At 40.1% G+C, this 68,397-nt stretch overlaps 1 protein-coding gene and 2 pseudogenes across 1 annotated transcript; 2 read left to right on the top strand and 1 right to left on the bottom strand.

The window, feature by feature from the left end:
- Window positions 1–20,955: 20,955 nt before the first annotated feature.
- LOC101443501 (zinc finger protein 677-like) lies at window positions 20,956–62,587 on the top strand. The gene is made up of 4 exons (XM_004460293.5): window positions 20,956–21,065; window positions 32,973–33,059; window positions 35,385–35,511; window positions 59,905–62,587. Exons 2-4 carry the CDS (start codon window positions 33,045–33,047, stop codon window positions 61,869–61,871), a joined length of 2,109 nt encoding a protein of 702 aa, XP_004460350.2. The 5' UTR covers window positions 20,956–21,065; window positions 32,973–33,044; the 3' UTR covers window positions 61,872–62,587.
- On the top strand, window positions 43,817–48,728 carry LOC139436924 (large ribosomal subunit protein eL15-like; annotated as a pseudogene).
- Window positions 54,348–56,150, bottom strand: LOC139436923 (islet cell autoantigen 1-like protein pseudogene; annotated as a pseudogene).
- Window positions 62,588–68,397: the final 5,810 nt, after the last annotated feature.

Genomic DNA, 68,397 nt, shown 5'->3' with positions numbered 1-68,397 from the left:
GGGGCAGAGCGCCACTCTAATTTATGGGGACCCCAAAAATGGCAAAAGGAAACCAGTGACCATTATAGGTTTGGGGGGGAAGAAATTAAATCAGCCCAAATGAGCTTAGACATGAAGTTTGGTCAATTACCCAGGAAAACCTACACAGTATTAATAGTCCCAGTCCCCAAAAATATAATTGGAATAGATATATTAAAAGGAATGACTCTAAATTTAGAAGACGGGCAATATCAATTTGGAGTTCATGTAGCTAAATTCATAACCCCAATAGTGGTAGGCAAACTATTGATGCCTCCTGTACAAATTCCAGCTGCTACTAAAGTAATAAGACAGGAACAGTATAGAATTCCCAGTGGGCATGAGGAGATTACAGCCACTATTCAATATTATGTGGACTTTGAATGAAACAACCCAATCTGGCCAGTGAAAAAATCTGATGGAACTTGGTGAATGACTGTAGATTATCAGGAATTAAATGAAGTGTATTAGTAGGCCAAAAGAGTGCTGATGCAAAATACCAGAATTTGGTTGGTTTTTATGAAGGGTATTTATTTGGGGTAGGAGCTTACAGATACCAGGCCATAAAGCATAAGTTATTCCCCTCATCAAAGTCTATTTGGAGCAAGATGACTGCCAGCGTCTGCAAGGGTTCAGGCTTCCTGGGTTCCTACGTTCCTGGGGCTTGCTTTTCTCTGGGTTCAAGGTTCCTTCCTTCCTGGGCTGGCTTCTCTTTCATCTGTGTGCTGACTTCCCAGGGCTCCAGCTTAAGTCTTCAGCATCAAACTCCAACATCAAAACTCCAACATCAGAAACCCCCAACTCTATTCTTTGCAATGCCTTTTATCAATGCCCTAATCGTAACTCAATCATGCCCAGGTACAGATCAGATTACAAACATAATCCAATATTTCTTTTTGGAATTCATCAATAATATCAAACTGCTACATGAAGGTACACCCCCATTAACTGCTGCTGTGCCAGACACCATTACATTAACAGAAAAGGTTCAGTGGCATCCTGGAGAATGGTATGCTGTTATTGACTTGGCTAATGCATTCTTTACTATCCCTCTATCCCCTGAGTTGTGGAAGCAGTTTGCTTTCATGTGGCAAGGCCGACAATTTACTTTTATTCGGTTGCCACAAGGATATAGTCATAGTCCCTTTCTGGATATATTCATAGTCGTTTTCTGTCACCAGATAGTTGCTGAACATATTGAACAATGCTCTCTCTCCAGAGTACAAATCATGCATTATATTGATATTCTATTGCAAAGGGTCTAGGAAGATGATGTCCAACAAGCCTTAACCAAATTAATTGAACATTTAAAAAGTAGAAGTTGCGGGGGAGGGGGAAGTAGAGGTTGGGAAATTAATCCATCCAAGATTCAGGGACTGGCTAAAGTCATAAAATGTTTAGGAATAATGTGGAATAGAGGACAACAAGAGCTCCTCCCTAAAGCTAAACAAAAGATAATAGAATTTGCTACCCCACAAGATAAGAAACAAGCACAATGGTTTATAGGTTTATTTGGCTGTTGGAGGAACCATATTCCCCATTTGGGGCAAATATTAAGCCCATTATATAAAGTAACTAGGAAAAAATATGAATTTGATTGGGGATCAGAACAGGAAAAAGCATTTGAACAAGCTAAACATGCCATACAAACTGCTATGAATTTATGGCCCCTCAGAGATGGGCCAGTTGAATTACAAGTGACTGTGAATCTGCGTTATGCTAATTGGAGTCTCACAAAATCAGGGTGGCAGAAGAGTTGTGTTGGGATTCTGGGGAAGACAATTACCAGAAGCTGGAAAATCATATATGCCTTTTGAAAAACAGCTTTTAGCTTGTTCTTGGGTTCTAGTAGATATTGAGCCCCTGACCATGGGACATTCAGTTTTAATGCATCCTGAATTATCTATTATGAAATGGGTAAATAGTTCTCCAAAAACTCACCATATAGGACATGCTCAGGAAACTAGTATTATTAAATAAAACTGATATATTCAAGTTAGGGCTAAAGCTGGGGAAGAAAGGGGTCAGTTTGTTACATGAACAAGTAATGGAAATGCATTAATCAGACATCTCCTTTAGAGGATATTCTTTGAAAAAAAACCAGAATACCCAGAACTCCCCAGTACAATGGGGAGTCCCATATGATCAGCTAACTGATGAACAAAAATTACATGCTTGGTTTACAGATGGAGCTGCTAAATGCATTGGTCCCTTTAGACAGTGGAAGGCAGTAGCCTACAGTCCTAAACGGGATCTCACCTTAACTACTGTAGAGGGAAAAAGTAGCCAGTATGCTCAGTTATATGCAGTATTGCAGGCTATACAACAAGAATTTCCTAAGCACTGTCATGTATACTGATACTTGGTCTATAGTAAATGGATTAGCAACTTGGATGCCTAAATGGGCTAATGACCAATGGATGGTATCAGGTTAAGAAATTTGGGGGAAAACATGGCAAGATATTTGGGATATTATTGATAAACTCATGTAACTGTTTCCATGTGGATACTCATTGCTCTCTTATTTCTACAGAAAAGCTTTTTAATCGGTGGCAGATAAACTGTCAAGGATAACTGCTGCTACAGTGGGAGAAAATGACATGACACTCCAGATTTATTCAGACTAGCATCATGGGTTCATCAGAAGGCTGGCCATTTAGGCAGATGGGCACCTACAGGTGGGCACAGGATCGTGGAATTGGTATCATGTTAAAGTAATTAGAGATGTAATTTAAAAATGTCCTACATGCCATCATACACAACAATGATCTGTTCACCAGCAAGTAACTGGACAGCTGACTCGTGGCAAATTACCTGGTCAAATCTGGCAAATTGATTATGCTGGACCTTTACCAAAATCCTAAAAGTGTTTATACCTGTGTACTGTTGTAGATACTTATTCAGGATATTTAATTGCCTACCCATACACACATACAACCCAACAAAACACCATCAAGACTTTAGAAATTTTAAGTTTATATTATGGAGTTCCCCTGCAGATCCAAAGTGGTAATGGTACTTATTTTAAAGATAAGTTGATAAAAGAATATGCTTGTGCAAATAATATTGAATGGATCTATAATATACCATATTACCCACAGATAGCAGGGTTAATTGAAAGGATGAATAGATTACCAAAACAACAACTATGGAAATTAGGAGATCACTCATATAATAATTGGAAAGCAACTTGTTTTCAGCATTTTAAATAATCGCCCTCTTAATAATTCCAGTACTCCTTGGGTGAGGATGATAACTCCCAATTTGCAAATTCTTAATGCTAAATTAGGTCCATATGACCCTCTGTTATCATATTGAAAAATGCACCCAGATGCACAAGCCCCTTTTGTTGCTACACCTAAATCTGCAGGTTTGGACTTATTTTCAGTCAAAGAATACAGACTGAATACAGGTCAGAAGGCTGTGATCCCCATAGGAAATGGTTTACAATTGCCTCCTTGACATTTTGGATTGATTGCCAGTTGTTCAGGACTGGCGTTGAAAGGAATACAAGTAATAGGAGGTGTTATTGATCATGATTACCAAGGAGAAATTAAAGTAATTCTAAATAATGGAGGGGCACAGGATTTATTAATCTTAAAGGGGGATTGTGTCATCCAGCTTTTAATACTGCCTCATTTAGATACTAGAATCAAGGAAGAAGAGCCACTTCAGTTAATTACTCTCAGGGGAAAATCTGGTTTTGGTTTCACTTATGCCCTAATGTCAGGGGCTAAAGTTTGGGTAAAGCATCCTTCTAATTCTGTTCTGTTACCTGCTGAAATCATAACCCAAGGAAAAAATAATACTGTATCAATTATGTTCACCGGAGATGAAAAATTTATAACATACCCAGTAACCATTGTTATTTACATGAATCTTAAAGGTCATTTTCAGCTTCCTGTGGCTCCTGAGCATTTATCTGGCAGGAATTCCCATGATTACTTTTCTCCAGTGGGCATCTACTGTCTCTCACGCCCACAATTGAACACAGTGTTAGGTATGTGCTGATCTTCTTTTATCTGGAGCCCTGGGACTTCAATGGACTTTGGCTCCTGCTAACTGGACAACTTGGAATGCAATGCTGACCTGGCAACCCAACAACTGGAATGTTTTGAAATGGAAAGACCTCTTTCCTCAGGACTCTATCCAAATTTTCCTACCCTTTTATGATGACACCAAAAAACATATTCTTTCTCTGGTTCGGGAACAACTTAATAAGACTAAACCTACACTGGGAGTATCAGTGTTTGATGGAGTAGGATGGCTCACAGCTGAGTCTTACAACTTTTTCTCATCAAGTCCCTTTATGTATGGAAAGAACATTTGGGATACATAGTATGGGAAGGACACCCTTAGAGTTATGTAATTATACTTACCTTTTATCCAGTACCAGCCTATTGGGATGGCAAAATTCTACTTTAAAAGTCGGTGCATACCTTTCCCCCAAAGAATGGTTTTGGGTATGTAGGGCCAATGCTTCAGCCTGCCTACCTTACAATAGAGTGGGAAGGTGTACTTGGGGTCAACCTTACATTCCTGTCACTTTATTTGACTACTTGCCTCATACTCCTGCTAATTGGAGTGTAATGAGAGCACATTACCGGGTAAAATGCACCCTATGGTGGTATTACCCTTTAGCAGTGTTTGTTCCTGGAGGAGCAGCCATTGTCACTGAAAGACATGTTGTCGCCTTAGCTAATCATACAGCCCAGGCTCTTAATGATTCAAACCATGCAATTGCATTGCTTAATGATGAAACCTCCCAATTATGTAAGGTAGTCCTTCGAAATAGAATGGCTTTAGATATCTTAACTGCTGCCCAAGGAGGGATTTGTGTTTTAATCAATATTCAGGGTTGCGTTTATATCCCTGATCATTCAAAGAATGTTACTCAGGCCTTACAACATATGACTCACACAATTATTATAACCATTTGATGTAACCTGAAACAGATTTAATTGAATAAAGCTATTTTTATATAGCATTTAGAGTTTCTGCCTTTTCCTTAGCAAAACAAGAAGACAAAAAAGAGAAATAGATACAGAAGATCACACAACAAATGGACACGGCAAAAACAGCAGGGCAAGGGGAGGGGAAAGGGAGAGAGAAGGGAAGGGAGGAAAATAAATAAATCTTTAAAATAAATAAATAAAATGATTGGCAGTAGAAACCTGAGAGATTTACAGCATTTATAACAATCACTGAGCAGCACTAAGGAACAGATGGTGTTGGAAGACAAAGTTTCTTCCTTTGCACTTATCCACTTCAGGACTGTACCCCTGGCAGTGTGAAGAAAGGATAAATTAGTAAAGCAAGTTTTTAGTTTTGCTTGTAAAGTCCCTTGTGAAAAAATATGATGTAGAGAGGCATGTTCTGTGATATCTGAAAACATGAAGGCATGGGAAGTGGATGTGGCTCAAGTGATTGAGCTCCCACCTACCACACAGGAGGTCCTGGATTCAGTTCCCAGTGCCTCCTGGAAAAGATGAGCAAGACAGCAAGCTGGCGTAACAAGATGACACAAGGAGACATGAAGAGGAAACACAATGAGAGACAACAAAGCAGGGAGCTGAGGTAGCTCAAGCAATTGAGCACCTCTCTCCCCCATGTGAAGTTCCAGATTTGGTTCCCTGTGCCTCCTAAAGATGAGCAGATACAGAGAGTGCACAATGAATGGACACAGCAGTGAACACAAACAACGGGGGAGAGGAGCAATAAAAAAATGAATCTTTAAAAAAATAAGCAATTTTAAAAATCATTATAAACTTTATTTTTAGTGATGACTTAGATTACAGAAAAGTTACTTCAGTAGTACAGAGGATTCCCATATTACCCCAACCCACCCACATATACATATTCCCTTATTATTTACATCATACATTAGTGAGGTACATTTGTTACAACTGAACCAAATTGAAGCTCTGCTTCTAATCAAGGTCTACAGTTTATGGTTTCCATTTTGTGCTGTACTAGTTTTATATGCTTTGACAAGCCAATAATAGCATGTGTCCATTACTGCAGGAACATACAGAACCGTTCCAATGCCATGAAGATTCCCCTTTGAACTTTTAAAAAAAGATTTATTTCTCTCCCCTTCCTCCCCCCGTTGTCTGCTCTCTGTGTCCATGCACTGTGTGTTCTTCTGCATCCGCTTGCATTATCCAGCGCTGGGAAACTATGTCTCTTTTTTGGTTGCATCATCTTGCTGCATCAGCTCTCTATGTGTGCGGCACCATTCCTGGGCAGACTGCACTTTTTTCGCACGGGGCGGCTCTCCTTGCATGTGGGGAACCCCTACGTGGGGGCGCCCCAGCATGGCACAGCACTCCTTGCATGCAGCAGCACTGCGTGTGGGCCAGCTTACCACATGGGTCAGGAGGCCCTGGGGATTGAACCCTGGACCCTCCATATGGTAGACGGATGCTCTATCAGTTGAGCCACGTCCACTTCCCCTTTGAACTTCTGGTAACCACTATCTTTATATCACTGTTACAAATTCTTCCGTTTTCAGATGATTATATGTACAATTAGTCCTTTTTTAACCCCTTCCCCCATTTTGCTTATTCATTACTCAATCTTGAGGAATTTGGGATGATATCCATCTTGACTGCTTCATTTTGCAAGGGGTCTTTGATATTATGGGGTAGATGGGAGGAACTGTTTTGCTTGTAGTTGTAGATTCTCCCTGTTTTTTGAGATGTGACTTGTCCATCCTTACCACTTTGTTAGTTGTCCTAGGCAAAGCTGAAGACCTGGACAGTAGGTTGAGACCTAAATTCTGCTTAGATTGAGGGCTCAAGTGGCTTATGAACAGTCCAAAGATTTAAGTTTCTGAGACATATTTAACAGGTATAGCGATAATTATAAATTCAAATAAAGCAATAGAAGAATCACAAGTAGGGAATTTATAAATGAGTTTATCTCTTATATTGGAGAAATTGATTATCATATATTCCCAAATAGGGCTCACTCAAGGGGTGCTGGTTTCATGTGGCTCTGTGCCTTGCATATCATGTCCAGATGTTCCTAGAGCCCTCAGCAGCACTTTCCTTTGAGGTTTTGTTTTCTGTGGTAGTGAAATCTTCCTGACACCTGCATAAGCATAACCTTCGGAATGACCTCCCATCTCACTCTGAAATCTCTTAGCCACAAAAACTCTTTTATTTAATGCTTCTCCCTTTTGGTCAAGTGTCCACATGCATTGGTGTTTGTTAATAATCCCTTAGTGTCAGAGAGGCTCATCCCTGGGAGTCATGTCCCATGCTGAGGGGAAGGTAGTGAGTTTATTTGCTGAGTTTGGCTTAGAAAGGCCACATTAATAAGGAGGTGTAAGCATTTATTATAATTAGGCTAAGTAGGGGAATAAGGTTCCTACATACAAACATTAAGACTAAGGGCTTGGCATATTGCCTGTTTTCTTTTATTAGCCACTGCCTATGTGTTCCAGAGATTTTTGTGATTTTATTTGAGAAAGTAACAGGACTCCCTAGGATGGAAGTTTAATATTTTGCTATGTATTGTGTGGGTCTCTATCAAGAAAGCATATCTTTAACAACACAAATACATTCCTATCCCATAGAGGAATGCTTTAAGTGCATTTCCTCCCCTATATTACCCCATTGTTGACACCCAATACTTGTTACTAGTGATGTATCTGTTATGGGTACTGAAAGAACATTCTTGTAATTTCATACTTTTTTTTTTTTTAAAGCTTTGTTCATATGTTCACTGTATACTCTTTTCTTAATTTTTAAAAATTTATATCTCTTCCATCCCCGCCGCCCCCCCCCCCCAGTTGTCTGTTCTCTGTGTCTACTCACTGTGTGTTCTGTGTCCACTTGTATTCTTGTCAGCAGCACCAGGAATCTGTGTCTCTCTTTTGTTGTGTCATCTTGCTGCATCAGCTCTCTGTGTGTGCAGTGCCACTCCTGGGCAGGTTGCACTTTTTTTTTGCAGGTTGGCTCTCCTTATGGGGTGCACTCCTTGCACATGGGGCTCCCCTACACAGGGGGCACCCCTGCATGGCACAGCACTCCTTCCACACATCAGCACTGAGTGTGGGCCAGCTCACCACATGGGTCAGGAGGCCCTGGGTTTGAACCCTGGACCTCTCATGTGATAGGCAGATGCTCTATTCACTGAGCCAAATCCACTTCCCTCTTGTAATTGTATTCTTAACCACAATCCCCAGTGTTCATTGAGTCACACTGTCATCCGTTTTATCTTCTAGCTTTCCTTCTAGCATCACGTATGGCCCAAACCGTCCCCTTTTAACCCCATTCACATATACATTTCAGTGCCATTTATTACACTCATATCATTAAGGATATGGCAATTTTATTAATATCATTTTGCTTTAGTCTTTATTTCTTTCCCTTTATTTCCTTGGGGATTCATTTGTTGTTCTTTTGCTAGTTCCTTCAGGTGTGCTGTTACATTTTTCACTTTAGTTCTTATTTTTAATGAGGGCATTTAGAGCTGTAAATTTTCCTCAGCACTGCTTTTGCTGCATCTCCTAGGTTTTGATATGTAGTGTTCTCATTTTCATTCACTTTAATATATTTACTGAAACTTCCTCCTTGACCCACTGATTAAGAATGTGTTGTTAAACTTTCATATATTTTTTTACTATTCCAGCTCTTCATCCTTTATTGATTTCTATTTCCATTCCTTTGTGGTCAGAGAAAGTGCTTTGTATAATTTCATTTCTTGTGAATTTGTTGAGACTTAAGTCTCTGACCTATCTTGGGAAATGGTCTGTGAGCACTGAAGAAGAATTTTATCCTGCTGGTATTGGGTGCAATGTTCTGTACATGTGCATTAGCTCTAGTTTCTCTACTGTATTGTTTAAGATCTCTGTTTCTTTACTGATCCTTTTTTGAGATATTCTGTCTATTGCTGACAGTGGTGTATTGAAGGTCCTTACTATAACTGTGGAAGAGTCCACTTTTCCCTTAGCTTTTCCAATGTTTGCCTCATATATGTGGGGGCTTTCTGTTTAGATGATTGCTCTTTCTTATTTGTAGATTACTCCTTTTATTAATAAAGTCCTTTGTCTTTTACAACAGTTTTTCATTTAAAATCTATTTTGTCTGATATTAGTATAGTTATACCTGCCCTTTTTTGGTTATTGCTTGCATGGAAAATCATTCTCTAACCTTTCACTTGCAATCTATTTGTGTCCTGGGTCTAAGGTGAGTCTCTTGTAGATAGCATATAGATGGGTCATATTTTCTTATTCATTCTGCCAATCTTTACCTTTTAATTTGGGAGTTTAATCCATTAACACTCAATGTTTTTACTGTAAAGGCAGCACTTACTTCAATTTTTTCTTTAGGGTTATATATGCCATAATCTACTTTTGTTTATCTTTTTACCCTTTTAGTTAACCTTACTAATATTATTTCTACACTCTGCTATGAACCTCTCTCTTCTGTCTTTTCCTTTCAACCTGCAGGACTCCCTTTAATATTTCTTGAAGAGCAGAATTCTTGTGAAAAATAATTCTAAATTACTGCGTAGGTGTAACCATTTTGATCTCTCCCTCATTTTTGTATGGCAGTTTTGCTGGATACAGAATTCTTGACTGGCAGGTCTTTTCTTTCAGGACATTAATTATGTCATCCCACTGCTTTCTCATCTCCATGGTTTCCAATAAGAAATAGGAGCCCTTTTCTGTTGCTGCTTCCAGGATTCTCTATCTTTTATCTTTGAAAGTCTGACTAATATGTGTCTCTGAGTTAGTCTGCTAGGATTTATTCTGTTTGAAATATGCTGTGCTTCCTGGACACACACTGCACTGTCTATCATAAGAGTTGGGGAATTTTCAGCCATTATTTCCTCTAACACTCCCCTGCCCCCTATTTCCATTCCTTCTACCTCTGGGACACCCATAATGCATATGTTTGTGAATTTGATTTGATGCTGTAATTCAATTGCTCAAGTCCCTGCTTCGCTTTTTTTCCCTCTCTGTTCTGTCTGTGCAGTTTTGGATATCCTATTTTCAATGTTGCTAAATTCTTTCCTCTGCATTTATAAATCTGCTGTTGTATGATTCTAGTGTATTTTTAATTTCTTCCATTCTGCCTTTCATTATCATGACATCTGTTATCATTTTATGTATGTTTACAATTTCTTCTGTATGTTCACCCAGTGTCTTCTTAATATCCTTTATTTTTTTCCTCATCTTATTGATTTAGGATAATTTTTTGGACATGCTTGGTTAATTGTTCCATGTTCTGTGTCCCTTCCTTCTTTTTAGTTTGTTCATTAGTCTGGGCCATGACTTCTGGTTTCCTAGTATGGCCTGTAATTTTTTGCTGACATACAGGCATTTGTTTTTATGTATTTTATTGGTTAGTTTCTCTCTCTTGTCTTGGATTTTATTTTTGTTTGGCTTTGTGTTAAGAGTCCTCTTTACACTTGGTTCCACTTATTCTGAATTTTTATAGTTTCCCATATTGAACTGAAAAAAAATAATCCAAACAAAAAGGAAAAAAATAAAAATAAAAAAGGGGAAAAACAGGAAGGAAGGAAGGTTGTTTTTCTTTCTTTTTCTTTTCTTCTCTTTATCATTTTCTTTCCTTCTCCACATTTGAGTTCATTGGTAGCTGTGGGTTTTTCATACATGCACTTTATCATATTGAGAAAGTTTCCTTATATTCCTTTCTTTCAGAATGTTTTTTATCAAGAAGGGGAGCTGGATTTTGTCAGATACCTTTTCTGCATCAATTGAGATGATCATGTGGTTTTACTTCTTCGGTTTATTAATGTGGTGTATTACACTGATTGGTTTTCTTATGTCAAACCGCCTTTGCGTACCTGGTATAAAACCCACTTGATGTGGTGTCTAATTTTTTAATGTGCTTTTCCATATGGTTAGCAAGTATTTGTTGATTTTGCATCTATACTCACAGAGAAATTGATCTGTAATTTTCTTTTTTTGTACTATTTGACTATGGTATCAGGGTGAGGTTGGCGCCATAGAATGAGTTTGGTAGTGTTCCTTCCTGTTTAATATTTTAGAAGAGTCTGAGTAAAATTGGTATTAAAGAAATTTTTTTTTTGAGGTACTGAGGCCAGAGATTAAACTGGCTCAGTGGTGCTCAACCACTGAGCCAGATTGGCTCCTCTCATTTGTTTTTTTCATTTGTTTGCCTATTGTTTCTTCTGTTTTTTTGTTTTTTTGTTTGTTTGTTTGTTTTTTTAGGAGGCACCTGGGATTAAATCTGGGACCACTGATGTAGGAAGTAGACACTCTACTGCTTAAGTCACATCTGCTCCCCTTAAATCTTCTTTAAATGATTTGTAGAATTAACCTGTGAAGCCTTCTGGTCCCGGTGTTTTCCTTTTTGGGAGAATTTTGATGACCGATTCAATTTCTTTACTTGTGATTGGTTTGTTAAGGTCTTCTCTTTCTTCTTGGGTCAGTGTGGGCTGCTTTGAGTGACTTGACCAAGATAAAAGGCAGAAGCAGAGCCAGGGTCATACCGGGGCTCCTGGGTTGTAATCACTCCTGTCCTATGTTCAAGTAGTTCCTAGTTGCAGCACAGGCTACTCAGAGTTGTAAATGAGAGATGCAGAGGGGGCACCCATTCCTTCTTGGATGGGACAGAAAGTTATGAAGGAAGTCTTCCTGAAGGAAGCATGAGTTAATGTGGATTTTGACAAGCTATGAGGAATGGAAAATAGCTGTTCATTTATTGCATATATATTGAGCAAGGACTTGGGGAATTACACAGGGGTCTATGTGGCTACAGCACTAGTCCTGTTCATTTATCAATAGGTCTTCACTTAGGGGATCCTGTCTCCCTTTGAGAATATAATGAAAATTCTGAACTGTTGTCTCATAAAGTATACATAATTTTATCAGGTTCACAGCTTCTCCCCAGATTTCCCCCCTTGCCCCAGAGCCCATCTTTGGGTTCTCTGGGGATCCATGGTCTCCAAACTTAAGAACCTCTGCTCTCCAGTCCTTTACCAGAGATGCCTCACACAGCATCTCTGTCTCTTCTTTGAAATGCACCTTCCTGGGCCCTATCTCCAGATTGTGGTTCTTTGGCTCTAGGCTGGAGTACTTATGGGTAGTCCTGCTGTGGGCATCACTTCGAGAACCATTCTTCAGTAAGCAACTGGGGAAGAGACCCTTGTGTAACAATACTGCTCAGCCTTGGTCCCAAGATTACTAGAAGTTTGGTCTAAGCTCACTCAGTAACTCTTTTCTTTGTGTCTAGTGCTTTCGCCTGGAGGTTAAATTCTGGGAGAAGCGTGACCCCACAGAGGGCTTTCCCAATCCTGTATTTCCAAGCCAAAACAGAGCTAGGGACCAACAAAGGGGGCATAGACCATTTCCAAAGTGCCCTTGGGAGGTAACCAGGAAGGACAGACAATGTCCCTTTGATAGCTCTCCAATGCTGTGCTTTCTTGGTTTGCCCAGCAGATGGCATTCTTCAGCAAACAGTTCCTGCAACCCTAAGAAGTCATTTTGCTTTCAGTCACCATTGAGTCCACCCTTGTTTGGGATGGGTTGAAACAGTAACATAGAGCCTGGACCCAGTAGACCAAATTCACTAATTAAAAGCTGTGATGTGAGCTCAGGTGTGCCCACCCTTGTTCTTTGGATAGAAGATCTTTATGTCCCCTTCCGGCAGCAGCAGCCACCCTTCCAGAACTGGATCCCAAGTGGCCCATAACAAGAGTGAGGGAAGGGTACATTAATCACCACTGGGAAAGTGCTACTCAAAATTCTTCACTGCGGTTTCTCATCCTCTCCTTCCAGTTCTTCCCTGGATGCTGTACTGTGCTCTTCTCACCTCTGGGCCCCAGAGCTGTTATTTCAAACAGCTCCTGCCTGAATACTAGCTGTTTGGGAGGAAACACTGAGTCTTGGAGTTCCCTACTCCATCATCTTTCCTGAAAGTTCTCCTATTTCTGATTTTTTGTGGGAATTTATGAAGTGTTCCCCAGGTGTATGATCAGGGCTTTTACCTCTCACATTTTTGAATAGGCATCAACTCCTAACTCACTGAGTGTTTTTATATAGGATTTTCCTATGTTTATGCAAATACAAACATTAAATCTAATACTTTATTTGCAGTAATTTTTAAAAAAGATTTATTTTATTTATTCCCCCCTCATTGTTTGGGCTCGCTGTCTGTTTTCTGTGTCCATTCACTGTGTACTCTCTGTGTCTGCTTGTCTTCTCTTTAGGAGGCATTAGAAACTGAACTTGGGACCTCCCATGTGGGAGAGAGGCACTCAATCACTTGAGCCACCCCAGCCCCCTGCTTTATTGTGTCTCTCATTGTCTTTTCTCTTTGTGTCTCATTGTGTCATCTTGTCACACCTGCCCATCAAGTCAGCTTGCTGTCTTGCTCATCTTCTCTGGGAGGCACTGGGAACTGAACCCAGGACCTACCATGTGGTAGGCAGGAGCTCAGTTGCTTGAGCCACATCCACTTCCCTGCAGTAATTTTTAAGAGTTCTAGGTATCAGTAGTCTCTTCATGAAATATTACCATGTGTTCAAGTATTTTCTGGCAAAAACCAACAGAATGATGACAATGAGGGAAAGTAAACATAGAAAGATGTGTCAAGATGTTTTTACAGTTCAGGAGACAGCGGGGAAATATGACAACTAAGATAAATACCAACTAGGTATTGAGAGTTTATATACTAAAATATTCTGTATTAAAAGATGATCTCAGTTGGCATGTAGAAAGACAGAAGAATCAGGGACTTGGGCAAGCAGGGACTTGGGCAATTGAATGACAGCATCAAATCAAATTCTCTACTTGAGGACCTCCATGTCTGATGGAATCTTATTGGGACAGCAGAGGAGGAGGGTAGGGGTGAACGACCTGATTCTGTTTGTTTCTGGATTTGGTTTAGAAGAAATTCACAGTACAAAAATAACAGGATTGAAAGAAAATAATGGACAATTCCATAATCACATAGAAAGATTATAATATACTCCTATCTGGGATTCCTAGATTGAGGATTGCAAAAAATTAACTTACTCAAACAAATGTCAAAAGTATATATAGAAAAAAAACTTTTTCAGCACCAATTTACAAGATTGCAAAGTTATATTATTTTGTTATAAGAAAGGTAATTTTTGTGATGTATCAAACAATATTATTTGGAAAACTACTTTGGAAAATGTTAAAATATTTAAAGCGTAAAGAGACTGGGTCACTATTTTGAAAATTAGAATTTATGTATTCTAAAAAATAAGAAAATGCTTGTGTCAAACTTGTAATATTTTATTACTGAAATAGTATTTAGAGGAAATAAGATAGATGTAAATTCATACATCGGAAGTTCACAGGACAATTCATTTCTGGCAAGTCCAATTCAAAAACTTAGAAAAAGATACGTAATGTGAATCTATCCAAAAGCAGAAATGAAACTTTTATCAAATATAATGAAAATGGAATACAAATAAAATAATGGCTTATCAAAATTGCTGATATAGATCTTTTGGAATAGTGACTTAGAAATGTGAAAAGAAACACATGGACAATATTAATAGTAGATAGTAGTATTGATAGAATTACAAGTTATCAGAACTGAATTAATATGAATGAGGAATTAGAAAAACAACCTTAAAAAACATTTAACAAAACATTGTGATTGCTTTAAAAGAAACTTTCCCGTATTTTCAAGGTATTGCTATTTCTCCTTTTCAACTTTTTCAAAACAATAAAAAAGATGAAAATATATTATGTGGCTAGTATATTTCTCATATTAAAACATCAACAAGACAGCAATTTGACTTCTGAATTTGGAAAGACAAATGAATCATTAAAATCTACAAGACTCAAAAGGTATTTGTACTGGTCGCCAAACAGGTACTCATGCAAAATACCAGAAATTGGTTGGTTTTTATAAAGGGTATTTATTTGGGATAGGAGCTTACAGATACCAGGCCATAAAGCATAAGTTACTTCCCTCACCAAAGTCTTTTTGGAGCAAGATGGCTGCTGACATCTACAAGGGTTCAGGCTTCCTGGGTTCCTACATTCTGGGGCTTGCTTTTCTCTGGGTTCAAGGTTCCTTTCTTCCTGGAGCTGGCTTCTCTTTCCTCTGAGTGCTGACTTCCCAAGGCTGCAGTTTAAGTCTTCAGCATCAAACTTCAACATCAGAACCCCCCAACTCTGTTCTTTGCCATGCGTTTTATCAATGCCCTAATCATAACTCAATCATGCCCAGGTACAGATCAGATTACAAACATAATCCAATATTTCTTTTTGGAATTCATCAATAATATCAAACTGCTACAGTATTATTCCAAGAATGACTGGCATTTTAATATGCCATGGTATGATATACCCTAATAAAAATGATCTCTAGTGTGCTAATCACTTCAGAACAGAACTTGAAACATTTCAAAAGTTATATTTTAGACAAAAATCTAAGCTCAGCACATTACACCAGTATGGAAATAAATACACTATAGACCTTTATATTGATGGTCAGAAGTTAGAAACATTTCCATTAGAGTCAGGAAGAAGTCAAGAATTAAACCCTCCCTCACAGCACCACCTCTACACAGGGATATACTGAAATATCCAGATAATCAGATAAGGAAGAGAAATAAGAAAATTAATGAGGGAAGGATTGGTAACATCCTCTTTACTTGCAATTTGTCTGACTCTATAAGATTGGTTATTCTTAAGCGGGCATTTTAATGTATATGGTCCTGGGCAGGCCCCTGACAATTCATATCAGTTACTCCTGGAATGAGGCCCAGGTGTGGTGTATTAGTCAGCCAAAGGGGCGCTGATGCAAAACACCAAAAATTGGTTGGTTTTTATAAAGGATATTTATTTGGGGTAGGAGCTTACAGATACCAGGTCATAAGGCATAAGTTACTTCCCTCACCAAACTCTATTTTCACGTTTTGGTGCAAGATGGCTGCCGACATCTGTGAGGGTTCAGGCTTCCTGGGTTCCTCCCTTCCAGGGGCTTTCTTCTCTCTGGGTTCAAGGTTCCTTCCTTCCCAGGGGTTGCTTCTTCCTGGGTTCAGGGTTTCTCTCTTCCTGGGGCTGGCTTCTGTTTCCTCTGTGAGCTTACTTCCCAGGCCTCCAGCCTAAGGCTTCAGCATCAAACTCCAATATCAAAAAACCTCATATCAAAAGCTCCAGCTCTGTCCTTTGCCATGCCTTTTATCTGCCACCAAGGGGTGGTGACTCAATGCCCTAATGACATGGCCCAGTCAAAGCCCTAATAATAACTCAACCATGCCCAGTAACAGACCAGATTACAAACATAATCCAATATCTATTTTTGGAATTCGTAACTATATCAAACTTCTGCACATGAGAATATTGAACTTCTCTGTATGCTTTCATGTGCTACCAATTATGAGTACTTACAGAGAATTTCCAGGGAATCTACGGATCCACTGTTTCTGTTCTCTTGCCTAAGAGAAATTAATCTTCTAAAATTTAAATCCACTGAAATTCAAGCATCTCATTACTTTAAAAAATAAATTTTCACAAAAATATTATGGGGAAATTCCCTCTACCTTAAAAAACTGGAAACATTGATATTATTTCTGGGAAAACCTAGAATGTGGCCCTCTATTGGAAATCTTTTTTTTTTTTTAAATAATTTCTGTAGTATGTATTGATCTGATAGGGCCAAAAATCCAGCCAGCACTACCATCAGAATTTCAACAGAAAAAGAAAAGAAGATATTAACTCATATTTTTCAATTTAAAAATTATTAAGGGTGTAAAATGATGCTTTTAAAGATTTGGAGGGAGGTGGATGTGGCTCAAGCAATTGGACTCCTGTCTACCATATGGGAGATCCAGGGTTCAATTCCCAAGGCCTCCTGGTAAAGGCAAGCTGGCCTGCATGGCAGGCTGGCCTGAGCAGAGAGCTGGTCCATGTGAAGTGCTGGCAAACCAGTGGAGAGCTGGTGCAGCAAGATGACACAACAAAAAGAAACATAGAGGAAGGACAATAAGAGACACAGTATACCAGGGAGCTGAGGTGGCACAAGAGATTGAGCACCACTCTCCCACTCTGTAAGGCCCCAGAATCAGTTCCCAGTGCTGCCTAAAGGGAAGACAAGCAGACACAGAAGAATGCACAGTGAATGGACACAGACAGCAGACAACAAAGGGCGAGGGACAAAATTAATAAATAAATCTTTAAAAAAAAAGATTTGGAAAGCAGTTTTACTCTTTCACTTTTCACAAAAAGAACGGAAAATCCCCTTTATGTCTCTGGAAATACTGCAAAGTTAATTTTTCATTAATTCAAAGCAAATTCAAATAGCTCTGTAAGAGTCTACCTTCTACAAGCCTCATTATCCACCCTTCACACAAAACATTCAGAAATAGAAAAGGAAGACATAGATTAAAATATCGCATCTCTAGAAGCCCTGCACTGCCTTTCTCTGCTGTCACTGGTGCTGCTTACTGCTCCTCCTCCCAGCCCTGGGCTTCACCTTCACAGCCTTCTGCTATATGCTGGTGCTGCTGCTCGCTGCAGTGCTTCTCTTTTTTGCCATCTGCCATATTATAGCATTTGATGAATTGAAGACTAATTACAAGAATCCTATAGACCAGTGTAATACCCTGAACCCTCTGGTTCCTTCAGGACCTCATTCACGCATTCCTCTGTATCATGTCTCTTTATGCAGCAGAATGGCTCAATCTGGGGCTCAATATGCCCCTCTTGGCATATCATATTTGGAGGTATATGAGTGGACCATTCATTACTCTATGGCCCTACAACCATCATGAATATCAGAAAAAAACGATGATGCAAAGTAATTTTTTATCTCCTAGCATTTGTTGACTATCTACACAGCATGGTCGATGTTTTAGTGAGCTCTTAGAACAACACACAAAAGAAATGATCCAGTTAAGTGCTTGGAAAAGCCACCAAATGAAGGGACTCCATCTAGCAAGATCTTGTTTCCAAGAGTAGCCTATGGAATCTTATCATTTACTTTAAAAATATGACTCCATACTTTTTAAATGTTTCCACATTTTTTTCCTTGTGGAAACAGTTTTCATGTTGTAGTTTGATAAAGAATTTAATGGAATTACATATAAATTGATATAAAGTATTACCTCTGGTGGTGGTGTTTGAACTTGGACTTTTTAAGATTTATTTATTTCCCCCCTCATTTTTTGTGCTCACCGTGTGCTTCTGTGTCCATTCACTGTGTACTCTCTGTGTCTGCTCATCTTCTCTTTAGGAGGCACTGGAAGCCAAATCCGGGGCCTCAAATATGGGAGGGAGGTGCCTAATCACTTGAGCCACCTCTGTTCCCTGCTTTGTGTGTCTCTCATTGTGTTTTCTTCTTGTGTCTCTTGTTGCATCATCTTTTTGCATCATCTTCTTACATCAACTTGCCGCACCTGTCCATCACATCAGCTCACTGTCTTGCTCGTCCTCTTTAGGAGGCACCGGGAAACTCTGCTCCCTATTTTGTTGGGCCTGTCATCATGTTTTTCTTCTTGTGTCTCTTGTTGTGTCAGCTTGTCAGGCCTGCCCATTGTACCAATTCACTTCTTCTTTAGGAGGCACTGGGATTCAAAACAGTGACCTCCCATGGGGTAGACAGGAGTCCAGTCGCCTGAGCCACATTCACTTCCCAGTTTTCAAAATTGAATAATACAGGAAACGGACTTTGGCCCAGTGGTTAGGGCGTCCGTCTACCATATGGGAGGTCCGCGGTTCAAACCCCGGGCCTCCTTGACCCGTGTGGAGCTGGCCATGCGCAGTGCTGAGGCGCGCAAAGGAGTGCCGTGCCACACAAGGGTGTCCCCCGCGTGGGGGAGCCCCACGCGCAAGGAGTGCGCCTGTGAGGAAAGCCGCCCAGCGTGAAAAGAAAGAGCAGCCTGCCCAGGAATGGCACCGCCCACACTTCCCGTGCCGTTGATGACAACAGAAGCGGACAAAGAAACAAGACGCAGCAAATAGACACCAAGAAGAGACAACCAGGGGAGGGGGGGGAATTAAATAAATAAATACATAAATCTTAAAAAAAAAAAAAAAATTGAATAATACAGGTCTGAATAACCACCCTGCTATTCCTTCTGTTCAATACTCAAAAAATGTCTTAAATTTAAAACAAAACAAAACAAAAAAAAAACAAACCAAAAACATGTATTGGGAAGTGGATGCTGTTCAAGCAATTGGGCTTCTGCCTACCACATGGGCGGTCCTGAGGTCAGTTCCTGGTGCCTCCTGGAGAAGGCAAGCTGGCATGGCAGGCCAGTGCAGCAAGCTGATGCAACAAGATGACACAACATAAGAGACACAAAGAGGAAAGACAATGAGAGACACAACAAACCAGGGAGCTGAGGTGGCTCAGGTGATTGAGTGCCTCTCTTCCATGTGGGAGGTCCTGGGTTCAGTTCTCCTCAAAATAAAAGGAGAACACACAGCAAATGGACACAGAGCATAGACAGCAACCATAAACAATGGAGGGAGGGTGTAAATAAATTTTTAAAAACCCAACAAAATCATATAGCTAATGTGTTTAATTTTCACTTTAAAAATACTCTTCTAAATGACTGAGAATTAGCACATTTAAAATTACAAAATATATTTACCAATTAATGGCAAGGAAAATACCAGTATATTTCCAAGGTATCTGAATTCACTTCAAGAAGTGTGTACTAGAAAAACATGTTAAATGTAAAGAAATAAAAATGAGTTTATATTTACACGAATAGAAGGTTTTCTTCTTTTAAAGCAACTTCTCAGCCCTTACCCCATGTAAGGAAAGGGTTAAGTTTAATTTTCACATAGAGATGAAGCCAGAGCCGGCCTCTGCAGTTGAAGGAGAGAGGAAAAGGGGTTCTAGCAGCTTTGGCGCCAAGAATTTGAAAAGTGGCGCCAAAGTGAGGGCAGCCAATGGTGAGAAGCGAAGGCGGGACCAAAGCGAGAGGGGCCAGTGGTGAGAAGTGGTGCCAAATTTGAAAAGCAGCCCCAGGAGTGAAAGCGGCGCTGGGCCTGCCCAGCCCCTGGGAATGTACAGAATTGGGAGGACCAACTCAGAGCAGGAACCAGGTACCTTAGACCTCTCAGACAGGCTGTAACCCCTGAAGTACCCAATCAATGGTGAACAGGGGAGGGACCTGCGTGTTAGGTTTAGGGTATAAAGATAATTGTTTTCGTGCTGTGTGGCGCCCCAGCCACTTTGTCCAGGTCTAATGCCTGTTCTTGCAAGATCGTTACTAAAATTCTTCTCTTCTCTACAATCGGGTGAGCTTTTGTTCTCTCACAGGTGCAGCTCTCTTTCTAACACCCCACAGCGCACATCTTGGCCCCAAGGTTGCTCTGCCCCAGAGGGGAATGCAGGATAGAAAATGAGGGGAGGCCAGACTAAATTGTACATTGTGCACCGACTGAATTTCTCATTTCACACCCTTGACACCCTTGTTTCGATCACCCGCGCAGACAACGCCACAGCTTCCTCAGACAAGAAGTTCTGCTGGCCTGGAAGGAACCTCGGCCTTCCCGCATCCAGCCACAGCCGAGGTCCCAGCGCCCCACGCTCGTCGCTCCCAACTTCCTCGCAAGACGCAGGCTCCACCCTCGCGTCAAATGAGGCAAGTTAGACCTCTTAAACCATTTTGGCTTCCAAGGCCTCTAATCTCCTAGTGTCCATTATTTCAAAGAATCACTTGCAATAGGAAGGACGAAGCCTTGCTTCACCCACAGGTCAGGGAAGACATCCCCGAAAACTCAGGGGAGCGGGCCAGCGGCCAGCGCCTCCCCACAGCCGCCCCTTGCACTGACGCGTTTCCTCAGCCTGGGTGAGTCCCCGCCCGCGCAGCCCTTCCGGGCCCTAGTCCCGCCTTCCGCTCCCACGTCCCCGTCAACGCCCCGCCCTCCTCGCATTGCCCAGATCCCGCGCACGCGCAGATGCCCGCAGGCGAGACTGCAGACCCAGTGGGTGTAGGGGTGCGTTCGGGTGAGGGAGAGTCGGACTTTCTGGCCCCTCAGATCTTCGCCCTGCACACCCGGGGTCCGGGGGTCGTCCCGGACGTTAAAGTCCCCGCACCCGGTGAGTCCCGGCGCCGCCGTGAGACGTTCCGAGGCCGGTCGCTCCCCTGGGGGTCCCGAGCTCCGCGTCCGTTTCCGCTTAGACTCGCTCTGAGGCGACCGGGGCCCCAACCCCGGCCTTTACGCCTTCGGCCGTGTGGACGCCGCCTGCCGCGGGGTTTTCCTGCTTAAACTTCACTGACCGCCAGCACCCTCCGGCCATCTGTGCGGGTGAAGCTCCCATCTGGGAGATGCGCTCACGCCCTTCGCCATCGACCAGACCCCCGGCCTCGCCCCCCTCGTCCATCGAGGGCAGTGACAGCCGCCCCGCGCCCCTGGGAGCCATGTCCTCTGGCCTGGGGTCCTGCAGACAACATTTCTCCCCTGAGTCGCCCCTTCCTCGGGTCCTCTGCAGTCGCCTCCGACTTCCTCACCCCCCTGGTCCAGCCCATGCCTCTGGGAGGCCCCTCACCCCGGCTCTGGGGAGGTGACCAGCACCTGTTCTGTGACATTCCGTATTTTTCACTTGCAAGTCGGCGTCCCACTGGCCGAGATTGACGTGGTGGTTTACATTCCCAGTGCCCCAATGGGAAGGCTCTTCCTGGGCAGGGGATCTGTGTTTCTAACTAAGTTTGAGACCATGCTCTCGATTTTTTGGGAGACTATATCTGCATTCCCGCTGGCATTGAACTGTTTCTACACATTCTCTCTAAAACTTGTAATTTTCCATTTTTTAAATAGTAACCTTTCTAGTGTGTGTGAAATGGTATGTCATTTTGGTTTTGATTTACATTTCCCTAATAACTAGTGATGTTGAGCACATTTTCATGTGTTTTTTAGCCACTTCTATATCTTGTTTGGAGAAATGTTTATTCAAGCCTTTTGCCCATTTATTAATTGAGATGTTTTTCTTTTTATTGTTGAGTTTTAAGATTTCTTTATATATATATATACTGGTTATTAATCCCTTTCCAAACATTTTTCTCCCACTTTTGTGAGAAAGTCCTTTGATTCACAAATGTTTTTAATTTTTATGCATTCCCATTTATTTTTTGTTTTATTGCTTATGCTTTGTGTGTAAAGTCTAAGACACCATTGCCTATCACAAGATCCTAAAGATACTTCCCTACATTTTCTGCAGGAAGTTTTATAGACCAGTCCTTATATTTAGGTCTTTGAACCATTTTGATGTGTAGTGTTAGCTGTCCTTCATTTTTTTCCCATATGGATATCCATTTATCCCACCACCATTTGTAGAACAGACTGTTCTTTCCCAATTGAGTGAACTCAGCAGCTTTGTCCATAATCAACTGGCTATAAATGTGAAGTCCATTTCCGAACTCTGATTTTGATTCCTTTGGTCTATGTATGTATTGTTGTGCCAGTAGCATGCTATTTTTTCCATTACAATTTTTTAACTGAAGTTTATCATTCAATAGGAATTTTTTAATAAAAAAATAAGTGTATAGTAAAAGTTGTGAAATTATAAAACAGACATGCATAACATCATAGAGAGCTCCCATACCTCACCCCACCACCAATACTTTGCATTGTTGTGAAACATTTGTAACAAATTATAAAACAGCATCATCAAAGTATTGTGACTATCTATAGTCCATATCTTATATTTGGTGTATTTTTCTCCCAACCCATCATAAACCATACAATTTTTCTAAAGTATATAGTCAATGACATTTGGTATAATCACGGAGTTTTGCATTCATCACTTCAGTAAATGTTGGAGCATTTTCACTACTCAAAAGAAAAAAAACAAGAAACAACAAAAAACAAAGCACTATAATACCCATATGTTAGCGCTTCTAATTACAAATCCTATAATGTGCTTTCACCATTTCTGTTCATTTCCAAACATTTCCAAACAACTTTTTACCAATTCTGTACAGATTAAACCTTAGCTTTCCATTCTCGAACCACATCATATTCTCTGCTGATTTATATTCTAGCTATTAACTGCATGAATTTGCTTGTTATATTAAATTCATAATAGCAAATTCATACAATATCTGTCCTTTGTGCCTGGCTTGCTTCACACAACACAATTTCTTCCAGTTTCATCCATGTTGTCATATGCTTCACGACTTCATTTCTTCTTACCGCTGAATAATATTCCATTGTGTGTATATAACAGTTTATCCAATTATCAGTTGATCGACATCTGGGTTGTTTCCATCTTTTGGCAATTGTGAATATGTTGCTTTGAATATCGGTGTGCAGTGATCAGTTTGTGTGCCTACCCTTAGGTCTTCTAGGTATATACCTAGTACTGATATTGCTGGGTCACATGGCAGATCTATATCTAACTTTCTTAGGTACCACCTATGGCAGTTTGGTATTGTTTGTGAATTCCAAAAATAGATATTGGATTGTTTTTGTAAACTGTTCTGTTCCTCTGGACTTATTAGATTATATTAAATCCAGAGGTTTCATTTTATTTGATTTAATTATGATTAAGGCTTTGATTTGGCCATACCATAAGACATGGATTTACAGAGAAAATGACAGGGCAGAGGCAGCAGTTGGGGTTTTGATGCTGGGGCCCAGGGAAGTAAACAGAGAAAGAGAACACAAAAACAGTTACCTGAGGAAAGAAAGAAGGCTTCATTAGAAATGGCACAGTCGCCAGGAAGAGAGATGAGCCTCATAGTTTATAGCTGACCTTGTGGAGCGAACAGAGCAGCTGAGCCCCAGAAAGAAAAGAGCCCCGGGAAGAGTGATAAGCCACATGCCAGCCTACAGCTGAGATCGGAAGAAGCTGATACCACCCAGCCTTAAGAGGAAGGAGGAAGGCTGAACTCTTGCAGACATTGCCTGCCATCTTACGTCAACCCGTGGCAACATACTTTGGTGAGAGAAGTAACTTACATGTTATGGCCTTGTGACTGTATGCTTCTACCCCAAATAAATACCCTTTTAAAAAGCCAACAGAGTTCTGGTACTTTGCATCAGCACTCTTTTGACTGACTAATACACTGCCAAACAGACTGCCACAGTGGCTGTACTATTCTACATTCCTACCAAGAGTGAATAAATAGGGAAGCGGATGTGGTTCAACTGATAAGAGTGTCTCTCTACCATATGGAGGGTCCAGGGTTTGATCCCCAGAGCCTCCTGACCCATGTGGCAAGCTGGCCCACGCACAGTGCTGCTGTGCACAGGGGTGCCACGCCATGCAGGGGTACCCCCGCGTAGGGATGCCCCACGTGCAAGGAGTGTGCCCCACAAGGAAAGCCATGCTGCGTTAAAAAAAAAAAAGCAAGCCTGCACAAGAGTGGCACCACACATATAGAGAGCTGACACAGCAAGGTGATGCAACAGAAAAAGAGATGCAGTTTCCCAGTGCCGCCGGGTAATGCAAGCGGATGCAGAAGAACACAGTGAATGGACACAGAGCAGACAATGGGGGGGGGGGAGGGGGAGAGAAAATAATAATAAATAAATCTTTAAAATAAAAGAGTAAGTACATCTTCTCCAACACTTGTAGTTTTTTTTAATAATCACCCTTCTGTTAGGTGTGAAATGATATCTCATGTAACTTTGATTTGCTTTTTCCCAATAGCCAGTGATGTTGAACATTTTTTCTTGTGTGTGTGTGTGTGTGTGTGTGTGTGTGTGTGTTTTGGAATTTGTATTTCTTCTTTAGAAAAATGTCTATTCAGATTTTTGGCTCATTTCTTGATTGGGGTTTTTGCCTTTTTATTGTTGAGATATTAGCCCCTTGTTGGAAGTGTGATTTCCAAATATTTTCTTTGAGTAGGATGCCTTTTTACCCTCTTTGCAAAGTCCTTTGAGGTGCAGAAGTGTTTGAATTGGAAAAGAAGAAGTAAAACTCACTATTCCTAGATGATATGATCCTATAGTTAGAAAATTCTGAAATCTACAAGAAAGCTATTAGAGGTAATAAATGAGCTCAGCAAAGTGGCAGGATACAAGATCAACACACAAAAATAGTACTGTTTATATACAACAGTAATGAGCAACCAGAGGAGGCAATAAATTTAAAAATTCCATTTACATTTTCAACAAAAAGACTAAGATGTGGGGGGAGTTCTAGGAAGATGGGGTTGGAGTAAGCTGGCAGGGTTCAACTCTCTCACAAAAGCAATGGAGAAAGAGGCCATTAGCTCCAAGGGATCTGCTTTTGGGGTCAACAGACCAGGACAGTGCTGCGCAGCTCCCAGGAGGGCAAGGAGAACAGAGAGATGAAGAACCCGAAACAAGAAATATGAGTTACCAAATTCCGTGGTAGCCAGGATGGGCTCTCATCCCCCATCCTCAAGACACTATGCCTGGATAAAACCTCTGGCTCACTACAGGAAACTGAGGTGGGAGAGTTTGAGGTCCTGGGTTCATTTCCTGGTACCTCCTAAAAAACAAAAATGAAACAAACAGACAGCTGAGGGAATAGATGTCCTCTTCCCTGTCTACTGTTATAAGGAAAGAGGGAGGTGAGTCAGAGGGCTTCTCTTCAGTGAAGCCAGCAGAGCCAACTTTGAATTTTGGCTCTGGCCAGACCTGAAACAGTAAAACTGAGTTTGAAGAACACCTCCAAGGAAGTGTTCACCGATGCACTTCATCTGCTGGCTAGTCAGGAAATTTCATGGAGAAAACTGCTTTTAGGTTTCTCTTATGCCCCCTGAGAGAAAATCTGCACCCTATTATTGAGTCCCTGGCCTGATTTTTTTAAAATAAGATTTATTTATTTATTTATTTTTATTTCTCTCCCCTTCCCACCCCCCACCCCAGTTGTCTATTTGCTGTGTGTTCTTTGTCCGCTTCTGTTGTCAGCTGCACGGGAATTTGTGTTTCTTTTTGTTACATCATCTTGTTGTGTCAGCTCTCCCTGTGTGCAGCACCATTCCTGGGCGGGCTGAACTTTCTTTCACGCTGGGTGGCTCTCCTTATGGGGCACACTCGTTGCGCATGGGGCTCCCCTGCCTGGGGAACACCCCTGCGTGGCATGGCACTCCTGTGTGCATCAGCACTGCACATGGGCCAGCTCCACACGGGTCAAGGAGGCCCGTGGTTTGAACCGCGGACCTCCCATGTGGTAGGCAAACGCCCTAACCACTGGACCAAGTCTGCTTTCCCCAGGCCTGATTTTGATAACTTAACTTGGGCAGTTTTAAAGACTTAGAATAAGTTGAACCAAAAATCAAAGAACAGCTGTGGGGAAAAAAGGTAGTCAATAGAGAGAAATTGACCATCAGAGTAAATTCAATATATTCAGATGCCTAGATATCAACAAAACAATTACAAGTCATACTGGGAAGCAGGAAGAGATGTCCCAGTCAAAGGAACAAACCAAATATCCTGATGAGATATAGGATTTAAGACCAGTAGTGAATGATAATCACACAAATCTAAATCAATTCAAAGAATTGAAGGAAAATATGACTAAAGAGATAAAGGATATTAAGAAGAAACTGGAGAGCATAAAGAAAAATTTGAAAGCCTTTAAAGAAAAGTAACAGAGCTTATAGGAATGAAAGACACAATGGATGAGATTAAAAATACATTAGAGCGATGCACATGTGGCTCAAGCAATTGGGCTCCTGTCAACTAATGGAGCATTCTGGGTTTGATTCCTGGGGTCTCTTGGTGAAAAAAAAAAAAGCAAGCTGGCACACAGCAAGGGGAGCTGGTGCAAGAAGATGATACAGCAAAAAGAGACACAGAGGAGAGACAGTGAGAGACACAACAAACCAGGGAGCTGAGGTGACTTGAGTGATTGAGTGCCTCCCATGTTGGAAGGTCCTAGGATTGGTTCCCAGTGCCTCCTAAAGAAGATGAGAAGAGAAGAAAGCAGACACAGAAGAATGCACAGCTAGTGGACACTGGTGGGGGGGGGGGGGGCAGATAAGTAAATAAGTAAATCCTAAAAAAAAATACATTAGAGGCACATAAGAGCAGATTTGAGTTGCTCAGACAGAATTAGTGATTTTGAGGGCAAAAAGACTCAAATATCTAGGAATTAATTTAACCAGGAATGTAAGGAGTCTGGATTCAGAAAACTATAAAACACTGCTAAAAAAAAACAAAACAAAACTAGGAAGACCTAAACAATTGGGAAGACATTCTGTGTTCATGGATTGGAAGACTATGCATCATGAAAATGTCAGTTCTACACAAAGTAATTTATAGGCTGAACACAATCCCAATCAAAATTCCAACAAACTACTTTACAGAAATAGAAAAGTCAATTATCAAATTTATTTGGATGGCAAAGGGATCTTGAATAGCCAAAAACATCCTAAAAAAGAAGAGTGAAGTCAGAGGACTCATGCTTCCTGACCTTGAAGTGTATTATAAAGCTACAGTGGTCAAAACAGCATGGTATTGTCATAAAGACATATATTGATGAATGGGCTCAAATTCAGAAATAGACCTACACCTCTATGATCAACTGATTTTTGATAAGCCTTTCACGTTCACTTTTCTGAGACAGAACAGCCTCTTGAACAAATTATGCTAGGAGAATTAGATATCCATAACAAAGAGAGTGAAAGTGAACCCCATTCATTCCCTATAACAGAATCAACTCAAAATGGATCAACAACTTAAACATAAAAGCCAGGATCATAAAACTCCTAGAAGATAATGTAGGAAAACATCTATAAGACCTTGTAGTAGGTGGGGGTCTTGTAAACATTACACCCAAAGCAAAAAGTAGATAAATGGGATTTCCTCAAAATTAAGCACCATGCTGTTTTGACAACTGTAGCTTTGTAATAAGCATTAAAGTCAGGAAGTGTGTGACCTCCAACTTCTTTCATCCTTTTCAAAATGTTTTTGGCTATTTGGGGCCCCTTACCCTCCCAAATTAAAAAAAAAAAATGTTTTGAGGTACTAGGGCTAGGGATTGAACCCAGGACCTCTTATGTGGGAAGCCAGTGCGCAACCACTGAGGCACATTGGCTCCTCCGAGTTGGTTTTTTTCATTTGTATTCTTGTTTTTTGTTGTTGTTTTGTTTTGAGGAAGCACCAGGGACCAAACCCTGGACCTCCCATGTGGGAAGCAGGTGCTCAACAGCTTGAACCACATCTGCTCCCCTCCAAATAAATTTTTAATGGGCTTTTCCATTTTTGCAAAGTTGGCTGTTGGAATTTTGATTGGAATTACATTGATTGCATAAGTCATATTGGGTAGGATTGACCTCTTAATGATAATTAGTTTTCCAATCCATGAACATAGAATGTCCTTATATTTATTTAGGGCTTTAATTTCTTTTAGCGATGTTTTTAAAATTTCTGTGTATAAGTCCTTTACATCCTTGGTTAAATTTATTTTGAGATGTTTGATTCTTGTATTTACTATAGTAAATGAAATTTTTATCTTAATTTCCTCCTCAGATTGCTCATTACTAATATATAGAAACACTACTGATTTTTCTATTGTTGATCTTGTACCCTGCCACTTTGCTGAACTCCTTTATTAGCTCTTCTTATATATATTTTGGGACTCTTTATATAAAGGATCATATCTTCAAATAGTGGAAGTTTTACTTTTTCTTTTCCAATTTGGATGCCTTTTGTTTCTTTTTCTTGCCTAACTGCTCTGGCTAGAACTTCCAGTACAATGTTGAATAACAATGGTGACACTGGGCATCCTTGTCTTGTTCCAATCTTAGCTGGAAAGTTTTCAACTTTAATTATTAAATGTAATGTTAGCTATGTGTTTTTCATATAGGCACCTATTACGTTGAAGAAGTTTTCTTCTATTCCTATTTTTTTAAAAGATTTATTGTTTAATTAATTTATTTATCCCACCCCCCTGCAGCTTGCTTGCTGTCTGCTGTCTGTGTCCATTTGCTGCATTCTTCTGTGTCTTCTTGTCTCCTTTTGTCTTCTTGCTGCGTCAGATCTCTGTGGGTGCAGGCCATCAGCTCCCTATGGGCATGGACTATCAGCTCTTCATGGACGCGGGCCAGCTTGCCCTCACAAGTAGGCCCTGGAACACAAACCCAGGGCCTCCTACATGGCAGACGGGAGCCCAGTTGATTGAGCCACATCTGCTTCCCTATTCCTATTTTTTTAAAAAGATTTATTTTATTTGTTTATCGCCCCCTTGCCGCTTGCTTGCTTTCTGCTCTCTCTGTCCATTCACTACATGTTCTTCTGTGTCTGCTTATCTTCCTTTATTGGATCATCTTGCTGCGCCAGCTCTCTGTGGGCATGGGCTGTCAGCCCTCCATGGCCATGGTCCATCAGTTCTCCATGGGCACGGCCCAGCTTGCCTTCACAAGGAGGGCCTCTCATGGTAGACAGGAGCCCAATCGGTTGAGCCACATCTGCTTCCCCATTCTTATTTTTCTAAGTGTTTTTATCAAGAATGGATGATGAATTTTGTTAACTGCCATTTCTACATCAATTGAGGCAATCATAAGTTTTATTTCCCTATGTTCTGTTAATGTGCTATATTACATAAAAAGATTTTCTTATGTTGAACCACCCTTTCATACCTGGAATAAAATCTCCATCAGGGTATACAATTCTTTTAATGTGCTGTTGGACTCAACTTGCAAGTATTTTGTTGAGGATTTTTGCATCTATATTGATAAGAGAAATTGGTCTGTAATTTTCTTATATTGTCATCTGCTGTTTTTGTTTTCTGTGTCCATTCACTGTGTGATCTTCTGTATCTATTTCCCTCTCTCTTTTTTTATTCTGTCTTCTCGTCTCTCTCCTCTAGGGTTTACCAGGATTCAATCCTGGGGACCTCTGATGTGGAAAGAGGTTCCCTGATGTAACAGTTTGATATGGTTATGAATTCCAAAAATAGATATTGGATTATGTTTGTAATCTGGTCTGTACCTGGGCGTGATTGAGTTATGATTGGGGCTTTGATTGGGCCATGTGATTAGGGTGTTGAGTTCCCACCAATTGGTGGGTGAGGACTCACAGATAAAAGGCATGACAAAGGACAGAGTTGAGGGTTTTTGATGTTGGAGTTTGGTGCTGAAGCCTTAAGCTGGAGCTCCAGAAAGTAAGTTCACAGAGGAAACAGAAGCAAGACCCTGGAAGGGAGAACCCAGGAAACCTGAACTCTCGCAGATGTCGGCAGCCATCTTGCTCCAACATGTGAAAATAGACTTTGGTGAGGGAAGTAACTTATGCTTATGGCCTGGTATCTGTAAGCTCTTACCCCAAATAAATGCCCTTTATAAAAACCAACCAATTTCTAGTATTTTGCATCAGCACCCCTTTGGCTGACTAATACACCTATCAGTTGTGCCACCTCAGTTCCTGGTCTCTCCTGTGCTTCACCTTGACTCTCCCCTTTGTCTCTCTTTTGTTGTGTCATCATCTTGCCGCGTGACTCACTTGCATGGGCACTGGCTTGCACAGGCACTCAGCTCGCCACATGGGCACTGGCTCACCATGTGGGCACTCAGCTCACCATGCGGGCACACATGTGGGCACTTGGCTCACTGTGCGGGTACTCAGCTTGCCACATGGGCCCTCATATGGACTCTCAGCTCTCCACATGGGCACTCGGCTTGCCGCTTGGGCACCTACATGGGCACTTGGCTCACCACATGGACACTTGGCTCACCGTGCAGGCACTTGGCTCGCCACCCAGCCACTGGCTTGCCATGCAGGCATACTTTCTCTTCTTCTTTTTCACCAGGAGGCCCCAGCAATCAAACCCAGGTCCTCCCGTATAGTAGGCTTTCTGTCTTTTGGTTTTAATGTGTCACAATCTTTTTTTTTCTGTCTCTCTTTTCCTTTACTGCAACCTCCTTTTCTGTATAGTTAATTGTGACAGTTTGAGTTTTGTGTATCCTGAAAAGCAAAAGATTGTTTTAAACTAATCCATTCCTGTGGATATGAAACCCCTTTGACTGGATTATGCAGGTGGGGTGTGATTCATGTTGCATCTCTGCCCTTTTGCTGGGTCTGATAGAAAGGGAGAGACAGACAGACATAGGAAAAGGACACTGCCATGTTTGAGCCTGCCAAGTAAGAGAGATCACTTAAGCACAAAGCCCCAAGAGGCTGAGCCCACAGAGCAGTTCAAGAGGAAAGGTGAGGGAGCAGATGTGGCTCAAGTGATTACATGCCCATCTCCCACATGAGGGTCCCAGGTTCAGTTCCTGGTACCTCCTGAAAAAAAACAACAACAAGCAAAGCAAATGATAGCACCAACTCAGAGGCTCTGATGTGGCTCAGTGGTTGGGTACCAACTACCCACATATAAGGTCCCGGGTTCAATCCTGGTTCCTGGTACCTCAAAAGAAAAAAGAAAAAAAAAAAAGGGAAGGGTGAGCCCAGAGAAGAAGGCTGAAACCTTGGTAGACATTTGTGGCCATCTTGCTTCACCACATAGCAACCCACCAGGATCTAACAGTAGCTGACTTTGGTTGAGAAAGCATTTCTTACAGTGCCTTAGTTTGGACTTTCCATGCCTTGGAACTGTAAGCTTTTACCCCAAATAAATCCTCTTTATAAAAGCCAACCCACTTCTGGTACTTAAATGGACTGAAAGTCTATTTTGGATTGGCAGCCCTTCGGTAAGCTAAAACATTGGTCTTTTGAGATGTGTCTGATCCCTTTCTCATTGAAAGCAGGGACTCAAACAGATACTTGTACACTGTACGTACCTGATGTTCATAGCAGCATCATTCACAATTGCCAAAAGATGGAAGCAACCCCTGTGTCTATCAACCAATGAATGGATAAATAAACTGTGGTATATATCTATAATGGGATGTTATTCAGCCGTAAAAAGGAATGAAGTCCTGATACAGCTGCATGGAAGACATCATGTTGCGTGAAATAACCCATACACAGAATTAGAAATATTCCATATTCTCACTGATTTGAGACATTTAGAACCAGAAAACTTGTAGAGTCAGAATCTAGAATATAGGTTACCATGGGATTGGGTAGAGAAAGAGAATGGGAAGTTAAGGCTTAAAATATTCAGCATTTGTATTTGGACTGATGGAAATGTTTTCATTATAACTGGTGTTGATGGTAGCACAACATTGTGAATGCAGTTAATAGCACTAAAGTGTATAGCTGAATATTATTAAAAAAAGAAATTTTAGATTGTATAATATGGTAACCATAAAACAGAAAAAAAAATCCATGGAACTGCAGTACACAAATCATAAACCCTAAATTAAGTCATGTACTGTACTTAATAGTACAATTATCAAAATGTGCTGTTATCAGTTGTAACACCATTGCAAGTTGTTGGTGTGTGATGGTGTATAGGAATCCAGTATTTTGTGCATGATCAGTAATCATACAACTTCTCTAATAAAGGGGGAAAAACACAGTCTTCTATTCAGTACATTCTGTTTTATTCACTACATTCCTGAATCTTCAAAGAAAAAAAAGTCATGTTTTAACTACATCTTCCCATTTAGTATGTGCCCCTTCCCTAATTTCCATTTTATAGTAAAATGCCCCAAAAACTTATTTATATTCTCTGGATTCAATTCTCCAATTCCAATTGTCCCATAAACACTATCCAATCACACTTTCACATCCACCATTCCACTGATACTTCCCTTGTCAGAGTCACCAAAGACTCCCTTTTTATAATCTGGTTGACTAATTCTCTGTCATCTTAATTTTCCTAACAGCAGCATATTGCAGAATTGATTGAAAGTACTTTTCCTGTGTTTTAAGACATCATGCAATTTAAAAAAAAAATCTCTCTCTATTCCAAATCTGTACTCTTGCAGCAAAATTTGTGGATGTTATTAGTAGGGGAGGACATTCTGAGGAAAGTGTGGGAAACTCACTGCTGGTCTTCATGTAGGATTGTTTTGTCTCTGAATCTCTCCTCTACAGTGGACTGCGGAGGGCCGTCTTTTTCCCCCCTCAATGGGGGGTTGTGACACAGGAATGGGGCATGTTGAATCTAAGCATTAAACAGTGTATTTTCAACACTCAGGATTGACTTCTGAAAACTGATCTTGCCTGAGAAAGAAACCCAGAGAGCTTCCCTGAGAAAGAAGAATCAGGAATGTCTCTTTCCCAGGTAAAAGTCATGTTCTTGGTTGATTATTTTGTTTCTTCTTCCTGAAATGCCAATTTTTGGACTTGCTAATCTTTTCTGACTCTGAAGTATCTTGCCTAACACATGTATTTGTATTCACCGGGGGGATCATCATGTGAAGGCTTCCCACCCAGGCATAGATTGGAGACAAGAGTGGGTCCCATAGTGTCACAGAAGCTAGCCAGCAGGGATTCTTCAGGATTGCACGTCAGAAGCACTGTTAGCTTTCTGTAGACCAGGATTAATGAAACTGCATTTCGATAATGTATTGAATTAATATTCGGGAACACTGGAAAATTCTGTAAAAGAAGAGTGATAAAGAGATACCTACTCTGCCTTATTTGGTGATGTATTTGAAGCTAAACAAGTCAATTAATGTGTTTTTGCCTCTAAAATATTAACGGTTTGGGATAGAAAGTTAAGAAACAGACTGCAAAGGTAGAGAACGTTGTGTTCCGTAATTGATTTTAAAATACAGATTCTAGCTAATATCTAATAATAAGTTATTTTTTAAAAAAGATTTTATTTCTCCTCACCCCCTCTCTGTTTCCATTTGCTGTGTGTATTCATCTTCATTGTTTCTTTAGGAGGCACCAGGGACTGAACTCGGAACCTCCAATATTGCAGGGAGGCATCTGATTGCTTGAGCCACCCCATTCCCTACTTTTGTTGCATCTCTCCTTGTGTTTTTCTTCTTGTGTCCCTTGTTGCATCAGCTTGCTATCTTGCTCATCAACAAGAATCTCCCCTCCCTGCTTTGTTCTGTCTCTCGTATGTGTTTTTTTCTTCTTGTGTCTCTTATTGTGTCATTTGCCATACCTGCCCATTGCTCCAGCACGTTGTCTTCTTTAGGAGGCACCAGTAACCAAACCAGGGACTTCCCTTGTGATTGGCGGAAGCTCAATTGCTTGAGACACATCCACTTCCCAAGAAGTTCTTAAAATCATTCCCAGGACATCATCCCAAGGAGACCATGGATTTACATAGGGGCTCTCATGCAGCAGGTGCTTTCACTATAAATGACTATAATTCAGCCAAGACATTGAAGCAGAGAATTTTTATCTTTACCATCAGAGAGGGTGGGGCCAAATTCTGATTCCACTATTTTTTTTTAAACTAGGTTATTTAGAAAAATGTTGACACCCTTGTTTCAATTAAGTACAATTTATGCATGTTTACTACCAAAAATGTAAAAATGCATATGCATATAAAATTATCATGAAAATTCATTCAAGAAAATCTGTTATTCTTCGATGACTACTTTGATTGCAATTATTTAAATATACATTTGTGCAGGTATGTACATGCTCAGGTGCTCATCATGTGTATGAAAGATCTGAGAAAAATTCCCTACACGCTTTGTGACACAGTTGTCTCCTCTCTACAGTAGAATTTGCTTTTTCCCTAATAAACTTTTATGTCATTATAGGAGTTAACTCAAGTAAAACATTTAGAATAATGCTTAGCATCTGATAAGTATTCAAAAACTGTTAGTCATTGCTCTTGATGTCTCCTCAATAATTTTTAGATTCTGATCTTTCTAAACCACTGTGGACTTTATGATCTCTAAAGACACCACTCCTGCTCTAGCTTATCTAAATATTGACTATCCCTTGGTGTGTACAATGTAATACATAGCACTCCAATATAGAGGACCCTGTGTTGAATATTTTTCACTTGTATTTTTTTTTTATATTTCAGAAATTTTATATCTATAGTAATTTAGTTTCTATTTCATATCCTTTGATGCAAAAGTATGATGAAACAAAATCAGGAATAAATCTTGCTCAAAATTCTCTTATATGGATCTGTGAAAACATTCGAATCAGTTGAGTTGATCCTTAATTTTTTTTAAAGATTTATTTTATTTACTTCTCTCCCCTTCCCCCCCTCCATTGTCTGCTCTGTTGTGTCCATTCGCTTTGTGTTCTTCTGTGACCGCTTGCATTCTTGGTGGCACCGGGCTGTGTCTCTTTTTGTTGCGTCTTCTTGCTGAGTCAGCTCTCTGTGTGTGCGGTGCCACTCCTGGGTGGGCTGTGCTTTTATAGCACGGGGCATCTCTCCTTGTGGGACACACTCCTTGCGTCTGGGGCTTCCCTATGCGGGGGATACCCTGTGTGGCATGGCACTCCTTGCATGTGGCAGCACTGTGCATGGGCCAGCTCACCACACAGGCCAGGAGGCCCTGGGTTCGAACCCTAGTAGGCGAACGCTCTCAGTTGAGCCACATCTACTTCCCTCCTCTCATTTTGTAAGAGGGTAAGAACCCTCCCCATGGCCACTTGGTGAATGTGTTTTTCATTTCAGGGACCGGTGACATTCTGGGATGTGGCCATAGAATTCTCTGAGGAGGAATGGGAATGCCTGGACCCTGAGCAGAGGGCTTTGTACAGGGACGTGATGATGGAGAACTACAGGAACCTGGTCTCCCTGGGTGAGCATAACTTCCTTCCAGAAGTGAGGAGGTAGTCTTGGGTATTTTTTACCTTTTCCCTTGTGAATCACTTGGGATCCTCAGCCTTGTTTAAGTGAGATTTTTTTTTTAAGATTTATTTTTTAGGGCGGCGGACTTGGCCCAGTGGTTAAGGCATCCGTCTACCACATGGGAGGTCCGCGGTTCAAACCCCGGGCCTCCTTGACCCGTGTGGAGCTGGCCCATGTACAGTGCTGATACGCACAAGGAATGCCATGCCATGCAGGGGTGTCCCCCGTGTAGGGGAGCCCCACGCACAAGGAGTGCACCCCATAAGGAGAGCTGCCCAACGCGAAAGAAAGTGCAGCCTGCCTAAGAATGGCGCCACCCACACACAGAAATGACACAAGATGACACAGCAAAAAAGAGATGCAGATTCCTGTGCCACTGACAACAACAGAAGTGGACAAAAGAAGATGCAGCAGATGGACACAGAGAACAGACAACCGGGGTGGGGGAGAAGGGGAGAGAAATAAATAAATCTTTTAAAAAAAATTTATTTTTTAAAATTTATTTCTCTCCCCTCCCCCACCCCATTGTCTGCTCTCTGTGTCCATTTGCTGTGTGTTCTTCTGTGTCCCCTTGCATTCTTGTCAGCGGCACCAGGAATCTGTGTCTCTTTTTGTTGCGTCATCTTGCTGTGTCAGCTCTCCATGTGTGCGGCACCACTCCTGGGCAGGCTGCGCTTTTTTTGCGCAGGGTGACTCGCCTAACAGGGTGCATTTCTTGCGCATGGGGCTCCCCTACATGGGGGATACCCATGCATGACACGGCACTCCTTGCGAGCATCAGCACTGCGCATGGGCCAGCTCACCATGTTTGAACCCTGAACCTCCCCTGTGGTAGGCAGATACTCTTATCAGTTGAGCCAGTTCTACCTCCCAAACTGAGATTTAAGTTCTGTTGACTTCAAAAATGAAAGTGTGATACTATAGAATCTGGACTTTAACCGTATACTTCATGCTAGATTAGTTGTGGTTCTAAGAACTTGAGTAAGCACAAAACCTTATGTCAAATTATTTTCTTAATAGCTTCATTAAGATATAATTCACACCCTATGCAATTCACTCATTTATTATTTTTTTCCAAGGTTTTTTTAATTCCACCCCCCTTGCTGCTTGCATACTCTGTTTGTTCTCTGTGTCCTTTCACTGCACATTCTTCTGTGTCTGCTTTTCTTCTCTTCTCGTCTTCTGTTTAGGAGGCACTGGGAACTGATCCTGGGACCCTCCAACATCGGAGAGAGACACTCAATAGCTTGAGCTACCTCAGCTCCCTGGTTTATTGTGTCTCTCATTGTCTTTTCCTCTGTGTCTCTTTTTTGTTGTGTCAGCTCGCCATGCAGGCCAGCTTGCTGTGTGGGCCAGCTCACCTTAACCCAGAGCCCTGGGAACTGAATCTGAGACCTCCAATGTGGTAGATGGGAGCCCAATCACTTGACCCACATCCCCTTCCCCAATTCACTCATTTAAACTGTACACTTCAGTGGTTTTTAGTATATTCACAGATATTTACATTTCGTCTAAAAGAATCCCTTTAAATTTTAGCTGTCACACTTGTATCGCTCCATCCCCTCCAGCCCTAAGAAACTACTAATCTACTTGTGTCTCTATAGATTTCCTTATTTTTGACATTTCTTATGAATGGAATTATATGGTAAATAGCATTTTGTGACTTGTCTCTTTCATTAGCATCATCCTTTCAAGGTTCACCCATGTTGTAGCATATGTCAGTACCTCATTCTCTTTTTTTCCAGTTTGTCATTTGTCTTATGACTCTTTTAAAAAACATTATTTTGTACATTTAGTTATTGAAAATATAAACAATTAAAAAAGAAAACACAGTAGAATAAAGACATACATTTCTCAAATGTACTGGATACGTATAAATTTTTTAAAATCATACACTATGTTGCACAATATATTTGGTTCATAGTAACGAATCATACAGTATTTGTCCTTTTGTGTCAGGCTTGCTTTGCTCAACATAATGTCCTCTAGGTTCATCCATGTTGTCATATGCTTTATACCTTCATTTCTTCTTACAGCTGCATAATATTCCATCGTGTGAATACACCACAGTTTCTTTATCGACTCATTGGCTGAAGGACACCGAAGTTGTTTCTACTTTTTGGCAATTGTAAATAATGCTGCTTTGAACATTGATGTGCAGATATCTATTCATGTCACTGCTCTTAGCTCTCTGGGCATATACCTGGTAGTGGTATTGCAGGTTCAAAAGGCAAGTCTATATTCAACTTCTTTAGGAAATGCCAAACAATCCTCCACAGTGACTGTACCATTCATTCTGCATTCCCACCAGCAATGAATAAGTGTTCCTATCTCTCCACATCCTCTCCAACACGTTTATTATTAGTTCTCTGTCTTTTTAATAGTGGCCGTTCTGATAGGTGTGAAATGAGATCTCATTCTAGTTTTGATTTGTATTTCCCTAATCATTAGTGATGTTGAGCATTTTTTCATGTGTTTTTTGCCATTTGTATTTTTCTGTGGACAAATGTCTATTCGAGTCTTTTGCCCATTTTTTTTCCTTATCATTTATGTATTTATTTATTTTTACTACCATACAAAGTATTTTCCCCTCAACCAATCCCATTATTATTATCTTTATATCATTTATATATGAACTTACATAAATAATTAAGTGTATAGTAAAAGTTGTGAACTTACAAAGCAAACATGCACAACAGCATCACACAGGGGTCCAATACAGCAACCCTCCACCAACACCTTGCATTGTTATGAGATATTACAAATTATTAAAGAATGTTATCAAAATCTTACTACTAATCATAGTCCTTATCTTATATTTGGTATGTTTTTCCCCCAACCCACCCTATTATTATTTTTAATAATATTTTTATGACAGAAGTTGTTAACTTATAAAACAATCATGCACATGTGCAGAATTCCCAGACAGCACCCCTCCATCAACACACCACAATGTGGTGTGTCATTTGCTACAGATAAAATAATATCATCTGATTGTTACCATGTCCATTGTGTACATTTGGCTCACATTTTCCATACTGCCTCAGTAGCAACATCTTTGGCATAGATACAAGAATATTATATTATTACTACTAACCACAGTCCATAGGTCACTCCAGCTGTATTTTTCCCATGCTTCTCCACATTCCCACCATCCTGCAATAGTGATATACATTTGCTCTAGCTAACAAAGGACACTCTTGCATCTGTACCATCAACCACAATTCTCATCCACCTCTTGGTTTACTATGCTATCCAGTTCCTACATTATTCTCTGGCATTCTCTAGCATTATTCAACTGGCATTTACATGACTAGACTACCATTTTCAGTCACATCCCCATTTATAAACCAGCTGTTACTGTGTGTTACCATCCACTCTATACATTTCCACACTTTTACAGTAAAGCTAATTGAAACTTCTACATGCATTAAACATCAGTAGTCTACTCAATCCTCCTCTTATTTCCTTTAAGAATCCATCACCTACCACCAGGTCTTGAAGATATTTTCCAATAATTTCTTCTAGAAGTTTTATGGTTCTTGCTTTTATTTTTAGTTTTTTGATCCATTTTGAGTTAATTTTTGGATAAGGTGTGAGATAGGGGTCCTCTTTCCTTCTTTCAGCTATGGATATCCAATTCTTTCAGCACCATTTGTTGAATGGATTGTTCTGCCTGAGCTGTGTAAGTTTGACAGGCTAGTCAAAAATCACTTGACCATACCTGTGAGGGTCTGTTTCTGAACCATAAATTTGGTTCCATTGGTCTCTTATGTCTATCTTTAGGCCAATACCATGCTGTTTTTACCACTATAGGTAGGTATTATGATTTAAAGTCTGGAGATGAGGGTTCACTTTTCCTTTTTATGATGTTTCTGGCTATTCAGGACTCCTTACCCTTTCAAATAAATGTAGTGATCGTGTTTTCCATTTTTCTTTAATGCTGGTGGAATTTTTATTGGGATTGCATTAAATCTGTTTAGCAATTTGAGTAGAATTGACATCTTAATGATATTTAGTCTTCCAGTCCATGAGCACGGAATGTTCTTCCAGTTATTTAGGGCTTTTTAAATTTGTTTTAACATTGAGTTGCAGTACTTTACATCATTCGTTAGGTTTGTTCCTGACTGAGTTTCATCTGTCTTATTTTATTTTTACCACTCTTCTGATACTTTTAGTTAATTTTATTGATATAGTCTTCATGTCTAGACTCTCTTCCAGGCCCCTCTCTCCTGTCTTTTCTTTTCAGGCTCTAGCACACCCTTTAGTATTTCCTGAAAATCTGGTCTCTTGCTTAGAAATTCTCTCAGTTTCTGTTTATCTGTGAATATTCTAATTTCACCCTTATTTTTGAAAGACAGTCTTGCTAGATATAAGATTCTTGCCTGGAAGTTTTTCTCTTTTAGTATCTTAAATATATCAGACCACTATCTTCTTGCCTGCATGGTTTCTGGTGAGAAGTCAGCACTTAATCTTATTGGATATACCTTATATGTTATGCATTGCTTTTCTCTTCCTGCTCTCAGAATTCTCTTTGTCTTTGCATTTGACATTCTGATGAGTATGTGTCTCGGAGTTGGTCTATTTGGATTTTTTCAGATGGGAGTATGTTGTGCTTCTTGGACAGGGATATCTATGTCCTTCAGTAGAGTTGGGAAATTTTCTACCATTATTTCTTCAAATATTCCTTCTGCCCCTTTTCCCTTCTCTTCTCCTTCTGGGACACCCATGACACATATGTTTGCATGCCTTTTGCTGTCATTTGTTTCCTGAGACCTTCTTCAGTTTTTCCATTCTTTTCTTCATCTGTTCTTTTGTATGTTCACTTTCAGAGGCCATTTTTTCAAGCTCACCAATCCTTTCTTCTGCCTCCTCAAATCTGCTATTACATGATTCCAATGTTTTTTTAATTTCATTGATAGCACCTTTCATTCCCATAAGATCTGCTATTTTTCCATGCATGCTTTCAAATTCTTCTTTGTGCTCATCCAATGTCTTCTTAATATCCTTAATATCTTTAGCCATTTCATTGAATTTATTAAGGAGATTTGTTTGAACATCTATGATTAGTTGTCTCAACTCCTTTATGTTATCTAGAGGCTTATCGTGTTCCTTTAACTGGGCCATAGCTTCCTGTTTCTTGGTGTGGATTGTTATTTTTTGTTGGTGTCTTCATATCTGACCTACTAGAGTATTTTTTTCTGGGTGCACTTTTCTCAAGTTTAGGGCTTCCTATCCTTTCTTCCTTGCTGGTCATGCAGTGGGAGCCAAGAATGCACTTAGTGTTGTAAGCTGTGGAGGCTCAAGCTGCCCTCATTGCACCTGGGACCAGTGAAGCTTCTAGCTTTTTCCTTTGCCAGGGGTAGGGACAGAGTCACAGATATGTGGAATAATCCACATGCAGGCCTAGACTGTAGTTGCCCAGAGAGACTGATGAAGCTTCCCATCTCTTTCTCCCCTGCCTAGGGCAGGGATGGAGCTGCAGCTGTTGGCAGCAATCTATGCAGTGCAGGTCTAAGATGACCACAGTTGCCCTGGTAGACTTCTGTTTTTTTTAAAAGATTTATTTGTTTATTTCTCTCCCCTTCTCCCCCCCCCCACTTGCCTGCTCTCTCTGTCCATTCGCTGTATGTTCTTCTGTGACCGCCTCTAACCTTATCAGTGGCACGGGAATCTGTTTCATTTTGTTGCATCATCTTGTGTCAGCTCTCCGTGTGTGCGGCACCATTCTTGGGCAGGCTGAACTTTCTTTTGCGCTGCGTGGCTCTCCTTACGGGGCACACTCCTTGCTCATGGGGCTCCCCCCCGCGGGGACACCCCTGCGTGGCAGGGCACTCCTTGCACGCATCAGCACTGCGAGTAGGCCAGCTCCATACGGGTCAAGGAGGCCCAGGGTTTGAACTGTGGACCTCCCATATGGTAGACGGATGCCCTAACCACTGGGCCAAGTCCCCTTCCCTAGACTTCTGGTTTTCAGTCTATGCCAACCAAAGATACCTGCAATTACTTATATTTGCTGGTGCAGGGCCTGCAGCCTCCTCCCTGCCAGAGGTGGGGCTGAAGGCTGAGGCTAGGGCTACAGGACAATCTGTGTGAAAGAAACAGGTTCCTGTGGACGGTGAGAATTTCAGTCAGCCTGGCTTTCCCTCAGGATGGGGATGGAGTCAGAATAGTGGCTACTGGCTTCTTTCTGACTTGGGCTGGTTCACATCCCAGTTGTTCCCAGGGTTATATCTTAGCCAGCCAAGTCTGTCAATCAGTAGCTGAAATCTGCAGCCAATCATCTCCTCCTCCCCTGTTTTTGGGAAGTGGAACTTTCAATTCCATCCATGGAACAGCTCTCGAGGCGGCTTGTGCCTCCTATGGAGGATGGGCACTGGCCTCTGGGGCATGGAGCGCTCTACTTACGAGTCTTCTCTGCAGATGGGCTATCTCCTCCTTCCAGTCCTTCAAGGATGTTGCAGGATGCTCTTCTGGTCTGGAGCCCCCAAACAGGTGATTCAGCTAGCTCCAGAGAGCTCTGGGTATTTGCTAACTGCCCTGTAGCAGGAGCTGACTCTAGGAGTTCCTTACTCCGCGCCATCTTGCTGGTTCTCTTTTGCCCATTTTTAATCAAGTTGATTGTCTGTTTATTGTTGAGTTGTAACATCTCTTTACATATCCTGGGTATTAAATGCTTATCAGTCATGTCTTTTCCAAGTATTTTCTCCTATTGAGATGGCTGCCTTTTGACAAAGTACTTTTGACAAAGTACTGTGAGGTACAAAAGTGTTTAATTTTGAGGAGGTCCCATTTCTGTTTTTTTCTTTTGTTGTACATGCTTTAGGTGTAAGGTCCACAAAACCACCACCTACCACAAGGTCTTAAATGTTTCTCTACATTTTTTCTAGTATTTTTCATGTCCTGGCTTTTACACTTAGGTCTTTGATCCATTTTTGAGTTGATTTCTTATATAGGGAGTGAGATGGGGTCCTCTTTCATTCTTTTGGTTATAGATATCCACTTCACCCAGCACCATTTGTTGAAGAGACTGCTTTGTACCGTTAACATGGACTTGGTAGGTTTGTCAGGGACCATATAGGTGAGAGTTTATTTCTGGACTCTCAATTCTATTCCACTGATCAATGTGTCTATCTGTATGCCAATATCATGCTGTTTTGACCAATGTAGCTTTGTAATGTGATTCCAGGTCAGGCAGTGAAATTTCTCCCACATTGTTCTTCATTTTTAGAATGCTTTTGGCCATTCGGGTGCATTTTCCTTTCCAAATGAATTTGGTAATTGCCTTTTCTTTTTCTATAAAGTAGGCTGTTGGAATTTTGATTGGTATTGCATTGAATCTATAAGTCAGTTTGGATAAGATTATATCTTCTTGATCCTCTTCTAATACATGAAGATGGAATCTTTTTCCATTTGTTTAGGTCTTTATTGATTTAATTTTAGCATTGTTTTGTAGTTTTCTGCATCTAGATCCTGTACTTCTTTGGTTAAATTAATTCCTAGGTATGTGAGTCTTTTTGTTGCTATTATAAATAGAATTTTCCCCCTGATTTCCTCCTCAGATAGTTCAGTAATAGTGTACATAAACATCACTGATTTCTGTATGTTGATCTTGTATCCTGCCATTTTGCTTAACTCATTTATTAGGTCAAGAGGCTTTGTTGTGGATACTTCAGAATTTTCTAAGTACAGGATCATGTCATCCTCAAACAATGAGAGTTTTACTTCCTCTTTTCCTATTTGTTTTTTTTTTTTTAAGATTTATTTATTATTATTTTTTTTTAATTTATTTCTCCCCCCCCCCCCCCCCCAAGTTGTCTGCTCTCTGTGTCCTTTCACTGTGTGTTCTTCTGTGACTGCTTCTATCCTTATCAGCAGCACTGGGAATCTGTGTTTCTTTTTGTTGTGTTATCTTGCTATGTCAGCTCTCTGTGTATGCGGTGCCATTTTTGGGCAGGCTGCACTTTCTTTCACACTGAGCGGCTCTCCTTATGGGGTGCACTCCTTGTACATGGGGCTTCCCTACATGGGGGACACCCCTGCATGGCACAGCACTCCTTGCACAAATCAGCACTGCATGTGGGCCAGCTCCACACGGGTCAAGGAGGCCCGGGGTTTGAACTGCGGACCTCCCATATGGTAGGCGGACGCCCTATCCATTGGGCCAAGTCCTCTTCCCACCTCTTTTCCTATTTGGATGCCTTTATTTATTTATTTTTTCTTGTCTAATTGCTCTAGCTAGCACTTCTAGTACAATGTGGAATAATGATGTTGACAGTGGGCATCTTTGTCTTGTTCCTGACCTTAGAGGAATGCTGGATTTTATCCAGGATTTCACCCAAAATTTGGTGTGTTGTGTCCCACAAGCCCTTCCAGGTAAGGTGGGGCCATGCCATATGTTTGCCTTGGAAGCTGGTGAGAGAATAAAGAGATCTGGGACTGAAGAGATCTGACCTTCCGAATCTCCTTCTCTACTAACTCGTAATGATTGTCAAGGATGCAGAGGGAAGTGGAATTATTTCCTACCTGTGAAAAGGGAGAGGGGGCTACCAGAGAAGGCTGGAGAACAGTCACTGAGAAATTTGAATTGCAAGGCTCTCGTGCTCCAGGCAGGAACCTCTATCATTTTGAGCCACTCTGTGTTGCACCAAACACACTCTGACCAGGCACTGAACTGAGAGGGTTGTCAAAGAGTCCCATCTGATGCAGACCAAGGAAGTGCATGGAAGAAAATTAAAAATAAGTAGGAGAGGCTTTTTCCAGTCTTTATAGCCTCCATACCCAGGGCCAGGAAGCCGGTCTGCAACCCATTATGGGGTCAAGAGCCCACTTTTTGAGGGACTAACAAGGTCAATCCTAACAATCTGGATTGAACCAAGAATCAAAGAGGAGCAGTATCACACAGCCTCCCACCACTAAATCCCTACAAAAGAGAAAGAAATTGAACATCTGAGTAAACTGCCATCCAAATTAGATGCTTAGACATCAGCAAAAAAATATAAGCCGTGCTAAGAAAATGGAAGACATGACCCAAGGAAAGGAATATATCAAAGCCCCAGAAGAGACAGAGGATTTAGGAGAACTAATTAATGAGATGCACACAAATTTCCAAAATCAAATTAATGACAATATGGCTAAAGAGATAACATCAAGAAGACACTGAATGATCACTAGGAAGAATTTGAAATCCTGAATAGAAAAGTTATAGAGCTAATGGAAATGAAAGACAAAATAATGAAAAACACATTAGAGGCATACACGTTACAGGCAGACTTGAAATGACAGAAGAAAGAATAAGTGATAAGAAAGAACAGATGAGGAGAGAAAAGAACAGAGAGAGAAAAGAATGGGAAAAATTGAGCAGGGGCTCTGGGAGTTGAATGACAGCATGAAATGTAACAACATATGTGTCACAGGAGTTCCAGAAGGAGATGAGAAGGGAAAAGAGGCAGAAAGAGTATTTGAAGAAATAATAGCTGAAAATATCCCACTCTCACAAAAGGAATGAACTTACATGTCCGTGAAGCACACCATACCTCAATCAGAATAAATACCCTTTAAAAATGCCAACAAATTTCTGGTACTTTGTATCAGTACCCCTTTGGCTGAATAATACATTAATATTGGACAAAGTAGACTTTGAATGCAAAAAAGTCATAAGAGATACAGAAGGCCATTATATGTTCATAAACTTGACAATCCCCCAGGATAATATAACAGGCATAAATATCTATGCACCTAACAAGTGGGCCCCAGAATACATGAAACAAACTCTGGAAAAACTGAAGGGAGAAATAGGCATCTACACAATAATTATTGGAGACTTCAACACACCATTCACATCATTAGTTTGAACAACTAGACAGAAAATAAATAAGGAAATAGAGCACTTGAACAAATATGATAAATGAGTTACACCTAACAGGCATACAGAATGCAGCATCCAAACTCAGTGGATTATACATTATTCTCAAGTGCCCATGAATCTTTCTCCAGGATAGATCACATTTCAGAACACAATGCAGCTCTCAATAAATATAAAAAGACTGACATTATATAAAGCACCTTCTCTGATCATAATAGAATGAAACTGGAAATCAATATTAGACTGGAAATAGGTGAATTTTCAAATATGTGGAGGCTAAACAGCACACTCCTAAATAATCTGTTGGCCAAAGAAATAATTGCATGTGAAATCAGTAAATATATTGAGACAAATGAAAATGATAATATATCAAAATTTATGGGATACAGTGAAGACAGTCTTGAGAGGGAAATTTATAGCCCTAAATGCCTATATAAAAAAGAAGAAAGAGCTAAACTCAAAGATTTAACTGAACAACTTGAGAAACTAGAAAAAGAACAGCAAACCAATCCCAAAGCAAGCAGAAGGAAAGAAATAATAAAGATTAGAGCAGAAATAAATGAAATTGAGAACAAAACAACAAACAAACAGCAACAGCAAACAATAGAGAAAATCAACAAAACCAAAAGCTGGTTCTTTGAAATCACTGAAATTGAAACCCCTAGCTAGACTATCAAAGAAAAAAAGAGAGAAAATGCAAACAAATACAATCAGAAATGAAAGAGGGGAAGTTACAACTGACCCCACCAAAATAAAAAGGTGCATAAGAGGACACAAGAAACTGTATTCCAGTAAATTAGATAACCTAGACAAAGTGGAGGGTTTAAACTCTCCCAGAAAGTTGAAGTGGAGGGAATATTGCCCAACACATTTTATGAAGCCAACATTACCCTAATACCAAAGCCAGATAAAGACACTATAAGAAAAGGAAATTACAGACCAATCTCTCTAATGAATGTTTATGCAAAAATTCTCAACAAGATACTTGTGAATCAAATCCAGCAGCATATCAAAAGACTTATACATCATGATCAAGTGGGATTTATTCCTGGTATGCAAGGCTGGTTCAACATAAAATAATCACTGGGGCGGCGGACTTGGCCCAGTGGTTAGGGCGTCCATCTACCATGTGGAGGTCTGCGGTTCAAACCCCGGGCCTCCTTGACCCGTGTGGAGCTAGCCCACGCGCAGTGCTGATGCATGCAAGGAGTGCCCTGCCACGCAGGGGTGTCCCCCGTGTAGCGGAGCCCCACACGCAAGGAGTGCACCCCATAAGGAGAGCAGCCCAGCGCGAAACAAAGTGCAGCCTGCCCAGGAATGGCACCACACACACGGAGAGCTGACACAACAAGATGACACAGTGAAAAGAAATACATATTCCCGTGCCGCTGACGACAACAGAAGCGGACAAAGAAGACGCAGCAAATAGACACAGAGAGAACAGACAACCAGGGTGGGGGGGAAGGGAAGAGAAATCAATTAATTAATTAAATAAATAAATCTTTTTTTAAAAAATCAATCACTGTATTGTACCACATTAACAGATTGAAGGAAAAAACTCATAGGATTGTCTCAATTGACACCGAAAAGGCATTCAACAAAATCCAGCATCTTTTTTTGATAAAAAACTTTCTAAAGATAGGAATAGAAGGAAAATTCCTCAATATGGTAAAAGGTACATACGAAAAACCCACAGCCAACATTGTACTCAATGGAGAAACATTCAAAGAGTTCCCTCTACGATTGGAAACAAGACAAGGATGCCCACTGTCAACGTTGTTCCACATTGCACTAGAAGTTCTGGCTAAAGCAATTAGACAAGAAAAAAGATTAAAGACATCCAAATAGGAAAGGAGAAAATAAAACTTTCACAATTCGCAGATGATGTGATCCTGTAGTTAGAAAATTCTGCGATGCCTATGACAAAGTTACTTGAGGTATTAAATAAGTTCAGGAAAGTGGATTTGGTTTAACTTATAGAGCATCCACCTACCACATAGGAGGTCCAGAGTTCAAACCCAGGGCCTCTTGACCCATATGGTGGGTTGGCCCACGTGCAGTGCTGATACGCGCAAGGAGTGCCATGCCACACAGGGGTGTCTCCCACATAGGGGAGCTCCACATGCAAGGAGTACACCCCTCAAGCAGAGCCGCCCCACATGAAAAAAGCACAGTCTGTGCAGGAGTGGTGCTGCACACATGGGGAGCTGATGCAGTAAGATGACGCAACAAAAAGAGACACAGATTCCTGGTGCTGCTGACAAGAATGCAAACGAACGAGGAAGAACACACAGCAAATGGACACAGAGAGCGGACAATGGGGTGGGGGAAGGGGAAATAAATAAGAATAAATAAGTCTTTAAAAAAGTAAATTCAACAAAGTGGCAGGATAGAAGATTAACATGCAAAAATCAGTAATGTTTTTGTACACTAGTTTTGAATAATCTGAGGAGCAAATCAGGGGGAAAATTCCATTTACAATAGCAACAAAAAGACTCTTTTACCTAGGAATCAATTTATCCAAAGAAGTACAAGACTGGTGGGAGGAAGGCTCCTTTCTTTCCATCTGGTAGCAGCCGTCAGGGTAAGCCAAGATAGGTGCTTACAGATACATCAAGGAGCTATGGAGGAAGAAGCAGTCCAATGTGATGTACTTTCTTTTGCGGATCCGCTGCTGGCAGTACCGCCAGCTGTCTGTGCTCCACAAGCCTCCCTGCACCTCACAGATAAAGTGCACAGACTGGGATACAAGGCCAATCAAGCTTATGTCATCTGCAAGATTCGAGTGTGGCATGAAGGCTGCAAATGCCCTGTTCCTAAGGGTGCAGTCTATTGCAAGCCTGTCCATCCTGGTGTTAACTGGCTGAAGTTTGCTTGAAGCCTTCAGTCTGTTGTTGAGGAGCAAGCTGGATAGCACTGTGGGGCACTCAGAGTTCTGAATTCTTACTGGGTTGGTGAAGATTCCACATACAGATTCTTTGAGATTATCCTCATTGATCCATTCCATAAAGCAATCAGAAGAAATCCTGACACCCGATGGATCACTAAGCCAGTCCACAAGCACAGGGAGATGCATGGGCTGACATCTGCAGGCCGCAAGAGCCATGGCCTTGGAAAGGGCCACAAATATTATTACCATGCAGCTTGGAGAAGGTGCAGTTCTCTCCAGCTCCACCATTACTGCTAATACATAAGTAATGTTTGTAAAATTCATACCTAATAAACATTTAGGACAATCAAAAAAAAAAAAAAGTACAGGACCTATATGCAGGAAACTACAAAACAGTGCTAAAAGAAATTAATGAAGAACTAACAAATGGAAAGACATTCTGTGTTCATCGATTGGAAGACTAAATATCATGAAGATGTCAGTCCTATCCAAACTTATTTACATAGAGTCAATGCAATACCAATGAAAATTCCAATAGCCTACTTTACAGAAATAGAAAAGACAACTACCAAATTCATTTGGAAGGGAAAGCAAACCTGAATAGCCAAAAGCATTCTAAAACAGAAGAGCAACATGAGAGGAATTTCACTGCCTGATCTTGAAATATATGACTAAGCTACAGTGGTCAAAACATCATGGTATTGGCATACAGATAGACATATCGATTAGTGGAATAGAATTGAGAGTCCAGAAAGAAACTCTCACCTATACGGTCCCTGGTTTTTGACAAACCTACCATGTCCATGTTAACAGTACAAAGCAGTCTCTTCAAGAAATGGTGAGGCGTCTTCGGGACATGGAGCTGCCCTGGATGGTGCTTCAGAGGTAATCACCGGACATTGTAAATCCTCACAGGGCCTACATGATGGAATAGAGGAGAGTATGGGTCATGATGTGAACCAATGTATATGAGGTGCAGAGGTGCCCAAAGATGTACTTACCAAATCCAATGGATGTGTCATGATGATGGGAACGAGTGTTGTTGGGGGGGGGGGGGAGAGGGGGGGGTGGGGGGGTGGGGTTGAATGGGACCTCACATATATATTTTTAATGTAATATTATTACAAAGTCAATAAAAAATAAAAAAATTAAAAAAAAAAAAAAAAAAAAAAAAAAAAAAGAAATGGTGCTGGGAGAACTGGATATCTATAACCAAAAGAATGAAAGAGGACCCCATCTCACTCCCCATACAAAAATCAACTCAAAAATGGATCAAAGACCTATATATAAAAGCCAGGACATGAAAAATACTAGAAGAAAATGTAGAGAAACATTCAAGGCCTTGTAGTAGGTGGTGATTTTTTGGGCCTTACACCCAAAGCATGCACAACAAAAGAAAAAAATAGATAAATAGGACCTCCTCAAAATTAAACACTTTTGCACCTCATGGGACTTTGTCAAAAGGGTGAACAGGCAGCCAAATCAATGAGAGAAAATATTTGGAAATCACATGTCCTATAAGTGTTTCATATCCATGATATATAAAGAGATACTACAGCTCAAGAATAAAAAGACAATCAACGTGATTAAAAAATGGACAAAAGACTCAAATAGACATTTGTCCAAAGAAGAAATACAAATGGCAAAAAACAAATGAAAAAATGCTCCACATCATTAATGGTTAGGGAAATACAAATCAAAACTATGATAAGATATCATTTCATAACTATCAGAATGGTCATTATTAAAAAGACAGGGAACTACAAGTATTGGAGAGGATGTGGAGAGATAGGAACACGTATTCACTGTTGGTGGGAATGCAGAATGGTATAGCCACTGTGGAGGACTTTCTGGCAGTTCCTAAAGAAGCTTAATATAGACTTGCCATGTGACCCTGCAAAACCACTAGTGGATATATACCCAGAAGAACTGAGAGCCGTGACACGAGCCGACATCTGCACACTTACGTTCATAGAGGTGTTATTCACAATTGCCAAAAGTTGTAAACCACCCTGGTGTCCATGAACTGATGAATGGATAAAGCAAGTGTGTTATATACATTTGATGGAATATTATTCAATGGTAAGTAGAAATGAAGTCGGGAATCATATGACAACATGGATGAACCTGAAGGACATTTTGTTTAGTGAAGCAAGCACAAAAGAAAAAATACTGTATGTTTGCATTACTATGAACTAAATATATTGTGTAATATATTGTATGATTCCATTTTTATAAAATGTAAATATAAATCAACTTATGAAGATGAAATTTCATTAGTGAGTATGTTGGGCAAGGAAAGGTGTGCTAAGGGGTGTGGAGGTTTTTTTGGAGTAATGAAATAATTTAAAATTTTTTTGTGGTGATGAATGCAGAACATTGTGATTATACTAAGAGCTATTGATTACATACTTTAGATAGATCGAACGATATGTGAATATATCTCAATAAAATTGCTTAAGAAATAAATAAATAATTGTGCAAGAATAGCCAGAAATAGCAGCTATGTATAGCAGGAGAAACATAGATTGCGAGGTAAAGAATTTTATTGTTTGTCCATTTTTTGTTTATTGTTATTACTGAAATAATGAAAATGCTTTAATGTTTGAAGTGATAAATGCACAACTATGTGATTATTCCAGATACCATTGATTTTACACTTTGGATGAATTGTATGCTTTATTAATATGTATAAATAAAATTGATTTGTTAAAAAAAACAGCATCAGAGTCACCATGGTTATAGAATTTAATAGACTATTTTTTTTAGTGATTTATGATTTCTAATATATGTGGCAAATAGATTCTTTTTTTTTTAAAATAGAATTTAGATTGTGGTTTGTAATCATTATCCTTGGTGATTGCACCTTTGCAGAACAAAGATGCCATTGCGTTTTGGGAAGTTTCACTGAATAAAAAGTAAAAAGTTAAAAATGTCTGCGAAGACATTAACAGCTTGCTAATATCCAATAATGAAATAGAAATAAACACGTGAAAAGATCTTACAGAAAGACTCTTAATGACCTTTTCCTGAGTCTTTTTTTCTGACCTTCAGATGTTTTCTTTCCACCCTATGTAGTTCTTGGCCACAGTTGTAGTTTTCTGGAGTGCTCGTGGGCTGTTAAGAGCTGTGAATGGGAGATGAAATGCAGTTTACCTACAATGGTCCATTCCTTTAAAAAAAATTGTTTTTCTATATACATTGACTGAGACAGTAGAAGAAGCAGTTCTTTTCTAAATAAGCTTATTTAGAAGTAGGAGCACATGGAAACTACTGTGAACAATTTAGTTAAAATATTTTCTTTAAAAGTTTTCTTATGAGGGAGCCGATATGACTCAATCAGTTAAAAGTTTTCTTATGGGGATTTGGAGATGTAGTGCATTGAATGACAAATATGGTGTGCCCCAAACTAAAATGGAGATGCCGTGGACTGGATGACAAAAATATTCTGCCCCACAGCTAAGAGGTAGAGCAAAAACAAACAAACCCCAGATAAATGAGTGGTGATGTATGTGTGCAGTAGTTATATTTTCATCAGTAACACTTAATTTCCATTAAACTGTCTTCCCCAATACTTGTATTCTAAATCCTCCAAGGTTAAAAGTTTTACTTAGTTATCACATAGATCCACACATGGTGTTACCCATAGAAAGAAGTAGAAAAATAAGATACTTCCTTATTAATCATGTAGAGCTTTCTGTTTTTCTGCCAGCAAATATTCCAAATTAAATTATGTCAAGTATGGGCTATGTATGCAAATATTTCTAAGGGTAAGGAGTTTAAATTTTTCTCTCATTCAAGTAGAGGTTACTAGGTACTTTCAGGAATACTTTTGGCAGTTACTTAGGGAATGTTCCCCCCCCCCCCTTTTTTCTATTGTTATTTATTTATCTCCCATCTCATTGCTTGAGCTTGCTGTCCTCTGTGTCTGCTTGTCTTCCCTTTTTTTAGGAGGCACCAGGAACTGAACCCTGGACTTACCATGTGGGAGGGTGGTACCCAATTGCTTGAGCCACATCTACTCCCTGATTATTGTGTCTCACTGTGTTTCCTCATTTTGTCATCTTGTTGCATCAGCTTGCCACACCAGCCTGTCACATCAGCTCACTGTCTTTCTCGTCATCTTTAGGAGGTGCTGGGAACTGAACCCAGGACCTCCCATGTGGTAGGTGGGCACCCAGTTGCTTTAGCCACATCCATTTCTCTGTTTTTTGTATTTATCTGCTAAAGGCCTGCCGATGTGAAATACCAGAAATCTGTTGACTTTTTATTTTTTTCTATTGGCTTTTATAGAAGATAGTTCCAAGGCTGTAAAAAGTCCAACTCAAGGTTGCTTTCTCACCAAAGTCATTTGCCATGTTTTGAAGCAAGATGGTTGCCGATCTCTGACTGGTCTCTCCTGCCATAGGGCTTGTTTCTTACTGGGCCTTCTATATCAGTCTCAGCTGTAAGCTTTCTTCCCAAGGTCAGCTGCAGACTATCAGGTGAATGACTTATCTCTCCCCTGAGGCCCCAGGAGCTCAAGCCTTCTCCTTTCTGTTACATGACAAGATAAAAAATGACAGAGCTCTTTCTGTCATTTATATCATACTCAGCAAGAGGGTGGGAACTTAACCTGAGTCACACCCACTGACTAGTCAAATCAAAACCTTAATCTTAACAGGTAATCTAACCAAAGGTCACTCAACTGAATTTAATACAAAGGGTATAACACCCAGAGGAATAGATTAGTGTTCAACCATAATCTTTCTTGTTAGGATTCATAAAATAATCTCAAACTGCCACATTTTCTTTTCTGGAAGTATATGAATACTGCATACTACTTGTCAGTGAGTTTAAAACTAGACCTGGGAAGCAGATTTGGCTCAACAGAGCGTCTGCCTACCACATGGGAGGTCCAGGGTTCAAACCCAGGGCCTCCTGACCAGTGTGATGAGCTGGCCCATGCGTAGTGCTGATGCGTGCAAGGAATGCTGTGCCACACAGGGGTCTCCCCCACATAGGGGAGCCCCATGCACAAGGAGTGCGCCCCATAAGGAGAGCCACCCAGTGTGAAAAAAGTGTAGCCTGCCCAGAAGTGGTGCCGCATACAAAGAGAGCTGACGTAGCAAGATGTTGCAACAAAAAGAGACACAGATTCCTGGTGCCCCTGGCAAGAAGACAAGTGGACACAGAAGAACACAGCAAATGGACACAGGGAGCAGACAACTGGGAGGGGGGTAGGCAGGGAAGGGGAGATAAATAAAAATTAATTAATTTAGAAAGCAAAAAAACTAGACCTGACACCTGTATAACGTTTTGAATATTACTGGACATACTTGTGGTTTATAAGCTAGAAAAAAAGATTTTTCCCTTTCTACATTTACATTTAGTAAATTAATCATACTGTTACACTTCCCGTGAAAATTCAGTAATGGAATTGAGGGGTGTCCATGATTTTGTATGAATAAGAAAATCTAGGTAACGTTAAATTTTAGTGTCCAAATAACAAGCACCAAGTTTCTTTGTGATTTCATTAAAACAAATTCAGTTCTCATATCTCACTTGACTTTTTTTACTAAAGAAAACGCTGATCTGGTTCTAGAGCTATTATCCACAACAAATAACTCCCCTGCCACTATTTTATTTAAAAACTGGCGCCAAATCATGTGTCTTTTATCCACATGCAGAATTCTCAAAAGTCAGCAAGGCAGCTTACACATTAAAGACTTTCCAAAGAAATAAGCCTAACTCTTCATTTACAGAATTTATTCCTAGTTCTTTTTTTAAAATATAAAGTTTGGTATCTAACTTATTTTGTACTCAATAATTTTTAATATTTTCCACATATCAAAGTCATAATTTTGGGATATTAAAAGTGTAGTTAATAGATTCAAATGTGGTCCTTGTCCTCTGTCTAATGTTGGCTGACATGTTAACATTAGTAAACACCATGCTTTGTGTGTGGATTATGTTATAAATTTCTTTCCACAAAGGAAATGTGTTGCAAAATTGATATCTCAAAGCCACTGAAGTGTCAATATAACTTCAGTCAAGCAATAAGTGTGTCATCTGAGTGTCCAATAGTGTGTAGGTTTGAAAGTAGGTCCAAGTCTGCGAGTAGATTGAACCAGGCTGACGTGTCTTAGTTACCATTGTTGGGGGATCTTGTAAATTTGTTTGGACTTGGTGTAGGCACTGGCTGATTACGAAAGTAGGAATGAGGAAGTTCAGATCCCCCTCAGAAGGCCCAGCTGATGAAAGCCCCAGTAGTATGAAAACCAAGGTCAAAGAGTTGTGAAGGAAGGAATCTGGGGGAATGACCAAGATGGTTGGACCTCACAAAAGGCTTCTGGGATGTGAGACTGGCATTGGGGCTCCTAAATACAGTCTGGCATTTCTTGGTAAAATCACTAATACTTGAAGAACCAGGACTTAGGAGGTTGTTGAGAGATGAGAATTACTTTGCAAAATCCTCTCCTTCCAATGAATCTACAAGTAGATATTTTGCAACATTTTCAGAGTTAGAAACCTGAAGTGCTCCAAATTCTCTCATTTGAAAATGTTTCTCCTTCTTATCTTTGGTGGCTGGTTCACTTCCCAAGCTTGCCTTCTCATCCAACTTACTGAGATTTTCAGTAACAAAGTGTTTTCTATTTGTTCTTCTTTATGGTCTTTGGTAAGATTGCCTGAGAAATACAAGTCATGTGGATGGAAGCCAATACATTTCCGGTGGATTTGGGACATCATTCAAGCTGTTTTTCCTCAGAACCCAAGCAGTGTTCTCTGGTAGGAATGAGTGAATGAGATAATATATTGAAGCAACTAACTCTGAGTAAATCTACTTTTTGACAAATATCCACGATTATTTTTTTAAGGTTTATTTTTATTTATTTCTCCCCCCACCCCTTGTTGTTTTGCACTTGCTGTCTGCTCTGTATCTGTTCATTCTGTGCTTATCTCTTTAGGAGGCACTGGGAACCGAACACAGGACTTCCCATGTGGGAAGGAGGTACCCATTTGCTTGAGCCACCTCTGCTCCCACTTGTGTCGCTCATTGTGTTTCCTTCTTGTGTCTTTTTGCTGCATCATCCTGATGCATCAGCTCTCTGCACCAGCCTGTCAAGTCAGCTTGCTGTCTTGCTCATCTTTTTTTAGGAGGCACTGGAAACCAAACCCAGGGCCTCCCGTGTGGTAGGTGTACATCCAACTGCTTGAGCCACATCCATTTTCCCAAATATCCATCTTTAACTTTTCAAATGAAGCTTTTATACTTTTCACTTGGATTTGTACTTTTCTGAACTTTTCCATTTGTTCTATGGTGTCTGGATCCAGTTCTTGGGATGCTTCTTTCATCCACAGAAAAACTCCTCTGTATTCTGTGCATGCCTGTTCCACCCAGTTGTCATCAAGGTGTCAGATGAATGTTGATTTGACTGAATGTTGCTACTTGTTGCTTAAGATGAAACAGGGTAGCATACAAAGCTAATCTTTGCTTGGCTGAAGAACAGAGTGCCTTGCCAGTGGCATCTATCATTTTGCCAGCTTTAGTTACATCCCTTTCTACTTGAAACTTTAAAAAGAGTCCTCACTCATTTTCTTCCTCTGATGTAACATTGAGTTTTTGCTGATATTTTTCAATTATCTTCAGAAGATCAATGCATGTCTCTTGAATGGAATGAAAATCTCAAATTTAGCATCAAGTTCAGTATCAGATTCCACCACATGCTCATCCTCTTTTTTTTTTTTTTCCTGTTGCTTTGATAAAGAACTGTTTAGTTTTCCAGTATTTCTTTTACATTATGCTGACTATTAACTGGTTGTCTTCTGGTCTGGGTTGCTCAGAGGAATCCATGGAGTGACATTTGGAGTTGGAAGGAGGATTTATTAAAAGTGGTTAGACCCTGAGAACACTCCATAATCTGTGTCACTCAATGATAGTTGAAGAAATCCAAACTGGGAAACTCTGGGCTTGGTCATATAGATGCAGAAGAGAACTGGGTGAGATGCCAGAGCCCCAGCACACCAGGTCTGCACCATCTCAGATTACACTAGACCCCATGGAGATCTGTCTGGACTCCAGTTACCTACCATCTATGTGGTGTGACGCTATGACTCTGCCGGGCAGCTACCAACCCCTGTACCCCTCCACACCAGTGCATGGAGGTGTCCTTCATTTAGATTTTCATAGGGATGGCATTGAATCTCTAGATCAATTTGGGGAATATTGCCATCTTTACAGTATTACTTCTTTCAATCTATGAACATGAGATGCCTCTCTTTTTATTAGGGCTTTTAAAAAAATTTTTTTCAATAGCATTTTGTGGTTGTCAGTATATAAGTCTTTTACTTCCTTGGTTAAATTTATTCCTCAAGGGAAACGGACTTTGGCCCAGTGGTTAGGGCGTCCGTCTACCACATGGGAGGTCCGCGGTTCAAGCCCCGGGCCTCCTTGACCCATGTGGAGCTGGCCCATGCGCAGTGCTGATGCACGCAAGGAGTGCCGTGCTACACAGGGGTGTCCCCCGCGTAGGGGAGCCCCACGCGCAAGGAGTGCACCCATAAGGAGAGCCACCCAGCGCGAAGGAGGGAGCAGCCTGCCCAGGAATGGCGCCGCCCACACTTCCCATGCCGCTGACGACAACAGAAGCGGACAGAGAAACAAGACGCAGCAAAAAGACACAGAAAACAGACAACTGGGGGAGGGGAGGGGAATTAAATAAATAAAAATAAATAAATCTTTAAAAAAAAAATTTATTCCTCAATATCTTTTTTTTTTGACAAATATTATAAATGGAATTGTTTTCTTTTCTTTTCACCTTGCACATTGCTGGTGTATAAAATCATGATGAATTTTTGCGTGTTGATAGAATACCATGCAGTTTTCCTGATTTCACTCATTATGTGTATGCTAGTACACTGGGTGTACTGCTGGGTCTCTTAGGATACTTTTTTCTTCATTCTTTTTTCCTTCACATTATCAGACTGAGTAATCTCAATTCACCTATCATGAAGTTCATTGATTATATCTTTTGCCTTTTCAAGTCTCCTGTTGAACTCTAATACTGTTTTTCATTTCAGCTATTGTATTTTTCAGCTACAAATTTCAGTTGATTACATTTATAATTCCTGCTCTATATTTTCTGTTCAGAGAGGCATTATTCTCATTGTTTTCTTTATCTTTTTGCACATGGATTCTTTTAATTCTTTGAACATATTTAATTAGTTGATTTAAAGTCTTTGTGTTGTAAAGTCCAATATTTTGACTTCCTCATAGACAATTTCTTCCTTTTATTTTTTTGTTTTTTGTTTTTGCTTTGACATTATTATCTTTTAAAGATACATATATCACACGAAATTTTTTGTTGCTATTTATAGAACATACTTCCTAGTTGCTTTGCATGCCTTATGAGTTTTTGTGTGTTTTTTTTGCTGGACATTTTCAACATTATAATTTGGTACCTCTGGAAATCAGATTTCTCCCCTTACTAGGTTTGTTGTTGTTTCTTTTTGTGGTTCTTATTGTTTGTTTGGTAACTTCTCTAAGCTAATTTTGTAATGTCTATTTTTTTTCATGTAAAGCCTCTGAAGTCTCTGTTTAGATAACTTAGTCACCTAATAATTTGATTGAGATTTTCTTAACCATATGGAACAAAACAACAAATTCACTCTTTTCAGGTGTTTTTTTGTTTTGTTTTTGTTTTTGTTTTTGTTTTTGTTTTAGTTACCAGGGCTAGGGACTAAACCTGGGATCTTGTATGTGAGAAGCTAGTACTTAACCACTGAGGCACATCAGCACCCCTGAGTTGTTTTTTGTTTGTTTGTTTGTTTGCTTGCTTGCTTGTTTTGTTTTGTATTGTTTTTAGGAGGCACAGGAACCAAACCCAGGACCTTTGCCACCTGCACTCACTGTCTATTCTCTGTGTCCATTTGCTGCACCTTCTTCTGTGTCTGCTTCTCTTCTCTTTGGGTGTGCCAGGAACCGATCCTGGGACCTCTGATGTGGGAGAGAGGCACTCAATCACTTAAGCTACCTCAGCTCCCTGGTCTGCAGTGTCTCTTATGGTCTCTCCTCTGCATCTCCCTTTGTTGCATCGTCTTGCTGCACCAGCTCTCCACAGCATGGGCCATCAGCTTTCTGCATCACGGGCCTGCTTGCCTTCACCATATGGTAGCTGGGAGCCCAATTGCTTGAGCCACATCTGCTTCCCTAATACATTTGCCTTTAAATTGAAATGTTGGACAGTCCTACCCTCCTTCCTCCCAGTAGCACTTCTGCTGTGGAAGAGTTCTAAATTAGGCAAAATAAAAGCAAGCTTTTTGAACTATTCCTTCAGAAAGGCATCAGTCATCAGACAGGTAAAAAAATGAAATCCACAATTCTTTGAGGAAAAAAGTAATCTGCTCCCTGGTATTTGGCAATTTTACCAGAAATGTGGGCTCTTGTCCTCAACAGCAAAGGATGTGGCCAGGGCAAATTAAAACACTACAGCATTCTCCTACTGAGATTAACTGACTTTTTCTTACGTATTCATTTGATTGCTGTGTATCTTTGATTAGCCTCCACAGTTGTGATGAAATCGATTTTGTTAGTTTTTGCCAGTTTATTTGCTGTGTTTTTTTGTGTGTGTGTGGGATGCACGTTTAAGAGTTGTGTCCTCTACCATTTTCTTTGGCATCACCCTTCCCCAATTGTTAATCTTTATAACCCTTTGTTCTTATCCAAGATTGATATTTCACCAGTCAGTGATTCTCAACATATTTTTGGTTCTCATATTTTGTGCTCCTTCTGGAATAATTCCTTTCTGAAGGAGAAATGCCTTAGAATTCCACAGATTGTAATTTAATATAATTTGATTACTTATTATTTGTGTGTTGTATTTAGCTTGGGTTATTAAAATTATTTATTAGTTTTTATTATGATTTATAGTTGATGGATTTCCAGTGTCTAATATAGAATATAATTGTAAGGCACTAACTGTTAATGTTGCAAAATGCTTATACTAAATGGATAAAGTTAGTTTTAAAAGAGTTATTCAGAAAAATATTTTGTTCTTCCAGTGGTTTTTATGAAGTTCTTTGTTATTTTCCTCTTACCATAGGAAACATACCTTGAGAGTGGGACATACTAACTCTGAATTGCCATTTATTAGTTATTTATTATATAAGATTTTTGTTTATTACTTACCATTACATTACATAGTGCTGTGCCTTAGTATTTATGTGCCTATACCAATTATGCAATAAATATGTTATAATCAAATATCAGACACCCATATGTCTTCTGCCAACTGAAGTCTGTTTTGAGATGGCACTGGGAAAATACTCCTTAATTCAGGATATATGTAAGTTTACATAGTGAATGGTTTGGTCACAGGGTGTTTGAAAAGAGGCTCCCCTTAAAATAATTTGAAATACATGTAATCATGCTTTTCTGAAGGATCCTGGTCTCTCTGTATTCCTGAACATTTGAAGATCATAATTGAGAAGTTTATTAATTCTCTTCACTCTAAGTATCACTTTTGGTATAATATTATGTTTTCCAATATAAAATATTCATCCTCCAAATCTAGTTAATAGGAAGCCTGTGGTCTTTTTTTGTCTTTCAGATATCCCTCCTAAATGTGGGATCAAAGAATTATTACCAGAAGAGGACATTAATATGGTAGAATTATGCCAACCAGTGATACTGGAAATACATGAAAGCCTTGGAATCAAAGATTTTGACTTCATCGAATTTTGGGAAGGTATGCATGAATTTGAGAGTCAGCAGGGACATGGCAAAAGAAATTGCAAAGGAGTACCTAGGACCCAAAACAAAAATCTCACTTGTAGGGAAGATCAACAATATATGAAATCCTGCGGTAATTTCCCTCTAAAGCAGAGTTTTTTTGTTAGAAAATGTGCACATCAATATTTCAAACATGAGAAGCCATTTTCAAGGAATTCATTGAGGCTAAAAAACAACATAGGCTATGCAGGAAACAAGTATGTCAAACCTTTTGAAAATAGACTTGGTTTTCGGTCACATCTAGTTGAAATGCAAAGATTTCAAACTGAAGAAAAAATGTATGAATGTAATCAAGTTGAAAAGTCTATCAAAAATTATTTCATGCAAAGATTTCCTCCTAGTGTCAAAACCAATACTAGCAATAAATATGGGAAAGTTTTCATGCATCATTCATTGCTTGCACAACAGCAAAAATTTCATATTACAGAAAAACCTTATGAATGTAATGAATGTCATAAGGCTTTTAGTCAGTACTCAATCCTTGCTAATCATCAGAGAGTTCATTCTGAGAAGAGTCCTTACAAATGTATTGAGTGTGGCAAATCCTTTATCCAGTTCTCAAACCTCACAAGACATCAGAAAATCCATACCAAAGAGAAACCATATAAATGTAATATATGTGGGAAAGCCTATAGTCAAAATTCAAATCTTGCAAGTCATTGTATAATTCATACTGGAGAGAAACCTTACAAATGTAATGAATGTGGTAAAGCTTTTACTAAACGTTCATACCTTTTGGATCATGAGAGAATTCATACCGGTGAAAAACCTTACAAATGTAATGAATGTGGTAAAGCATTTACCAAACGTTCATACCTATTGAAGCATGAAAGAATTCATACCGAAGAGAAACCTTACAAATGTAATGAATGTGGTAAAGCTTTTACAACACGTTCATATCTTTGGGATCATGAGAGAATTCATACCGGAGAAAAACCTTACAAATGTAATGAATGTGGTAAAGCTTTTACCAAACGTTCATACCTTTTGAAACATGAGAGAATTCATACCGGAGAGAAACCTTACAAATGTAATGAATGTGATAAAGCTTTTGCCAAGCGTTCATACCTTTGGGATCATAAAAGAATTCATACTGGAGAGAAACCATTTGAATGCGCTGGATGTGGCAAGGCCTTTAGGCGATATTCTGGCCTCAAGAGCCACCGAAGAATTCACACTGGAGAGAAACCTTACAAATGTAAGGAATGCGGCAAAGCCTTTAAACAGTTCTCACACCTCTCTAAGCATCAGAATACACATCCTGGAGAGAATTCACTCAAATGTAATGAATGTGGTATGGCTTTTGTCCAAATTTCAAGTTTTGTGGAACATCAGAGAATCCATACTGGAGAGAAACCTTACAAATGTAATGAATGTGGTAAAGCTTACACCCAATTAGCACACCTGAATAGACATCACAAAATACATACCGAAAAGAAACATTGTGAATCTAATATACAAAACAATGTTTTTATACGTATCTCTAGCCTTGGGGTTCATCAGAGAATTCATCGTAGAGAGAAATTGTACCAATGTAATGAATGTGGTAAATCCTTTAATTGGCTTTCACTCCTTACTCGACATCAGAGAATCCATACCGGAGAGAAACCATATAAATGTAATGTATGTGGCAAGGCCTTTAGTCAAAATTCAAACCTTACAATTCATCTGAGAATTCACACTGGAGAAAAGCCTTACAAATGTAAGGAATGTGGCAAAGCCTTTAAGCGGTCTTCAAGCCTCACTAGACATCAGAATATACATCCTGGAGAGAAGCCACACTAATATAATGTATACAGTAAAGCTTTTATCAAAAAGCTTTGGGATCATGATAGATATCCTATTGGAGAGAAAGCATACAAATGTATTGAATTTCTGCAAGGCCTTTAGGCTATGGTCCTACTTCAGGATTCACTAAAGTATTCATACCATAGAGAAACCTTAGAAATGTTGTCAGTATGGTGAATTGCATAACCTATTCTCCCAGTGGGCTGACCATCAGGAAATTCCTGCTAGAGACATCTATGTCTGTATTCTCAAGTATTAATTTCAGATGTTAAATTCTACACAGTGATGAAAAGACAACATAATTTAAAATATGTGATATGAGAGATCACAATGAATCAAGGACATCTGTGGAAAGGTAAACTTTCTTTGGTTTATGAAACATTTCTGTTCTACTTGAGGTTTCTTACTATTGATGACTTTTATCCTGAGGTTTGAAGTCTATTGATGTTATGCTTTCATCACAGCCCTTTTATGTGTCACCATAAAGGTTTGCAGGAAGGGATTAATAAGATGAAAGGGGCTACCCCATTTGTGGAGTTCATTTGGATCTATGTTCCCCAGAACAAGGGTACTCAATTTTTTAAAAATATATGTAGCAGTTTGATATTATTTATGAATTCCAAAAAAAAAAAAGTATTGATGTTTGTAAAGTGGTCTGTTCCTCTGGGTGTGATACCCTTTGATTGTATTAAATTAAAAAGTTTTAAGTTTACTTAATTAAATCAATTTAGGACCTTTGATTCAACATGTCAGCAGGGCATGGTTCCGGGTTGAGTTCCCACCCTGTTTGTAGGGTATATAAATGAACAGTCCATCAAGAAGAAACAGGGAAACGGACTTTGGCCCAGTGGTTAGGGCATCCGTCTACCACATGGGAGGCCCGCGGTTCAAGCCCCGGGCCTCCTTGACCCGTGTGGAGCTGGCCCATGCACAGTGCTGATGCGCGCAAGGAGTGCCCTGCCACGCAGGGTGTCCCCCGCGTAGGGGAGCCCCACGCGCAAGGAGTGCACCCATGAGGAGAGCCACGCCCAGCGCGAAGGAGGGAGCAGCCTGCCCAGGAATGGCGCCGCCCACACTTCCCGTGCCGCTGACGACAACAGAAGCGGACAAAGAAACAAGAAACAAGACGCAGCAAAAAGACACAGAAAACAGACAACCGGGGGAGGGGAGGGAATTAAATAAATAAAAATAAATCTTTAAAAAAAAAAAAAAAAGAAACAAATAAGATGAAGAAGAGAGAACTCTGTCAGTTTTGATCTTGGAGCCCCAGAGAGAGCTGAGCCATTTGTCTGATAGTCTACAGCTGTCCTTGTGAAGAGACCAGAGATACTGAGTCTGGAAAGAAATGAGCCCTATGCCAGCCTACAGCTGAGATCAGAAGAGGCTGGGTGACCACAGAGCCTTAAGAGGAAGAAGGAAGGCTGAACCTTTGCAGAGGTTGGCAGCTATCTTTGGTGAGAAAGTAAAGAACCTTTTATGGTACGTTGAGTTGGACTCTACAGGACCTTGTAACTGTAAGCTTCTACCCCAAATAAATACCCTTTATAAAAGCCAATGGATTTCTGGTACTTTGCCTCAGCACCCTTTGGCTGACTAATGAAATATATATTGTTATTTTTAAAGAAACTTTAGATTACATAAATGTTACATAAAAAATATAGGGGACTCCCATATACCCCACCTTTTCCCCCCTCTCACACTTTCTCCCATTAACATCTCCGATTAGTGTGGTATGTTTGTTACCATTGATGAACACATATTGAAGCATTGCCTCTAACCATGGACTATAGTTTACATTATATTTTATACTTTGCACCACACAATTTTATAGGTTTTGACAAAATGTATAATGGCCTGTATCACACAGGACAACTCCAGTGTCTCCAAATTGCCCCATGTTATACCTATTCTTCCCTCTCCCTCCCCTCAAAACCTCTGATGGCCACTGCCTTCATATCAATGATACAAGTTCTTCCATTGCTAGAATAATAATATGTCTATTTTAGTCCATAGTTGCATTACCCCCTTATGATTATTCATTTCTCAATCTTGAGGATTTTAGGATGCTGATGCCCACTTTGTTTCTGACTGAGCAGAACCTTAGATCCCATGGGGCAGATGGATGGAACTGTCTTGCTTACAGTTGTAGATACTCTGTTTTGGGGGGATAGGTGTTATCCATCGTCATTCTTTCATTAGTTGTCCTGGGCAAGTCCAATGAACTGGAGAGTAGGTGTTGAAACTCTGCTGAGATTCACAGCTCAACTGGCATATGAACAGACCAAAGATTTAAGTCTCTGGGACATACCTTTAATGAAGGTAGTGCTAATTATAGGTTCAAATAAAAGGGACAGTTGAGGTATGTATAGGGAAATTATAAATGGATCTAACTCTGTTACATTGGGGAGCATATATTCCAAAGTAAGGGCCACTGACAGTTTGCTGAATTCCTAAGATTGTCTACCCTGCCTATAGTGTCTAGATGTCTCTAGAGCCCTGAGGAGCCCTGCTATTTGAGGCACTGTTTACTGTGGCAATCAATGAGATCCTGCTGAGACGTGCATAAGCGTAACCTCTGGAATAACCTCCTGGCTCACTTTGAAATCTCTTGGCCATAAAAGCTCATTTGTATTTAATATTTCCCCCTTTTGGTCAAGATCTTTTTCCAGATTCATTGCTAGTCATTGCTTGGTAATTACCCCCTTGGTGCCAGGGAGACTTATCCCTGGGAGTCATGTCCTATGCTTGGGGGAAGGTAGTGTGTTTATATACTGACTTTGGCTTAGAGAGAAGTCACACTTGAGCAACAAGGAGGCTTTCAGGAGGTAACTCTTAGGCATTATATAATACTAGGCTAAGTTTCAATTTCACAAGAAAAGGTTCATAAGTACAAGCATCAATATCAAGGACCTGGCTTAATGGTTTGTCCTCCTTCACTAGGCACTGCCCATGTACTCGGGATTCTTGCCACTCTATTAGAGAATGTAGCAGGATTTCCCAGGCACTGAATCTTAAGATATAATATTCTGTGAAGGTTAATGAGATTATGGGGAGTGATAGCAAATATATGTAATACTATGGTCTAAGTCATCACAATGAATGTGTTCAGGGACCTCTTCTACAGATTTGGTGGTACCACAGAGGGCCACTGGGTTATTGGAAAGGAATCCTCTACCAACTGTCCATAAATAGAGTAGCCCAGCACATTTACAAGATTTTTCGTGAGAGCAGAATGATAATTTATTAGACACTGCCTACATAATGGAGATAACAGAGGAAATGATGGTCACCCTCTCCTTTGAAAGGAAATAAGTGTTGCATATCAAAGATTAATGAAAAATTAGTCTGAATCTTGGCACCTGAAGAGAGAGAGCAAAGTTTAGTGGGAGGAGAAAAAAAAACTGCATGCATAGGATTCACATTTAATCCCTGCTCTGCATGCGTTTGGTACCATTTTTTAAAAATGTATCATAGTTTTCCTGTTTCAATTAATAAAATTTAGTTATTTTTAAATCAGAATGAATCTGTTTCCTTCTGTCGACTTAAACCTTCCCCATCTCATTGTAGTAATTTGTAACAAACATTAGCAATACCTTAGTAGGCTTCTGAGCTTGAACGGCAACCATAACAGTTCTTTCCATTGTGGAATCAAATAACATACAATTTGGGGAATATATTTTCATAGTTTGCACCTGAGTTATTCTCTGCACTCTGTCCCCTGGATATTTATGTGATTGCAGTTAAGATGTCATAGCATTGAGAGAAGTGGGTATGGCTCAAGCAGTTGGGCGTCTGCCTACCACATGGGAGGTCCCAAGTTCAGGTCCTAGTGCCTCCTAAAGAAGATGAGCAAGACAGAGAGCTGACTTGACAGTCTACTATGGTGAGCTGATAAAACAAAATGATGCAATGAGGAAACACAATGAGAGTTATAACAAGTAGGGAGCAGAGGTGGCTGAAGTTAATGGACACCTCCCACCCACATGGGAGGTTCTGGGTTTGGTTCCCAGTGCCTCTTAAAAAGAAGATGAGCAGACACAGCACACAATGAGCAGAAACAGCAGACAGTGCAAACAAGTGGGGGTGGAAATAAAAATCTTTAAAAAAGAATCATAGCATTGAAATTTCTGCCCTTCCAAAACCTGCATTGTTGTTCATATATGTGAGTCTTATGATTGCATTTGCACATGCCCATTTTGTCCCTCAGTGAAATCCATGGCTTGCATTGTCCTTGACTTCATGAGGTGAAAAATATGTTAAGCATGTGAAATATATTAGGAAATAAAATTTCAGAACCAAGCAACAGTGTTTTACCTCCTTCAAGCCCTCATTAAATAACATGAAAACATCCCTGTTTATGAATTTCCTCTTATGAATGAACATACACAATAAAGGGGAAGTATTATTTTTGTAGATAAGGAATTCACAAATTTATTCCTAAAATACTTTGTTAATTTATACTTTTAACTATCTCACAAACACAAATTTGGTTCCAAGAACTTGATTTGGATATTGAGAGTGATAATTCCACATGTTAAACAGGATTGAGAAATTTTTATTACATAATGAGGCTTTCTGGAGGAAGAGGAGCAGGCTTCCCAAGCTGTTCCAAAAATGGCTTCAGAGATTAGGGAAAGGAGACTGAATTGGGCTGTTTCTACTGCTTAGGACCTGGGTCTGTGATGGGAGTACCCAAGCATTGTTTGATATTCCTGCTTGTGCCAAAGGAGGGAGCCCCTGTAGTTATCAGCTTGCCCAGATGTGCAGCTGAAGTAGAAGAGGGAGGCTTAAAAGCTGTCAGTAATTATCAACAAATGGGAATCGGCATTTTTTTTTTTTTTTGGAGGTATTGGGGATTGAATCCAGGACCTCATATGTGTGAAGCAGGTGCTCCATCACTGAGCTACATCTTCTCCCCAGGCTTTGTAATACCACACTTAATGCTTACTGTTGAAGCTCTTGACTCCATGGTTGAGAAGAACACATTTTCTTGTTTATAACTTCCCACATACCCTTTCCTTATGCATAGCTAGAACCCATTTTTCAATATGTTGAAACTGCTTGTGAAATATTCTTTAGTTAAATTTCCTAAAGTATTTTTATACTAAATTATTAAAACAAAATTTTTGGAAGTATTTAGACAAATTTATAATTTACTAGAAGATCAACTTTTCAGAGACAATAAAATCTCAATTTGTGATTATGGCATTATGCGTTACCATGACTTACAAATCTAGTAAAATTATATATATATATATATATATATACACACACACATACGCATGTACATATACATACACATATATTTTTATATATATATTTCCTAGATTAATTCAATAAGGAATTTAGTAGATTCAGAAAGCAAGGAATTGTTTTGAGAGTTGTGTGACATGAAAGTGCACCTATGGGGAAGCGGACTTAGCCCAGTGGATAGGGCATTCATCTACCACATGGGAGGTCCGCAGTTCAAAGCCCGGGCCTCCTTGACCCGTGTGGAGCTGGCCCATGGGCAGTGCTGATGTGCGCAAGGAGTCCTGTGCCAGGCAGGGGTGTCCCCGTGTAGGGGAGCCCCACGCACAAGGAGTGCACCCCATAAGGAGAGCCAGCCTGCATGAAAGAAAATGCAGCCTGTCCAGGAATGGCGCCACCCACATGGAGAGCTGACACACAAAGATGACACAACAAAAAGAAACACAGATTCCCATGCCGCTGACAACAACAGAAGCGGTCAAAGAAGAACATGCAACAAATGGACACAGAGAGCAGACAACGGGGGGGGCGGGGTTGGGGGGGAAGGGGAGAGAAATAAATAAAAAATCTTTAAAAAAAAAGTGCACCTATGGCTATGACAGATACACAGTAGGTCCTCTCTAAATATGAAGAACATCTTTTGTTCATGAAAGAACTAGAAGTGATGTAAAATGCTGAACTGAAATATTGTAAAGTGGAGGCAAGAGACCTATTGCTACTCTGCAATTTTCATAGTGGAACTTTGGGAACACAATATGTTCATTCTACCTTAAAATCGTCTCTAATTCCTCTCCTTGCCAGTATCATTGCCATCATTATATCTCTTGCCTCCCTTACTGCAGTAGACATTGGATGATGTGTCTCCAAGTCCTTGTAGAACAGGGTCAGTAGATCAGAATTTGTTTTTTGACATCAGTGTGAACCTATTAGATGTTTTTGTTTGTTTTATTATACACACACCATAAAAATCAATTTTTTCAAGTGTGCAGTTAAATGGTTTTTTAATATGTTCACAAAGTTATGCAAACATTGGCACTAATTCCAGAACATTTTCATCACCCCAAAATAAACCCTGTTCCCATTAGCAGTCATTCCCAATTCCTCACCCACATCCCCCACCCCAGCTCTTGGCAACATCTAATCTACTCTCTGCCTCTATGTATTTACCTTTTCTGGATATTTCATCTAAATGCAGTCATACAATATGGGGCTATTGTGTGTGCCTTCTTTCACTTAGGATAATGTTTTCTAAGTTCATCTGTGTTGCAGCATT

This window comes from Dasypus novemcinctus, chromosome 18, assembly GCF_030445035.2.
Source record: "Dasypus novemcinctus isolate mDasNov1 chromosome 18, mDasNov1.1.hap2, whole genome shotgun sequence".
In the NCBI taxonomy this organism is placed as follows: Eukaryota; Metazoa; Chordata; class Mammalia; order Cingulata; family Dasypodidae; genus Dasypus; species Dasypus novemcinctus.
Note: the sequence above shows the minus strand (reverse complement) of the source record. Positions and strands in the feature narration are given on the sequence as shown.

Bases quoted from the DNA above. Each gene is read 5' to 3' on its own strand.
- LOC101443501 (XM_004460293.5), top strand. The intron at 35,512-59,904 runs GTGAGCATAACT...TTTGTCTTTCAG, and splicing joins CAGGAACCTGGTCTCCCTGG to ATATCCCTCCTAAATGTGGG.